Source organism: Pelophylax lessonae (genome assembly GCF_965119305.1).
Source record: "Pelophylax lessonae genome assembly, chromosome: 8".
NCBI classification, from domain to species: domain Eukaryota; kingdom Metazoa; phylum Chordata; class Amphibia; order Anura; family Ranidae; genus Pelophylax; species Pelophylax lessonae.
Window position 1 is genome coordinate 16619743 of NC_138775.1, and position 72089 is coordinate 16691831.

Consider the following 72089-nt stretch of genomic DNA (forward strand, 5'->3'; position numbering starts at 1 on the left):
CGAAAATCGCTGTTTGAGTGCATGCGGGACGGACACATGCACTCGCCTTTGCGTGCGAGCCTGGGAGGGCACTTTAATTTTTAATTTTTTTTTTAGTTAATTTTTTTTTTTTGTTATTTATTTTTAATTTTTTTTTTTTTTTTTTTACACTTTTGCTTTCATTTTTTATCATCACATTTTTTTGCTGTCACAAGGAATGTAAACAACTTTGTGACAGTAATATGCAGTGACAGGCAGGTACTCTTTATGGAGAGACCTGGGGTCTATAAGACCCCAAATCCCTCCTCTTCACTTAAAAGCATTCAAAACACCAAGATTAGCGTTGTTGAATGCTTTATAAGTTTGAAAACTGGCGTCAATGGTTCCCGAATAAAATGTTGTCATGCCATCGCTTCCGGTTTACTATTACCAACAGCAAATCAAAGCTGACCCCGGCTTTGCTGTCCAGCCAGCTGGCGGATGGGTCGGTTGGTGGCTCAGGTCTCCCAGAGGAGAGCCCTGGAGAGCCATAGAAGGTGGTGGGGGGAGGGGGGATGTCCCCTCCCACTGCTTGTAATAGCAATTGAGCGGCTAGTTTGCTGATCTGATTGTTATTACAAGAAAGCTTACTGCCGGCTCTAAAAAAAATGGTACTGCAGCTGCAGGCATCATCTCGGTACAGATGCTGCCCCCTTAAAAAATGCTGCCCCAGGCAGCTTTGTTTGCCTCGTGGTAAATACGCCCCTGACCCTAAGTTATTTCCCCAATAAAACATCAAAAACAAGCCCATGGACTGATTACTTGTGTCTGGATGCAAGTTGGAAACGCAGGAATAGGGTGGGACCAGAAACCATCTAGCAACCAATCACCTGCTGGTTAACTTAACCAATAATAGTAAATGGGGGGGCTGTGTAAAGCAAAAGGGTTCCAGAGGTTTCCCTAATAAGCCCTCATTTATTTATTGTTTCCTTTGTTAAGTACTATTTAAAAAAGTACAAAGTTAAAAAAAAGAAAACTTTATTTCATTTTAATATGTTAAAAAAATAATATATTTAATGATATTAGTATTATGATAAAATATTTACCCTTTTTACCCCTTAAGTTTTCCCTAATCATCCTTAATTTATTTAGGCATGTCTGTGGTAGAAGTGGTGCAGCCTTTTTATGGGGCATCAGAGTGGCCCGGTGGGCAATTGCCCCTCTGCCCCCTGGCCCAGTCCTCCCCTGCTGGAACCTGCATGGAATCATTATACCTGTGTTCCCTGAAATGCTTATTCCTTTAGAGATCAAAATTAGGAGGTACGTTTATTAGTGGATAGGTATATAAATATATACATTGAATATTTATGTAACGGAACCGCCGACCCACACTGTGTTTGTGGGCTTCCATCAGTATACGGCTTCCTCCAGCCTTGAGCATAGATAGATATTCCAGCCGCCCCCCATACAAAGCTAGGCGACAACTTAGCTTGTATGTGTCTGAAAACAACTAACTCTTTATTGAACAAGAAGCAGACTTTTTATACACTTGAGAGGTAAGCGAATCACTACATGAACAATGACTCGAATATTTACCCAAAATATCACACAATGGTTAGAGAACGAGGAACAGCTGACTCATGGCTAATCCCATCTAGACAAGGTTAAACCTTAACATGCCAAATAACTCAGCACACTTAAGCGCCCATTCAGACTGGTGCGACACGACTTTGTGGGGCGACCTGTGAAGTCGCTGTGCACCGCGACCTCGGCGCGACTTGCACGGACTTCATATAATTGAAGTCAATGCAAGTCGCCTCCAGGTCGCCCCAAAGTAGTACAGGACCCTTTTTTCTAAGTCGGAGCGACTTGTGTCACTCCAATTAGAACGAGTCCTGTACTATTCAATGGCGACCGACCGACCGCGACTTGTCAGGCGACCAAGTTGCCTGACAAGTCGCGCTAGAGTGAATGGACCCTTAACTAGATGGCTGGCAACAAGACTAAAACAAAATACAATCCACATTATTATAAGTGTAAACACAGAGTAAATCAGCATAATTACGAGGTGTGGAAGACAGGTGGTTGAGCTGATGATATTATAATCTGCTAGGAGTCTGACTGAAGCCTTATTTGCAATAGGCAGATAGGCCTAGAGTCCCAGAGTGTTCATATATTCTTTGAGATATATTGTTGACAAATATTACTGTCCCATTTGAGTAATCCAAACCATATTCTGTGTCCATGAAGTCCATCATTTTCTTCACCACCCTGTGTCAATAACAGACACAGGGTGACTTACATATAAGAGGAGCCTAGGGGGCTGAGACAGGTATTTCCAACTTCTCTAAGGTGAGGTGGGTTCCACAGGCCTCCCCAACCAAAGTGACTCCTGTCATAATTTAATTTTTTAAATTAAATTTTACTAATTTGTTGTCACTTTACATTGTTTGGGATAATGATTTATTATTTCTGAATAGTAAAAGTTAGATTTTTTTTTAGAACTAACTCTGTGTATTCATATATTATTAAAACAATTAAAACATTTAAAACAGTTTTAAAAGTTTGATCATTTTTAGGAGTGCAGAATATTTATTTGATTTTTTTTTTTTTGTTTGATTTGATTAACAATATAATGGAAGGCTAGAAAATTGCTATAATTTCATTTGTAAATAATTTTGCAATGCTTTCTGCTTTGTATCAGAACTGTAATTTTAGTGTCATTTCAAACAGTATAAAATGTTTGTGTCATCTGATAATTTTTTTTTTAAGTGCCCAAAGTAAAAAAAAAAAAAAAAGCCTTTAATTAATTTTTAAATATCTTTGCAATGCTTTGTACCTCAATAAAAGAATGTAATACGATGTATACTTATCTACAGTAGCATTTTTGTTTTTTAACTAAAACTAATCAAAGTAGAAAAAAGTGCATTTTTTTTAGATTTGTTACAAAAAAAGTCATTTTTGTAAGACAAAATGATTAAAGGAAAATCTAGTTTGCCCTAAAATAAATACATAAATAAAACAATTATTATATAAATATACATACTATATATATATATATATATATATATATATATATATATATATATACATATATAACCTAATTATTATAATATAATGTAATATATTAATGAATAATATTGAATATACAGTATATTATTTTTCTAATAATATAGATTGAGATATGTATAAGGAGAGCTGCGCTAAATTGACAATAAATAAGCTAGAGCTAACCAGCATGTAGGTATAATCCAAATAACAGTATACTTGCATGTATATCATGAACAAACCAACATAAATCATATAACTGAATATCATGCAAGCATATGGTAAAGTCCATCAAACAAAGTCCAAAAAGGGAGAATGGAGGGGTGTCCGGTGTAGAGAGGAGAACACACACCACTTCTACGTGCCTAATCCACATACGGTGCCGCATGCACAGAGCTCACATCAAGCTTACAAAAGCTCACAGGGTAATGAGCATAACAGCCGTTCCATCCACTATTAGGCTGACCGATGTCCGGGATGTCTCACCGTACTGCCACCACTGAGTCACTGGACGGATAACCCCGAGCAGATGTAATAGCCCCTCAGCGTTCCACGTCCCAATAAAGGAGAGGGAGCACAATAGCATAGTACGCATACACAGTTTATTTACACAACGGTTAAAAACACTTACATGTGCGGAGGTAACAAGCGCTTGTAAACAAAATCTCACTGCCGCCCAACTTCCGGGTTGCGTCGTGGTGACGTCAGCACGCCTTCCCTACGCGTTTCGTGACACCTCACGTCTTCCTGGGGAAGATCCAGTGATTAAGTGCAGGACAAAATGATTAAAGGAAAACCTTGTTTGTCCTAAAATAAATACATAAATAAAACAATTATTATATAAATATATATATATATATATATATATATACATACTAAAACAATTATTATATAAATATATATACATACTATATATATATATATATAAAACCTAATTACTATAATATAATGTTGAATATACAGTATACAGAATATATTTTATTTTTCTAATAATATAGATGATATATATATATATATATATATATATATATATATTGTGTTTTTTATGTATTGCTTTGTTATCTTAAGTAATGAGAACATTTTTACTGAATAAACCGGCCCATAGCAGAAATGTAAAAATAGCTCCATGGGGGGACGCTGAAGTGGTAAAAGTAAAATAACAGATGGCATTAAAAAATTCCTGATAAATATTGTGGCACCAGCTTTACATTTTGATTTGATTAATAGCCAGACTGGTACTCAAGTCATCACTGCAGATCTTCTGATTTAATTTTGTGTTTGCTTTTAGATGTGTATCAGGAGTCTGGTCACTTATTTTTCTATTCATTTTCATGGTATAAAATAACAATAATAATGTTCTAAAAAAATTAATTAAAAAAAAAAATAACCTTCTTATATAATAAAGCCTCATTTATCATGGGCGGAGTTCAGACGTGTTCCTGAGTCCCGGCGGGAGAGGACGACGTGGAAACTCCCGACTCTGTGACGGCACGGCTCTGGATTTAAGATATTTTATGGCGGAGCGGACTGATAAAAATCGGTTGTTCCTACGGGAGGATTTCTAGGAAAAGTTTGAGAACAATGGATTCCAGTGAAAGGATATTGGATTACTTATTGTTTAGGTTGTATCCTTCCAAAGGAAACTCTAAATTGTCCCACTGGGGAGGTCAAAAGATTCTGAGATGTATATTCAATTTAAAGGTGAACTCCGGCCTTCCCTTCAGTTGGACCTTCACCTCTCCTGGTCTGAAATGGCTTCCTCTGATTTCACTGCACACTGTGAGCATCTCATAATGTACACTAGAAGCTATACTAGAATGTATACAGATATAGAAGGATAGGTACTGTAGGTAGGTAGATAGGTGGACGGACGGACTATATTGTCAAAAGTATTGGGACACCTGCCTTTACACGCATATGAACTTTAATGGCGCCCCAGGGGTAGTCATCTGGTGAGTGTACAGCTGGCGGGGGACAAAGGAGGACCTGGGGCTCACTGCATGCTTGGATTTTATCGTACTGGGGTAGCACCAATTTACTGATTTATTGAAGGCACCATAAGGATCAGCAATGTCACGTGAAGCAGGGCTATCTTACCGAATGGGCACGCCAGGCAGTAGCCCAGGGGCCCAGTGAACAAAGCAAGGTCCATATTCATGTCTTTATGGACTTTGCTTTGTGCAATGGTGCGCAGTCATCCCCAAACTGTTCCCACAAAGTTGGGAGCATGAAATTGTCCAAGGTATGGTCCAAATGGTCCAAAATTTCTTGGTATGACGACACCTTAGGTCAGCCTTTCTCAACCTTTTCAACACAGAGGAACCTGCCTTAGGTGTTCCCTTCACTGGAACTAAGGGGCCAAGCCCAACCCCTGAAAAACAACCCCACACTATAATTCCACCTCCACCAAATGATTTGGACCAGTGCACAAAGCAAGGTCCATAAAGACATGGATGAGCGAGTTTGGGGGTGGAGGAACTTGACTGGTCTGCACCTCAACCCGATAGAACACCATTGGGGTTATTTACAGCGGCGACTGCGAGCCAGGCCTTCTCATCCAACATCAGTGGCTGACCTCACAAATGCGCTTCTGGAAGAATGGTCAAACACTCCCATAGACACACTCCTAAACCTTGTGGACAGCCTTCCCAGAAGAGTTGAAGCTGTTATAACTGCAAAGGGTGGGCCAACTCAATATTGAACCCTACGGACTAAGACTGGGATTCCATTAAAGTTCATGTGGGTGTAAAGGCAGGCGTCCCAATACTTTTGGTAATATAGTGTAGGTGACAAATGACATGTCTGTGTCCTCCCGGCACACAGAATTATGGGTAAGGGGTAAGAGGAAATCTGTACAGAAAACTGTGCAGAAATAGAAATTGCAAACAACTGGACCGGGCTGCAGAATTCCTGTTCAGGACTGTTGGGGACAACCAAAAATGACATTCGTACATTGGATGCCGAAGGGCGTTTGTGTTCCAGCAGCTTTCATTTGCATAAAAAAACAAGAATAGCTTTTAAACTTTGATTGGGAAGGCTTCACCTCAAACCTTCCCTTCAGTCTTGCACAGTCGTACCTTCTCCTCTCCTAGAAATGGCTTCCTCTGATTTCACCGCACACTGTGAGCTTCTCACACACGACTAAAGGATTCCGCAACTTGGGTCCTTAAGCACTAGAATAAAGACGCAAACTGCGTGACATGGGGTTTAATACGGCCACCGCAGCCAATTTATTAACTGAAGAATAAATAACATTGCATTTACCATAAGTACAAAATTCAACAATGAACTTCTAACAATGACCAAAAAAAGGGGTCTCTGGGTGTCCTTACCCACTTCTGGACCAGAAGGATTTACCCCCTTAATGACCAGGCCATATTTTGCGATTCGGCACTGCGTTACTTTAACAGACAATTGCGCGGTCGTGTGACGCTGTACCCAAATAAAATTGATGTACTTTTTTTCCCACAAATAGAGCTTTCTTTTGGTGGTATTTGATCACCTGTGCGATTTTTATTTTTTGCGCTATAAACAAAAAAATAGCTACAATTCTGAAAAAAAAAAACAATATTTTTCACTTTCTGCTATACGACATTCCCCCCCCCCCCCCCCCAAGAAAAAAAGTAAAAATCAAATTTTTTTAACATTTTAGGCCAATTTGTTTTCTGCTACATATTTTTGGTAAAAAATAAAAAGTAAAAAAAAAATCGCAATAAGCATATTTTGGTTGCTTTGCGCAAAAGTTATCGCGTCTACTAACTACAGGAAAGATATATGTCATTTTTATTGTTTTTTTCTTTTTTTTTACTAGTAATGGTGGCGATCTGCGATTTTTAGAGGGACTGCGACATTGCGGCGGACAGATCGGACCCCTAACTGACATTTTTGACACTTTTGGGGGTACCAGTGACATTACTACAGTGATCAGTGCTAAAAATATGCACTGTTACTGTAATAATGACACTGGCAGGGAAGGGGTTAACTCTGTGGGTTATCAATGGGTTAAATGTGAGCCTAGGGGAGTGATTCTAACTGTGGGGGGGGGGGCGTGGCTTGTGAAATGACCATAGAGACCTGTGTTCCTATATAGAAGGATCACAGGCGCTCTATGATCATTCCAGAGAGAAGAACGATCAGATGTGTTTACAAAAGCTGGCCGTTCTTCTCTCTCAGCGGGGAGCGATCGTGGGTGTCAGGCGGCAATCGGAGCCGGCTGCCCGCTGCATCATAGTCCCCGCTACCGAGTGGGGGCGGGAGCGTGCCGCAGCTGGCGCGCACGCTCGCCCCCTAGCTGCAGGTGCGTGACCGATGTATACCTACGTCGGTTCGCGCAGGAGGGGCTGCCTGCCGCAGTATAACTGCAGTTGGCGGTCCTTAAAGCGGAGTTCCAGCCATTTCACTCACCTGTCCAACGGTCCATCGATCCTCTCCCTCGGCGCCGGCATCACTGCTGTGGGCACCCGGCTGTGACAGTTTGCGGCTTCACAGCCGGGTACCCACTGCGCATGCGCGAGTCGCGCTGCACGTCTTGATTGGCCGGCAATCTTCTGGGACCTCTAACATGTCCCAGAAGATTGCAGGGAGGGAGGGGGAGAGGAGAACTTCTGTTCACGGCGCTCCGAGCGGAAGTGGGAGCGGGTACCTGTCACTAATAATCACTGACCCCAAAAACCCCCTGACCCGCCAACTGCTGTGACAAAATGTGCAACAGCCCTAATCTTGTATTTTATTTTTTTATTATTATTTATTCTTAACCACTTCTGGACCGGAAGATTTACCCCCTTAATGACCAGGCCATTTTTTTGTGATTCTGCACTGCGTTACTTTAACTGACAATTGCGCGGTCGTGCGATGCTGTACCCAAATAAAACTAATGTCCTTTTTTTTCCCCACAAATAAAGCTTTCTTTTGGGGGTATTTGATCACCTCTGCGATTTTTTAATTTTTTGTGGGAAGGATGTAAACTGGGACTAAGGGGGAAAATCTTCCGGTCCAGAAGTGGTTAAAGTAACGCAAGTGGTTAATAGAAAACGGGATATTGCTTTGAGTTGCAGATTTGATCAGGGACTACTCCTGGGTGGATAGGTGATATAAGGAAGATCTGGATGCGGCACACAGCGGCTCCGGTGGCGGCTCATCATCCCGGATTGGATCTTTTTAGCAATAAGTACAAAGTCTCCGTCCAGCGATTGATTTATGAAGAATGTCATTAATCCAGATTTGTCTCCCAGCAGATAAATGAAATACATCGTCGTACTCCGAGTTCCTGAGCCGATACACTATCGCTGTCATTTCCCTGTAAGGCGGTCAGATGCGGGAGTATTAGAATAGAGACATCGAATAACACCTAATAAAATCATCAGAGAACACATCGATCGAAGATCTGGTACAGGCTGTAGCAGCCATCCCGGCATCCGAGAGCAAGAGAAATAATTAGATTTATGGTGCAACTCCAGCCAAAAAAAAAACAAAAAACAAGATACAAAGAAACTAACAGTCAAAGCTATAAAAATCCCAAAAGAAAACATTTATTATATTGCAGTTTACCAATTCTTAGATATGATGGCTGCACCTGGTGATCCTGCCAGCCAGAGGCGTAACTAGAACCTTCTGGGCCCCGGTGATTTTTATTTTTTGCGCTATAAACAAAAAAGAGCGACAATCCTGAAGAAAAAAAAGAAAAATGAAAAACAATATTTTTTCACATTCTGCTATATAACATCCCCAAAAAATGTTTTAAAAATCGAAATTTTCGAACATTTTAGGCCAATTTGTTTTCTGCTACATATTTTTGGTAAAAAAAAAAAAATCGCAATAAGCGTATTTTGATTGGTTTGCGCAAAAGTTATCGCGTCTACAAACTACGGGAAAGATTTATGTCATTTTTATTGTTTGTTTTTATTTTTTACTAGTAATGGCGGCGATCTGCGATTGTTAGCGGGACTGCGACATTGCGGTGGACAGATCGGACCCCTAACTGACATTTTTGACACTTTTGGGGGTATCCGTGACATTACTACAGTAATCAGTGCTAAAAATATGCACTGTTACTGTAATAATGGCACTGGCAGGGAAGGGGTTAACCTAGTGGGTGATCAAAGGGGTTAAATGTGAGCCTAGGGGAGTGATTATAACTGTATGGGGCGGGGCTTGTGAAATGATCACAGAGACCTGTGTTCTTATATAGAAGGATCACAGGCGCTCTGTGATCATTCCAGGGAGAAGAACGGTCAGATGCGTACAAGTGTGCCAAAGTCAGAAAGTTCACTTTCTTCACTTGAATCTGGGATCTCTGTAGTTCACTGCAACCAGATTCCACATTGCCCCTCACATGTGCGCTGGGTGCGTCTGCTTCCTGAATCTATGGTGCGTAACCTTGTTCCTGTCTGATTTATTACTGGTTTATTACTGGTCTGCAAGCATGGGTCAAGTCCTGGGAAAAAAAGTTTGGGAACTCACCCAAGATTCCCCCCACTGACATTGCAAAAAAGGTACCTAAAATGCCCGCGTTCTGTGCTAAACAGTGCAAATATCAATATTTAAACTTTAAACATGTACATAGTGCTAATAGCAATGTGTTTAAGTTAAACAAAAGTCAAAAACCATATTTCTCCATTTACACGAAGGTCAGGTTAATATAACCCAGCCAGCAAAGAGTTCCTCCTTATATCAGAGTCTGCAGGATTCCCCCTTACAGGGCAAGGGAACTCTGACATAAAGGGGTAATCTGTAGATGATGATCTATAGGGGAACTCTGATATAAAGAGGGGGAAAGGGGCTCTGGTGACCAGAGACCACCTTATATCAGAGTCCACTGCGTTCCCCTTTACATCAGAGTTCCCACTTACATCAGGGTCTGCAGCATTGCCCTTTACATCAGAGCTCCCCTTCCCATCAGCGTCCACAGAGTTCCCCCTTGCACTGTAATCCTGCAGACTGATGTAAAGGTGAATGCCGGGAACTCTGATGTTGGGGGGATTCTTGTGACCAGAGACCACCTTCCGCAGAGTAGAATGCACTAAGCAGGGGGGGGGGGGGTCCTGATATAAGGGGGAACCTTTATATCAGTGCCCCCTTACATTATTGTATTCATCCCCCCTTACATCAGTGACCCCCCCCCCCTAAGACTGGCCTAGCAGTAATGTCACTGACCTTCTCTTAAGTGCACCATGCTCTGGTTTTATCCTATAATCTCCTCTCCATAGTCCACATATGTCTGACTTCTCCTGTGATCCCCATCCCAACGGCGCTCCCACTCTTGACTCCTCTCCAGACACCCCCACAGAGACTGCAGACATGATAAAAGACAAGAGATTGTCAGAGAATAGGGACATGATACAAGAGAAGGTTAGAGGCTGTGGACATGATACAGGAGGTGGTTAGAGGCTGAGGACATGATACAGGAGGTGGTCAGAGGTTGTGGACATGGTACAGGAGGTGGTCAGAGGCTGCGGGCATGGTATAGGAGGTGGTCAGAGGCTACGGACATAGTACAGGAGATGGTCAGAGGCTACGGACATGGTACAGGAGATGGTCAGAGGTTGCGGACATGGTACAGGTAGTGGTCAGAGGGTGCAGAAATGATGCAGAAGGTGGTCCAAAGCTGTGAACATGGTACAGGAGATGGTTAGAGGCTGCAGACATGGTACAGGAGATGGTTAGAGGCTGCAGACATGGTACAGGAGATGTTAGAGGCTGCAGACATGATACAAGAGATGGTCAAAGGCTGCAGACATGATACAGGAGATTTTAGAGGCTGCAGACATGGTACAGGAGATGTTAGAGGCTGCAGACATGGTACAGGAGATGTCAGAGGCTGCAGACATGGTGCAGAAGATGGTCAGAGGCTGCAGACATGGTACAGAAGATGGTCAGAGGCTGCAGACATGGTACAGAAGATGGTCAGAGGCTGCAGACATGGTACAGAAGACGGTCAGAAGCTACGGACATGGTACAGGAGATGCTCAAAAGCTGTGGACATGGTACAGGAGATGGTTGGATGCTGCAGACATGGTACAGGAGATGGTTAGAGGACACAGACATGGTTCAAGAGATGGTTAGAGGCTGCGGACAGCCATATTTTTTACAGACGCCACTGTCAGTAACAGACATTTATGTTTTGTTTTGTGAATAACACAACAGAGTAAGGGTACCAGAGGCACAACATCAGAACTGGTGACCATCTTTGCATAGGTAATTTTTCCCCATGAGATGCTTATTGATCATAGCATGCAGTTTATGACTACGCTGATACAGTGCCTTCCACAACAAGTCGCTGGGGACAAAGGAAATTGATGCGCTGGAGCCTAGTCCTCCAGAAATACAATTTACCATCCAGCAAGGGCAATGGAGCAATTATGGGGACACTGATGGTCTGTCCCACCAGGGGGAACCCTCAACGCAGACGGGTCAGCTGGCTCATGTTGGCTCAACCTTGCGTCATTTTAACAGTGGAAGATGTAACAGATAAATGTAACAGATAGAGAAAACAGGATGGTAAAATTACAGATATGTTCCTAATTCTTCCAAGGAGTAGTGGTTACAGAATTGGAGTAGGCATCTAGCAGACCTATAAATCTGGAGGATTACCACCTCACTGTTCCCAGACTTGGCGACTGCAAGAAAGGAGAGAAAAGACATCCCACATCGGGCACCACGCTGTCTGAGATCATTGCTCACTACTGAAGATCAGAGGGAATAGTCTTCATCTCTCATAAGATCCAAAATATAAGTCGAGGGGAGATGAGAGTTATTGCCTCAAAGAGCTTCTCCTTGTCTCCTCCGTCGGTCCTCCTCCTCCCAGTGGTGTATTTTGGTTTTGTGCTGCCCTAGGCAAGACTAAAATTGGGCGCCCCCTACCTTACCATCCTATGTAAATTTTCCCACCCCTTACTGTTTAACAGATGTAACGCCCTCCAAAATTGAAGGACTACAAGCTCCAGCAAGAACCCCTGAGATCTCATGAGAGGGGAGGGTGATAGGAGAGAGGGGGGATGAGAGGGGGATGAGAGATAGAGAGAGAGGGGGGGTGAGAGAGAGAGAGAGGGAAGGGAGGGGGGAAGAGAGAGATGAAATGAGAGAGAGTTGGGGGAGAGGGAGTGGGGGAGAGAGAGAGAGGAGGGGGTGAGAGAGAGGGGGGATGGGAGAGAGAGGGGGTGAGAAAGAGAGATAGGGGGAATGAGAGAGAGGGGTGAGAGAGAGAGGGGGAGGGGGAGAGAGGGGGAGGGGGAGAGAGAGAGAGGGGGAAAAACTCCAGGTATGCTGCACCCACTGTTGCTTAGGACAGAGTGGTGCCATGGCAGTGGAAGTCTTCTCCCTCCCCGGCTCCCTGTTCTAGCCAGCCTCCGGGATTTTGTTACAGCGGCCACTGGATGAGGAGGAGAACTGAGGGAGGGGAGGACAAAGGCCAGTCTTGCAGGATTCGGCTACTAACGGGAACGGCGTTCCTGCTGTGGAAAAAGTACAGGAACGCCGTTCTCATGCGTTCCTGCAGGACTCGAGCCCTGCCTCCAAGGCATGATTGTATCAGATTGGAAATATTACTTTCATACAGAGGCGTAACTAGAACCTTCAGGGCCCTTGTGCAAGAAACCATAAAGGGCCCCCCCTGAACCCAGCCGGTGATGGACCGTGTCCCAAGTGCGACCTTTGCAACCCTAGTATTTTCACCACTGGTGTCAGTAGTTTTTTTTTTTTTTTGTTATATTTCTTTATTTATTTAGCCATTTTATTTTTATTTCTTTACAATATTATTATTTTTTTTTTTTTTTAGGAGCTCCATTGGAGGGCTTTGGTGAAATATCAGGGGTCTAAAGAGACCTCTGATGTTTCAACCTTTGAGGACAGATTCAGTCTCCATCTCAGCAGCCTTAGCTGCACAGAATGAATGAACAGGAAAAGCTCTGTACAGAGCTTCCTGCTCATTCATAAACTGAAACATAGTACACAGTTTACCATGCCTCAGTTATAAATGAACAGAGTCAGTGTGTGAATGAACAAGTCAGTAGCAGCCCTCTGTTCATTGTCCAGTCACAGGCTGGGGACATGCCAGGGATGACTTTGCTCAGAGTAGCAGCCCTCTGAGCAAAGGTCAACCTGGACATGTCCCCAGCCTGTGACTGGACAATGAACAGAGTAGCAGCCCTCTGAGCAAAGGTCAACCTGAACATGTCCCCAGCCTGTGACTGGACAGTGAACAGAGTAGCAGACTCTCTGCAAAGGTCAACCTGGACCCGCCCCCAGTCTGTGACTGAACAATGAACAGAGTAGCAGCCCTCTGAGCAAAGGTCAATCTGGACATGCCCCCAGCCTGTGACTGGACAATGAACAGAATAGAAGCCCTCTGAGCAAAGGTCAACCTGGACATGTCCCCAGCCTGTGACTGGACAATGAATAGAATAGCAGCCCTCTGAGCAAAGGTCAACCTGGACATGTCCCCAGCTTGTGACTGGACAGTGAACAGAGTAGCAGGCTCTCTGCAAAGGTCAACCTGGACCTGACCCCAGCCTGTGACTGGACAATGAACAGAGTAGCAGCCCTATGAGCAAAGGTCAACCTGGACATGTTCTCAGCCTGTGACTGGACAGTGAACAGAGTTGCAGGCTCTGTGCAAAGGTCAACATGGAACCCGCCCCCAACCTGTGACTGGACAATAAACAGAGTAGCAGCCCTCTGAGCAAAGGTCAACCTGGACATGTCCCCAGCCTGTGACTGGACAGGGAACAGAGTAGCAGGCTCTCTGCAAATGTCAACTTGGACCCGCCCCCAGCCTGACACCATCCACTGCCCTACTGACACCATCCACTGCTCTGCTGACTGATACTGTCCACTCCCCTACTGACACCATCCACTGTCCTTCTGACACCGTCCACTGATCTACTGACACCGTCCACTGCCCTACTGACACCAACCTCTGCTCCATTGACCCTGTCCACTGCCCTACTGACACCATCCACTGGCCTTCTGACTGACACCCTCCACTGCCCTACTGACACTGTCCACTGCCCTACTGATACCAACCTCTGCCCCACTGACTCTGTCCACTGCCCTACTGACTGAAACCATCCACTGCCCTACTGACACCCTCCACTGCCCTACCGACACCAACCTCTGCTTCACTGACCCTGTCCAATGCCCTACTGACACCATCCACTGCCCCACTAACACAATCCACTGCCCTACTGACTGACCCTGTCCACTGCCCCACTGACACCATCCACTGCCCTACTGACACCAACCTCTGCTCCACTAACCCTGTCCACTGCCCTATTGACATCATTCACTGCCCTACAGATTGACACCATTCACTGCCCTACTGACACCGTCCATTTTAAGGTAGGCTAAGTTTGTATTTTTAGAGTGACATTTGCTTTATTACATTTTCCTTCTATTTAGTTAGGCCTTGCTAGTTCATTTCTTTTTTTTTTTTTCTGTTTAATGGGGCAGAACCCCGGTGACCTTTAATCTCTTTCATGTTATTCAGATAGATTCTCCACCTCTCAAAGTTTGCCTACCCCTGCTTTTCATAAATAAACAAAACCTGATTGTGAGCACCCCTGTCAGTGGTAAATATTTTGTCTCCACCTTCTAACTGCTACATTTACAGGACAGATTGTTCTTTTTATATACAGACTGGCAGGATCACCCGATGAAAATAAAAAGAAAGCCTAAAAAAGAAAACTAAGGCAGCCATCTCAGGATTGGTAAGCTGCAATATAATAAAGGTTTGCTTTTGGGTTTAATACTGCCTTATAGCATCTGGAAGTAATGGAAAGAGGTGGAAAGTGATGGAAAGTGGTTGGCGGTTGCCCCCGTATATATATATGGCCAGCATAGGAGCTCGTCTGTGCATACATTTCAAATATTTATTGATTTTATTCACAATCCAAAAAAAAAAAAAACATTTTATCTGCCTACTTCAGTGAATATTTACAGCCACTAAAAGTTGCAGCTTATAGCTGTATTCTTTGTAGTTGACAAGAAAAGGCGATAAAAGCAAAGTCATAAAAATAGTAGAAATGTATTCGCTGCAAGACAGAAAAATCCTTCAATGCTGAACCAATAAATAGCTCACTGCTGACCCCTACAGGTCAGTCCTGTAAGTGTTCCGGCTGCAGGCTGGAAAGTCCACTCAAATGCAGAGCCATGCAATCTCTATCCACTAATTCTGGCATACAAAGACATTGAGACCGGTGGTCACTAAACTGGTGCCTGTGAGCTCAATGAGGCCCTTCGCCAGCCTTTATCCAGCCCTTGGAGCATTGTGTCTCCCACTGACACCAACAGTGGGGGAATAATTCCTGCCACTGACACCAAAGATGAGACACCATTACTCTCACTGATATCAATGATGGGGCACTATTCCTCACACTGACACCAATGATGGGGCACTATTCCTCACACTGACACCAATGATGGGGCACTATTCCTCACACTAATACCAATGATGGGGAATTATTCCACCCACTCATATAAAATGATGGGGCACTATTCCTCTCACTAATACCAATGATGGGGAATTATTCCACCCACTCATATAAAATGATGGGGCACTATTCCTCCCACTAATAGCAATGATGGGACACTATTCCTCCCACTAATAGCAATGATGGGACACTATTCCTCCCACTGACACCAATGATGGAGCACCATTTCTCCCACTGACACCAATTATGGGGCACTATTCTTGCTACTGACTCCAATGATGCGGCACTATTCCTCCCACGGACACCAATGATGGGGCACTAATCTATTCCTCCCACTGACACCAATTATGGGGCACTATTCTTGCTACTGTCACCAATGATAGGGATGATGATTTACTAAAAGAGTTGAGAATCTTCACTCCAATCATGTGGAATGCATCTGCACATTCAAAGTGAAGAGGGATTGGCTTTTCACATGATTATATAATTAAAGTGAATATTCACACAACTGTGTACATTACAAATTAATTTCTGATCCCCGCACTGTAAATGTTGTGTTGTATATTACATTGTCCTGACCATTGCCCTGTATGTGCTAAGTTATACATTACATACTAATGTTTGCTGCTCTGTATATGCTACAGTATGTTGTACATTGCATTGTCATTTTGCACATTACTTTAAATGCTATCTTGTACATGATATAGTCTTTGCCCCCCATACTACAAACCCCTGACTGCTGCAATCTGTACGCTTTATTGTACATTACATAGATCTGACTGCTGCCCACTGTTCACTATGCTGTACATTTCATAGTCCTGACCCGTATACTCAATACACTATGCTGTACATGACATAACCCTGACCCCTATACTCAATACACTATGCTGTACATTTCATAGCCCTGACCCTATACTTAATACACTATGCTGTACATGACATAACCCTGACCCCTATACTCAATACACTATGCTGCACATGACATAGTCCTGACCCTCGCACTTAATACACAATGTTGTACATGACATAGTTCTGACCCCCGTACTTAATACACTATGCTGTACTTGACATAGTCCTGACCCCTATACTCAATACACTATGCTGTACATGCCATAGTCCTAACCCCTATACTCAATACACTATGCTGTACATGACAGAGTCCTGACCCTTATACTCAATACACTATGCTGTACATGACATAGTCCTGACCCTCGTACTTAATACACTATGCTCTACATGACATAGTCCTGACCCTAGTACTTACAGTAATACACTATGTTGTACATGACATAGTCCTGACCCCCTGTACTTAATATACCATGTTGTACATGACAGAGTCCTGACCCTTATACTCAATACACTATGCTGTACATGACATAGTCCTGACCCTCGTACTTAATACACTATGCTCTACATGACATAGTCCTGACCCTAGTACTTACAGTAATACACTATGTTGTACATGACATAGTCCTGACCCCCTGTACTTAATATACCATGTTGTACATGACAGAGTCCTGACCCTTATACTCAATACACTATGCTGTACATGACATAGTCCTGACCCTCGTACTTAATACACTATGCTCTACATGACATAGTCCTGACCCTAGTACTTACAGTAATACACTATGTTGTACATGACATAGTCCTGACCCCCTGTACTTAATACACCATGTTGTACATGACATAGTCCTGACCCCTATACTCAATACACTATGGTGTACATGACATAATTCATACCTCTCCTATTGTTACACATGGTATGGTCAGGGCCTTTTTTCTCAGACAATAGGTCCAGGAACTCCCCCTTTCCAAGACACCCCGCGTCCCCACCCCCTACCCACCTCTTGCACCATTCCTTGGTTCCACCCCCTACCCACGTCCCAGTACTGCCCCTTTTAGAGAATACAGAACCAAGTAACAATTGTGATAATTGTATGGAATTTGTTAATGATAATAAGAAAAGCAGTAAAATAGATCCCCTGCAACCAGCAACAATAGTCCCCCCCCCCTCAGCAACAGTGGACCACCCGCAACAGAAGACCCTGCACCCCCAGCAACAATAGATCTCCCCCAGCAACAGTGGACCACCCGCAACAGAAGACCCTGCACCCCCAGCAACAATAGATCTCCCCCAGCAACAATGGACCACCCGCAACAGAAGACCCTGCACCCCCAGCAACAATAGATCTCCCCCAGCAACAATGGAGCACCCGCAACAGAAGACCCTGCACCCCCAGCAACAATAGATCTCCCCCAGCAACAATGGACCACCCGCAACAGAAGACCCTGCATCCCCAGCAACAATAGATCTCCCCCAGCAACAATGGACCACCCGCAACAAAAGATCATGCACCCCTTGCCATTACATACATTCAGTGCTGGAGGTGCCAGAACTGCATTCCCCCGTGTTCCCGCTGAAAAAACACCCTGGTCACCCCTAACATTACTTTCTATAGAAGGTCAGAGCGGCCTCATAGCAGTTTTGGAATATTAGTTCTCGGAACGACGCAGGTACAAACCAACGATGGAGTTGAACTGCTGGAGCCGCTCCAGAGCCGGCAAACAGGGCACTCTGCCACCTCTCCATGGAATCACTAAATATACAACTTTTTTTTTTTTTACTAATTATTTGTATTAACATGAATGTAGAATTTGGTATATTGCAGGCGGCTCCGAAATAAACACTCAGAATTCCATTTACTGCTGGTTTTATGAATTAGCACTCTGAGGATAAATTGAATGGTATAATAAATGGAGTCATTTCATCCCAGCTTTAAATTACAAGTTAATGCGTCTGTCTGCCGACAGATTGATGTACAGGAGCTCCAAATATTTTAGTGCCATTGAAAGCTAAACAAAAAAGATATGAGAAGAAAGAGAGAAAGAGAGAAAGAGAAAGAGAGAAAGAGAAAGAGAGAAAGAGAAAGAGAGAAAGAGAGAGAGAGAGAGAGAGATGGTAAGTATAAGAGCAGGAAAGAGGGGGGAAATAGGTCGAGGAGATGGCGGATCAGGGGAGGTCTGGGTAAGGGAGACAGAGGGGCATTTGCCACCTTGGTCATTACTAAGAAGATATGTTGGACTGAAAGGGGGCACTAGAGACAGAGAGAGAGAAAGATGGGGAATGGGGAGGTGGACAAGGGGAAAGGAGCAAGGGAGCAAAACAGAGAGATAGAGGGTGGGACAGAAAGTCAACTGAAAGCGGAGTTCCACTCAAAGTTGGAACTTCCGCTTATCTGTCTCCACCCCCCCCCCCCTCCGTTGCCACATTTGGCACCTTTCGGGGGGGAAGTGGGTACCCGTTTTTGTCAGGTACCCTGTCCCCACTTCCGTCGGACCTCGCCGTGGCGAGGTACGTCTGCAGTCAAGCCCCCCCCCCCTTCCTTCCTCCTCCTTCCTCTGCTTTCTGGCCAGTAACCGAGTGCAGAGCGCAGAGCTCATGCAGAGTGGGGACCCGGCCGTGAAGCCGCAAGGATTTACTGCCGGGTTCCCTTACCAGCAATGGCGGCGGCAACATCCAATAGAATACATCGGTTGCGGTGCCAAAATTTCTGGATTCCAGGACAGGTAAGTGTCCTAATATTAATCCGACAGCCGACAGCCAATAGAAAACATCGGCTACGGTGCCAACATTGCTGGATTCCAGGACAGGCAAGTGTCCTAATATTAATCCGACAGCCAATAGAAAACATCGGCTGCGGTGCCAACATTGCTGGATTCCAGGACAGGCAAGTGTCCTAATATTAATCCGACAGCCGACAGCCAATAGAAAACATCGGCTACGGTGCCAACATTGCTGGATTCCAGGACAGGCAAGTGTCCTAATATTAATCCGACAGCCGACAGCCAATAGAAAACATCGGCTACGGTGCCAACATTGCTGGATTCCAGGACAGGTAAGTGTCCTAATATTAATCCGACAGCCAATAGAAAACATCGGCTACGGTGCCAACATTGCTGGATTCCAGGACAGGTAAGTGTCCTAATATTAATCCGACAGCCGACAGCCAATGGAAAACAGCGGCTGCGGTGCCAACATTGCTGGATTCCAGGACAGGTAAGTGTCCTAATATTAAAAGTCAGCAGCTACAATATGTGTAGCTGCTGACTTAATTTTTGGAGGGGGAGGCCGGAACACCATTTGAAGAAGGAGGAGTGAGAATTGGATAAGAGAGTAGAAAATAAAAAGAGTGTTGATTGGGGAGGTCTGGGCTGGGGAGCAGATGGTTATTTGCCCCCTTGGTCATTACTAAGAAGATATGTTGGGCTGATAGGAGGGAATAGAGACAGAGAGAGAGAAAGATGGGGAATGGGGAGGTGGACAAGGGGAAAGGAGCAAGGGAGCAAAACAGAGAGATAGAGGGTGGGACAGAAAGTCAACTGAAGGAGAAGAGAGAACTGGATAAGAGAGTAGAAAATAAGAAGAGTGTTAATTGGGGAGGTCTGGGCTGGAAAGCAGATGGGCATTTGCCCCCTTGGTCATTACTAAGAGGATATGTTGGGCTGATAGCCTGGAGTAAAGGAGGAGGGGGAATGAGAAATAGACAGGGGGGAGAGTGAGAGAGAACGAGAATGAGAGAGATGGACAAGAGAGAAGAGAGAGCTGGGACACGGAAGGAGACAAAGAGATGGACAAGGGGGAGAACGAGAGGGAGTAAGAAAGAGAGAGATGGACAAGAGGGAAAAGAGAGATGGGGAGCGGAAGGAGACAGAGAGATGGACAAGAGGAAGGGAGAGAGGGAGCAAAACAGAGAGATAGAGGGTGGGAAAGAAAGAGGAGTGGAGAAGGAGGAGAGAGGATTGGACAAGTGAGTAGAAAATAAGTAAAGAAGAGTGTTGATTGGGGAGGTTTGGGCTGGGGAGCAGACGGGCATTTGCCCCCTTGGTCATTACTAAGAAGATAAATTGGGCTGATAGCCAGGGCCAGGCCTTAGGTGTTCAGGCGCCCTGTGCGAGCTAATCCTGTGGCGCCCCCCCCCCCCACCGCGCGCGTGACCCCCCCACCCCCCCCCGCACATTTTTTTGCACTTTATTTGACTTTTCTTTTTTATGATCACTAATAACTTAGCCCTCCTTACATTAGAGACCCCTCGCAGAGCCCCCCTCACATCAAATACCCCTTTACATTAGAGATCCCCACAGAGCCCCCCCTTACATCAAAGACCTCCTTACATTAGAGACCCCCACAGAGCCCCCCCTACATCAGAGACCCCCCCACAGAGCCCCCTTTACATCAGAGACCCCCCCACACAGAGCTCCCCTTACATCAGAGACTCCCCCACACAGAGCCCCCCATACATCAGAGACCCCACACACAGAGCCCCCCTTACATCAGAGACCCCCACACTGAACCTGCAGGCTGCGGTCACGCTTACCTCCCGCTGTGTGGCCTTATCATCTGCGAGCTGTGATGGCCGCACGGCGCCACTGTTGCCCATGGCGCCGCACAGCTCGCACACCCCAAAGGCCGGCCCTGCTGATAGCCTTGAGTAAAGGAGGAGGGGGCGTGAGAAATAGACAGGGGGGGGGGTGAGAGAGAGCGAGAATGAGATTGACAAGAGAGAAGAGAGCTGGGAAACAGAAGGAGACAAAGAGCTGGATAACGGGGAGAGCTAGAGGGTGTGAGAAAGAGAGAGATGGACAAGAGGGAAGAGAGAGATGGGGAATGGGAGGAGACAGAGTGATGGACAATAAAAAGGGAGAGAGGGAGCAAAACAGAGAGATAGAGGGTGGGGAAGAAAGAGAAGTGGAGAAGGAGGAGAGAGAATTGGACAAGTGAGTTGAAAATAAGTAAAGAAAAATGTTTGCGCTGAAGAGCAGACGGGCGTTTGCCCCCTTGGTCATTACTAATAAGTTATGCTGGGCTGATAGCCTTGAGTAAAACAGTAAAGGGGAGTGAGAGGGAGTGAGAAAGAGAGATGGACAAGAGGGAAGAGAGAGAGAGAGATGGGGAACGGGAGGAGACAGAAATGGACAAGGGAAAAAGAGAAACGGAGCAAGATACAGAGCATCCAGAAAGTTTTCACATCGCTTCACTTTTTCCACATTTTGTTATGTTACAGCCTTATTCCAAAATAGATTAAATTCATTATTTTCCTCAAAATTCTACAAACAATCCCCCATAATGACAACGTAAAAGAAGTTTGTTTGAAATCTTTGAAAATGTATTAATATTAAAAAACGAAAATAGTCACATGTACATAAATATTACCACTTTTTGCCATGATACTCAAAATTGAGCTCAAGTGCATCCTGTTTCTACTGATCATCCCTGCGATATTTCTACAACTTGAAAGAAGTCCACCTGTGGTAAATTCAGATGATTGGACATGATGTGGAAAGGCTCACACCTGTCTATATAAGGTCCCACAGTTAACAGTGCATGTCAGGGAATAAACCAAGCCATGAAGTCCAAGGAATTGTCTGTAGACCTCCGAGACAAGATTAAATGGAGGCACAGATCTGGGAAAGGGTACAGAAAATTTTCTGCAGCATAAAGGGTCCCAATGAGCACAGTGGCCTCCATCATCCTTAAATGGAAGAAGTTTGGAACCACCAGGACTCTTCCTAGAGCAGGCCACCCGGCAAAACTGAGTGATCGGGGGAGAAGTGCCTTAGTCAGGGAGGTGACCAAGAACCCGATGGTCACTCTGACAGAGCTCCAGTGTTTCTTTGGGGAGAGAGGAAAACCTCCCAGAAGAACAACCATATCTGCAGCACTCCACCAATCAGGCCTGTATGGTAGAGTGGCCAGATGGAAGCAACTCCTCAGTAAAAGGTACATGACAGCCCACCTGGAGTTTGCCAAAAGGCACCTGATGGACTCTCAGACCATGAGAAACATAATTCTCTGGTCAGATGAAACAAAGATTGAACTCTTTGGCCTGAATGGCAAGCATCATGTCTGGAGAAAACCAGGCACTGCTAATAACCTGGACAATGCCATCCCTACAGTTAAGCATTGTTTCTGCAGCATCATGCTGTGGGGATGTTTTTCAGCTGCAGGAAGTGGGAGACTAGTCAGGATCGAGGGAAAGATGAATGCTTCAATGTACAGAGACATCCTTGATGAAAACCTGCTCCAGAGCGCTCTGGACCTTAGACTGGGGCGAAGGTTCATCTCCCAACAGGACAACAACCCTAAGCACACAGCCAAGATAACAAAGCAGTAGCTACTGGACAACTCTGTGAATGTCCTTGAGTGCCCCAGCCAGAGCCCAGATTTTAACCCAGTTAAACATCTCTGGAGAGATCTGAAAATGGCTGTGCACCAATGCTCCCCATCCAACCTGATGGCGCTTGAGAGGTTCCGCAAAGAAGGATGGGTGAAACTGCCCAAAAATTGGTGTGCCAAGCTGGTAGCATCATACTCAAAAAGACTTGAGGCTGTAATTGGTGCCAAAGGTGCTTCAACAAAGTATTGAGCAAAGGCTGTACTTATGTACCTGTGATTTTTTTTTTTTTTTTTTTTGGTTAGTATTTTTAATAAATTTGCAAAGATTTCAAACAAACTTCTTTCACCTTGTCATTTTGGGGTATTTTTTGGGCTGGGAGCAGATGAGCATTTGCCCCCTTGGTCATTACTAATAAGATATTTTGGGCTGATAGCCTTGAGTAAAGGAGGAGGGGGGGGGGGCGAAAGATGGACAAGGGGGAGAGCGAGAGGGAGTGAGAAAGTGTCAGGTCTCTTCTCAGTGCTGAAGGCTGCTCAGCTGTCGGTAAATTTCCAGCCACTCATTGTTTCCACAGTGACTCACCTGGTTACCATTTCCTGACTAAACTGTCCAGCCCCCAGCCTTCACCTGCTCAACATATCCTGAGTTTCTCAGCTGTGTTCCTTTTAAAGACTTTGCCCAGCTGACGTCCCTTCTGGTTCCTGATCCCGACCTTCTGCTTCCGACTATGCTGATTTCTGACTCCCTGATTACTGCCTCGTCTGATTACCCGTTTTGGCTTCCGACCCCTGGCTTATGTTTTGACAATGTTTTTGACCTGTAATTTTTTACTATTACATTAAAGGTGTGATTTTTACTGCATTTTCTGTCTCGGTCTGATCCATGGTTCCTGACAGAAAAAGAGAGATGGACAAGAGGGAAGAGGAAAGAGGAAGACAGAGAGATATGGACAAGGGGGAGAGCGAGAGGGAGCGAGAAAAAGAGAGATGAACAAGGGAACAGGAGAAAGAAAAATGGAAGAGGGAGGAGAAAGAAATGCATAAGAGGGGAAAAGGAAATAAGTAGAGAAGGTTGTTGATCAGGGTAGGTCTGGGCTGGGGGGGGGGCAGATGGGCGTTTGTCCCCCTGGTCATTACTAATAAGATATGCTGGGCTGATAGCCTTAAGATAAGAAAGAGGGGGGGGGGGGAGCGAGAGATGGACAAGGGGGAGAGGAAAATAAATAGAGAAGATAGTTGATCAGGGTAGTTCTGGGCTGGGGAGTAGATGGGCATGTGCCGCCTTAGTCATTATTAACAAGATATGTTGGGCTGATAGCCTTAAGTTAAGGAGGAGGGGGAGTGAGAGATGGACAAGGGGGGAGAAGAAAATAAATAGAGAAGATTGTTTACCAGGGTAGGTTTGGGCTGGGGAGCAGATGGGTATTTGCCCCCCTGGTCATTACTAATAAGATATGTTGGGCTGATAGTCTTGAGTAAAGGAGGAATCTGAGCGAGAGATGGACAAGGGGGGAGAAGAGAATAATAGAGAAGATTGTTGAACAGGGGAGGTTTGGGCTGGGGAGCAGATGGACATTTGCCCCCTGGTCCATACTAATAAGATATGTTGGGCTGATAGCCTTGAGTAAAGGAGGAGTGGGAGCAAGAGATGAAGAAGGGGGAAAGTGAGAGGGAGTGAGAAAGAGAGGGATGGACAAGAGGGAAGAGAGAGAGAAAGAGAAGGAGAATGGAGAGAGAAAGATGGACAAGGAGAAGGGAGAGAGAGAACAGGATAGAGAAACAGAAGATTGTACAGAATGAGAAAGAGAAATGGATAAGGAAGAGAGAGAGAGTTGGACAAGAGGAAGAAGGAAATGGGTAGAAGAGAAAGTTGATCAGGGGGTCTGGGCTGAGGGGCAGAAGGGCATTTGCCTCTTTGGTCATTACTATTAAAGATATGTTGAGCTGGCCACCCTGAGTAGAGATAATACACCATCTAGACATTAGTCAGTAACACATACTGGGCTTTATAAACCTATCTACTCACTATTTAGACCTATGATCTCAGTGCCTGGCAAAAGAAAACCTGCCAGCACCAACTTTTCTTTGTGGTTCTGAGATTTTATGTGACTGAATGCCGAGAGCTGCAGAGGAGGCCGATGGTTAAAGATGTTAAAAGACATGTCACAGTAAGCTGTGTACCTTAAGAACACTCATTTTTCATCTTGACAACCAATCATTGTAGAACCGCAGCACATTTTATGTCCTACGCGTTCTTTACACCATAAGAAACTGTCCCAACCATAAAAAGGGCCCTTTGTTTTTTCCCCCTAGGCCAATGAAAAGGCAAATATAGTATAGTAGGTTAGGATTTCCAACTGAATATAAGCTGTGCCTTGCAATGTGTCAGGAAACAGATATTGATGTCTATGCTATGAACTGTCCCTGTATCCAGAAATGTTTGGGCTCATCGTAAAATATGCTGCATGGGGATCTGGTAGGTAATGGTAGGTAATGCAGGAGCTTGGTCCCCCCCCATGAAAATGGCTTTTAGAAAGAAAGACAGATGGAGAAGGAAGGGGAGGGGGTAGAGAAGAGGGATAGAGAGATGAGAGAGAGAGACCGAGACAGAGATAGAAAGAGAGAGAGAGAGAAATTGAGACGAGGGAGAGAGAGATGGATAAGGGGGAGTGAGAGACAATGAGACAGAGAGAGATGGGGAAGAGGGAGATGGGCAAGGGGGAGTATGAGACAATGAGACAGAGAGAAATGGGGAAGGAGGAAAGGGAGATGGACAAGGGGGAAAAGAGGGCACTGGACAGAAAGAGAGATGGAAATGGAGACGGGGAAAGAGAAAAAGGGAAGATGGAGAAAGAGATGGACAAGGGGGAGTGAGAGACAATGAGACAGAGAAAGATGGGGAAGGGGGAGGAGGAAGGGGGAGAGGGAAAAGGGCAAAGGGGAAGTGAGGGCACTGGGCAAAAAGAGAGAGGGAAATGGAGAGGGGGAAGAGAGAGAAATGGGGAAGAGTGAAAGAGAGATGGACAAGGGGGAGTGAGAGACCATGGGACAGAGAGAGAGATGGGAAAGAGGGAGATGGGCAACGAGCGTGAAAGACAACGAGACAGAGATAGGGAAGGGGGAGAGAGAGAGATGGGCAAGGGGGAAGTGAGGGCACTGGACAAAAAGAGAGAGGGAAATTGAGAGGGGGAGAGAGAGAAGTGGGAAAGGAGTAGAGAGAGATGGAAAACAAGAGTGAAAAATTTAGAAGAGGGATGGAGAGATGGACATGGGGGGGGGGGGGCAGACGGAGTGACCGATAGAAAAGAGGGAGAAAGCGACAGACAGAAAGTGAGATGGGAAAACAGGAGAGAGAGAGAGAGAGAGAGAGAGATAGATAAGGGGGAGTGAGAGACAGCGAGAAGATGGGCAAGAGGGAGATGATCAAGGAGGAAGAAGGGAGAGCACTAGACAGAAAGAGAGAGGGAAATGGAGAAGGGTGAGAGATATATAGAATAGGGGTAGAGACAGAAATGCAGAAGGGGTAGAGAGAGATGTACAAGAGAAGACAGAAAGAGACAGAAATTTAGAAGAGGGAGAGAGAAAAAAAGAATGAGAAAGAGAGAGCTAAACGAAAGAGAGAGAGAAAGAAAGAGAGAGAGAGAGAAAGAGAGAAAGAGAAAGAGAGAAAGAGAAAGAGAAAGAAACAAAGAGAGAGAGAAAGAGAGGGAAAGAGACAGAGAGAAAGAATGATGAGAAAGTAGGAGAGAAGAGAGATGGGCAAGGTGGGAGGGAGCAAGGGAATGAGACAGAAAGAGAGAGCAATGGAGGAGGGGGAGAGAGAGATGGACAAGGGGGGGGGGAGAGAGAGAGTAATGGAGGAGGAGAAATGGACAAGGGGGAGACAGAGAGAGAGATAGTAATGGAAGAGGAGAAATGGACAAGGGAGAGAGAGAGAGAGAGGGGGCAAGTGGAGGGTGAAACAGAAAGGTGAGTAGAGAGGGAGAAGAAGTAAAGAAGAAAGAGAAAAACGGCAGATATGATAACCTATCTGTCCCCTACATAAGAAAGAAAGAATAAGGCATTGAGATAGAGAGAGAGGAAGAGGGCAAAGCAGTAACGGGGGAAAGGGAGGAAGATAGAGTGGGAGAAATAGAAAAGATACAGAATACACTCTTGGGGGGGGGGGGGGTATATTAAAATTGGTGAACACAGAATCTGGTGCAGCTGGTTATAGTAACCAATCAGCTTCTAACTTTAGCTTGTTCAATTAAACTTTGAAGCTGATTGGTTACTCTGCACCAGACTGATGTGTGTACCAGTTTTAGTAAATCTCCCCCTCTGAGTCATTGAGCTTGTACCAACATGCAACCAAATTCCACATGCAACAATGTCCGATTTGGTTGCTTGTTAAAGTCAGTGACTCAGAATGCACAGAAGAAGCTGGATCAAAGGGACAGCCAGACAATGTAGCATTTTCAGAAGTAGAGATTAGTAATGGGAGACAGAAGGAAGCATGGTTGTGTATACAGTTTGTTCCCTCATGAAGTTATATGATGATCATGGGAAATGTCTCCTATCCCTGAGTCCTCCTATATATCACTGTGTCTGGGGGAGGAGAGGACGGCATAGTAAATTATTTTTGCTTTTACAGGATCTGCAGAGCACAGAACATCCAGCAATATGTACAGTACAGATAATTCCAGACAGATCTGTCTGAGAGCTAAAGTTTATCCAAGAGATACGTGAATCTGGCTCCAAAGCAACTCAGACATAGAAGTATGTGTATAGGACTGGGTATAGGACCAGCTATGAATCATTCTTAATGCCCCCCAGAAAGATGTGCTGAGCTGACCACGCTGTACCCCTTTCATCAATTCGAAGCAAGCTGCAATATGAACAGCCAATAGAGGCTGGGCGCCAAATCCAGTCCAACTAAGTGTCTGCGCTCATTGCAGAATTGTTTAAAGCTAAATTCCAGAAAAACAGACCAAATACATGTAGCACTACCCCCATGGGAGCCGCTAAGCTGGAATGGGTCCTTTGTTCTCTGCCTCACCGTCCTCAAGATCCTTAGCACCTCTGACATTCTGGGATGAGTGTAGAGGCATGCAATGACACAGAAACTCACTGAAGTTAATACTTGGCTATAGGCAGTAACCCTTTGACTAGGAGACAGGCATTAGGCGAGTCAGTAAGCAACCTAATGTACCTGTCAGTAAGCAAAGTTGATAACAAAGCAAACATGAGGTTGAATAAGCAATGATGGTTACACTATTGGCATACAGAATGTTGAGTAGTAATGATTAATTATGAAAGTAACAATTGGTTCCCAAATCATCATAAACAGTAGCAAAGCCTCCGCAGGTGTAGCAGTGGGCAGAGACTATACTGCCGGAGTACGTCAATGGCGGTTATGTTAGGCCTAGACTGACTGGTATACACTGTCTGTGTGAAGGTGATAGTAATGAGGAGGGACAGGAGAGGGTGTGGGAGGCGATTTAACAAGAGGAGCAGTTTCTAAAGAGATTCTTCTGCCGGCTCGTTGGGGCCCTTTAAGAAGCATTGGTGCACTTATCCGGCAGTCCCAATATTTTTTTATTTATTAATTTTAGGTATTTATATAGCGTCATCAATTTGCGTAGCGCTTTACATATACACTTTATTACCAAAAGTATTGAGACGCCTGCCTTCACACGCACATTAACTTTAATGCATGGGTGTCCAACCTTTTGGCTTCTCTGGGCCACATTGAGTGTAGAGAAATTTTCTCGGGCCACATATAAAATATATACTATAGTTAAGGTATATAAGTAATAAAATGCCGCCGCGCCCTCCCGTGCTGCCGCCCCCCTCCCAGTACTAATTTAACACAACTAGTGGATGATCCCCTCCGAGGCAGCCTCTGTGGCCGTGCCCCCGACTCGACTTCCTTACTCCACAGCAAAAAAAAATTGTCAAGGGGCAGTGGGCCGCATTGCTTGCGGTTCCTTTCCATGCTGTCCCTCGCTTTAAGATCGCTTTACTGCAGGGGGGTCTTCCCGTTCAGGATTACAGCAGCCGTCGGTGCAGACGATGGTCTATGTGGACAGCTTTACCCCGGATGCCTGCATACTTAGATGTGCCTGTTTTATTCATCAACAGTGTGAGTTGCTAAATGTTGAACCTTCATTAAATGGAACCATATTGCTACACTTAGAGGCGCCTCTCTTCTCTTTGATACCCTGTATCTCCTGCTGGATTTTGCTTCCAATCCCCTTGTGGAAGTGGCTATTTGTGGATGGACATTTTATGGTTATATAACCTATCGCAATGCTATAATCTTTTTATATGGACTATAAATTGAAGGATTTATGAACAAATAGTTGTGGAACGAATCATCTGAGTTTCCATTATTTCTTATGGGGAAATTCGCTTTGATATAAGAGTGCTTTGGATTACAAGCATGCTTCCAGAACGAATTATGCTCGCAATCCAAGGTTTTACAGTATATATATATATATATATATATATATATATACACAGTATTTCAAAGAAGTGAGTACACCCCTAACATTTTTGTAAATATTTTATTCTATCTTTTCATGTGACAACACTGAAGAAATGACACTTTGCTACAATGTAAAGTAGTGAGTGTACAGCTTGTATAACAGTGTAAATTTTTGTAAATTTTGGTGTATATATTGTGAGGGGACTAGCTTGGTGGCGGGCGTGGATGACCCCTTGGGGGGATTCGTTACACAGTGAGATAGCCGAGAAGTGGTTGCAAACAACAGTTTGATTTATTCATGCAATTTTCTTCACCAGACTGCAAGCGTCAAAAATATCCAAAATAAAATAAAACACAAAATAAATCCTTGCCACTGTGGGCGGCTACCTTCTCACACACAGGAACCTATCTAAGGAAGTCTGTCCCCAACCTACTGTTGGGCAGACTTAGCTGATCATACAGCAGACTATCAATAGTCCATTTATTATCTCTTCACATGGAGAATGTCTCTTTTCTTTTCACACAGCACATGTTCATTGGACTTTCCTTTCACATAGAAAACATCCATTGGCTTTTCTCTTCACACTCTTCACATGGAAATAGTTCATTTTCTCACCTTCAGAAGTCTTCACACTTTTTACCCTCCTCAGCGCACATCGCTCCAGGAGGTCTTCCCCATGCTCACACAGCTTCAGGGGGCATTCCTTCTCCCATGCTCACACAGCGTCGGGAGGCACACATCTGACTGTCCTCCTCTCCCCAGCTCACACAGCGTCAGGAGGCAGCAATCCTTAGACTTCCTTTGGACAAATTATAGAGGCCTTAACTTCCTCATTCCGAACAGCTGAAGGCCTTTCAACTTCCTTAAGCCTTCCTGGCTACCTTTTCAGCCGACACCCTATAGTAATTGGTGAACTGTCTAAACCAAGCAGAGATGTATCTCCTGTCTGTGACAACATCCACAGATTTACCTGACTTCCTGTCACAATATATATATATATATATATATATATGTATCTATATACACCAAAAGAGAGAGCGGCACCCACGGGTCTTGAAAGGCGAACGCACAATAACGGCCTTATTTTGACGTTTCGATGATGCACAAGCTTGTCTTGCTTGTCTTCCTCATGACAACAAACAAGTGAAGCAACACAACATGTATATCATTTATAATAGTATATTTAATTTTGAATACAATTATGATTTTATACTCACACACACTCTGTTACATTTCCTTTCAGATGTTCCTCATGCAAAGTAATTGAACTGATGAGCTCACACTGCCACCTGGAGGCCAGCATTAGCTACTGCAAATTCAATTTCAGCAATTTATGGGATCTAATTATACGGTGACTATCGGAAGAAGGATGGCGGATCGTTAATGAATACAGAAGTCTATACCATCCAGAGCTGTTTACCCCCCCTGTGGTTTATTTTCATATGAACTTGTTTAGCATTCTAAGTTAATTCCCCTCACTTTTCCAGATGTGTGATAAATGGAATCATTTCTTACAATGAAGACCTGCTTGCCTCGCTTTACTGCGATTCTTTATTAAACTCGCAGCGCGCCCACTGCGCGACGTGTAATGTAATAAGCTAGATCTATATGACTGCAAATAAAGACACCGCGGCAGGAAATAAAACTGCTAATAATTGATGAATATAGATACGGGCTGTAATGATGTCATAACATAACAGCTGATTTTCACACGACTTTGCGTATCGCTCATTGAAGTGAATGGACTGCTTTGTGTGCGCATTTGTTGCCCAAAAGAAACTCTCGCTCCTGTTTGGGTGACAAGCTTAGTGCGATTTTTTTTTAAACTTGCATTTTGCGGCAATTGCCGTGCGATTCTCTGACATGAAAATCGCAGCAGAGTCGCACAACATTTGGGGTGCCATTAAAGTATAATGGTGGCCAAATGTGCGGTGTTCTCTCGTGATTTGGAATCAACGGCAGAAGCGAATGAATTCTGCCCACGATTTCTAAACGGGACCTTAGCAATGAACCAATCCCAGAACATTTCGGGTGGAGTATTTATTTTCTGTATTATTACTGATATTTGTAGATACAGAAGTTCACTGATTGAATATAACCCACTTGAAGAGACCCTGTCACCAACTTAGAAAGTTTTTGGGAAAATAAATCAAGTATTTGAAATGCTTACATGCAGCGTGCTGGCCCAGCTCCTCCACCCCTCCCTTTCCACATAACCTTTCATATAGCTTCCTGTGGGAGGAGTCAATGGGAATGCTATGGACAATGGTGGATACTTTTTCTGATTTAGGGGGGCCCTTAAGTATAGCCAAAACTCAGTAAATATTACATGTCAGAGAGAGCAGACATAGAACAGGATATGGTCAGAGACTGCAGACATGATACAGGAGATGGTCAGAGACTGCAGACATGATACAGGAGATGGTCAGAGACTGCGGACATGATACAGGAGATGGTCAGAGACTGCGGACATGATACAGGAGATGGTCAGAGACTGCAGACATGACACAAGAGATGGTCAGAGATCGCAGACATGATAGAAGAGATGGTCAGAGACCACAGACATGCTACAGGAGATGGTCAGAGACTGCAGACATGACACAAGAGATGGTCAGAGATCGCAGACATGATAGAAGAGATGGTCAGAAACTGCAGACATGATACAGGAGATGGTCAGAGACTGCAGACATGATACAGGAGATGGTCAGAGACTGCAGACATGATACAAGAGATGGTCAGAGAGCAGACATAGAACAGGATATAGTCAGAGACTGTGGACACGATACAGCAGATGGTCAGAGACTGCAGACATGATACAGCAGATGGTCAGAGACTGCAGACATGATACAAGAGATGGTCAGAGACTGCAGACATGATACAGGAGATGGTCAGAGACTGCAGACATTTTACAGGAGATGGTCAGAGACTGCAGACATGATACAGCAGATGGTCAGAGACTGTGGACATGATACAGCAGATGGTAAGAGACTGCAGACATGATACAAGAGATGGTCAGAGACTGCAGACATGATACAGCAGGTGGTGAGAGACTGTGGACATGATACAGCAGATGGTCAGAGACTGCAGACATTTTACAGGAGATGGTCAGAGACTGCAGACATGATACAAGAGATGGTCGGAGACTGCAGACATGATATAAGAGATGGTCAGAGACTGCAGACATGACACAATAGATGGTCAGAGACTGCAGAAATGATACAAGAGATGGTCAGAGACTGCAGACGTGATACAGGAGATGGTCAGAAACTGCAGACATGATACAGGAAATGGTCAGAGATTGCAGATATGATACAAGAGATGTCCAGAGACTGCATACATGACACGATAGATGGTCAGAGACTGCAGAAATGATACATGTGATGGTCAGAGACTGCAGACATGACACAAGAGATGGTCAGAGACTGCAGACATGGTCCAAGCGATGGTCAGAGACTGAAGACATGGTACAAGAGATGGTCAGAGACTGCAGACATGAGACAAGAGATGGTCAGAGACTTCAGACATGATAGAAGAGAGGGTCAGAGACTGCAGACATGATACAAGAGATGGTCAGAGACTGCAGACATGGTCCAAGCGATGGTCAGAGATTGAAGACATGATACAAGAGATGGTCAGAGACTGCAGACATGAGACAAGAGATGGTCAGAGACTTCAGACATGATAGAAGAGAGGGTCAGAGACTGCAGACATGACACAAGAGATGGTCAGAGACTGCAGACACGATACAAGAGAGGGTCAGAAACTGCAGACATGATACAAGAGAGGGTCAGAGACTGCAGACATGATACAAGAGAGGGTCAGAGACTGCAGGCATGGTACAAGAGATGGTTAGAAACTGCAGACATGGTGCAAGTGATGGTCAGAGACTGCAGACGTGGTACAAGAAATGGTCAGAGACTGCAGACATGGTCCAAGTGGTGGTGAGAGACTGCAGACATGATACAAGTGATGGTCAAAGAATGTAGACATGATACATGAAATGGTCAGAGACTGCAGACAGCATACAAGAGATGGTCGGAGACTGCAGACATAGTACAGGAGATGGTCAGAGGCTGCAGACATGGTATAGAAGTAGCTGTAGAAGTATCCATAGACTGGAGATATATTACATGGGGCTGATAAAATGTCCTTCTGCGTAACATTTATGGGTAGCCCGATTAACCACTTGCCGACTGCCGCAAGTACATATACTGCGGCGGTCAGCCCCATGCAGGCAAAGTGACGTACCGGTACGTCACTCGCCTGTGAGCCAATAGGGGGCAAGCGCGTGCCGCAGGAAGCGCGCTCCCGCCCCCGCTCGTTCACGGACACCTCCGTGCGAGTGACCGGCGGACCCGATGTCCGCCGGTCACTGGCGATCGTCAGTTACAGAGGAAGAAAGGCAGGTGGCTGATGTAAACAAGCCGCCTGTCATTCTCCCCTGTGTAACAGCAGAGATCATACGATCCTGCTATGTAGGACCGTAGATCTCTGCTGTTACATGAACAGCCACATCCCTGCACAGTTAGAAACACGCCCCTAGGGACACACTTAACCCCTCCTTCTCCAATAAAGTTAACCCCTTCCCTGCCAGTGTCATTTGTACAGTAACAGTGACAGTAACAGTGCAAATGTATAGCACTGATTACTGTAGTAATGTCACTGGTACCCCCAAAAAGTGTCAAAAATGTCAGTCAAGGGTCCGATCTGTCTGCCGCAATGTCCCGCAAAAAAAATTGCAGATCGCCGCCATTACTCGTTAAAAAAAAAACAATAAAAATTGCATAAATCTTTCCTGTAGTTAGTAAACGCAATAACTTTTGCGCAAACCAATCAAAATACGCTTATTGCGATTTTTTTTACCAAACATCGGTAGCAGAAAACAAATTGGCCAAAAATGTTAAAAAATTTAGATTTTTAAATTTTTTGGGGGGGAATTTCATATAAAAAATGTGAAAAATATTGTTATTTTTTCAAAATAGTCGCTATTTTTTTGTTTATAGCGCATGATCAAAAAAATCGCACAGGTGATCAAATACCACCATAAGAAAGCTCTGTTTGTGGGAAAAAAAGGACGTCAAATTAGTTTAGGTACAGCTTCGCACGACCGCGCAATTGTCCGTTAAAGTCAGGCAGTGCCGAATCGCAAAATAGGCCCTGGTCAGGAAGGGGGTAAAATCTTCCGGGGCTTAAGTGGTTAACAGGCGCTTCCAGGGACAATATAAATTACCTGGGACAGGCTCCTATTTGCAGGGACTGTCCCTGGAAAAAAGGGACAGTTGGCAAGTATGGTGTCTGCAGGGGCCCCCGAGGGCCACACATAAAGTGCCAAAGAGCCTCAGGTTGGTCACCATGGATATGAAGTGTAATTTGAGTGACAGCTGTGACTCTGCTGGGGCTGCTGACATCACATCCAAGATGGTTGCCCCCGGCAACAGTCTCAAGGGTTTCAGATGTTTACACACGGGAGGATTTTACAGGTTAGGGACACGCCCCTCCAACTGTAACTCCACCCTATGTGTGACTGAGGTAAAAGAAGAGGGAAAAGATGGCGGCCTGACCGGGGGGCGTGTACACCGCCATTACCTCAGGTAAAGAGAAGGCTGAGGAGTCCGTGAGAAGAGGGGGGGGGGGGGGTAGACAGATGAGGGGGCTTCAATTTACTATTAGAAATATTGTGCCGACACCTCTCCACCATTACTACCAGTGCGTGCGTCCCTGACAGGGATTGTACTAATGGCGGAGCAGTGATGTCACCGCGTGAGGTAATATTCTGGACTCCCCTCCCCCCTCTCTCTGGGACGCGGCCCAGTTTTGACAGCCGATTCATTTATATGAATGTAGTGCGAGCGCACAGAACGCACTGCGCCAAACTGCATTGTACGCCGCTGCCGTGCGATTTGGTAGCTGCAAATGTGCCATGTTTGTGACATGCGTTTGGGGAGCTCTTAACCGGTTGCCGACCGCCGCACGACTATATACTGCGGCGGTCAGCCCCGGCCAGGCAGAGTGACGTATGGGTACGTCACTCGCTTGTCACTGACTTGTGAGCCAATTGCGAGCGGGCGCGCGCCCGCCCCGGCTCGTTCACTGACAAGTCAGTGCGTGTGACCGGCGGACCCGATCGTCCGCCGGTCACTCACGATCGCTCCGGTGAAGGTAGAAAGTCAGGCGGCTAATGTAAACAAGCCGCCTGTCATTCTCCCCTGTGTAAAAATGAAGATCAGACGGTTCTACTATGTAGGACCATTGATCTTTGTTTTTACACCAGTAGCCATGTCCCTTTACAGTTAGAATCACGCTTCTAGGGACACACTTAACCCCTCCCTCTCCAATACAGTTAACCCCTTCCCTGCCAGTGTCATTTTTGCAGTAACAGTGCATATGTTTAGCACTGATTACTGTAGTAATGTCACTGGTAACCCCAAAAGTGTCAAAAATGTCAGTCAAGGGTCCGATCTGTCCGCCGCAATGTCGCAGTACCACAAAAAAAAAAATCGCAGATCGCCGCCATTACTCGTTAAAAAAAAAACACCAAAAATGACAAAAATCTTTCCCTTTGTTAGTAAACGCGATAACTTTTGCGCAAACCAATCAAAATACGCTTTTTGCGATTTTTTTTTACCAAACATATGTAGCATAAAACAATTTGGCCGAAAATGTTAAAAAATTTAGATTTTTACATTTTTTTTTTGGGGGGGGGGGGGGTTTCATATAAAAAAATGTGAAAAATATTGTTATTTTTGCAAAAATTACGCTCTTTTTTTGTTTATAGTGCATGATCAAAAAATCGCACAAGTGATCAAATACCACCAAAAGAAAGCTCTGTTTGTGGGAAAAAAAGGACGTGAAATTCGTTTAGGTACAGCGTCGCACGACCGCGCAATTGTCCGTTAAAGTCACGCAGTAAAAAATCGCAAAAAAAACCCTGGTCAGGAAGGGGGTAAAATCTTCCGGGGCTTAAGTGGTTAAAGTGGAACCAAATTCAAAGCTTTGCTTCTTGCTTGACCGTTGGGTTTCCTATCAGGTGTGCTGGGGGAACGCAAACTCCTTATAGGAACCCAATGGCCAACTGAAGAAGCATTAATATTTTGGATAGAGTAGGGGAGGCTGAAATCCCTATCAAGTGGTTTTTGGAGTTTTTTTTGCTGCCTAGTCCCTGCTAGGGAGTTTTCTCTTTATTTCCTGAACTGGAGATGCAACAGGAAGTGAGAAGAAATCTCCCTAAAGTGAGGGAAATTCCCATCTTATACTGTAGTTCCCAGAACATTGGATGATCCACCTTTAACTCTTGTTCTCATGACAAATCTATGATTTAGGATTCAGTGGCGGCTGGTGCTCAAAAATTTTTTTTTTGGGGGGGGGGGGGGCGCAAAAAGAACAATGTAATAGGTATTGCTTTGCGGCAAAAAAACGCGGTAAAAAATTGCGTGACTTTGAGGTCATGGTACAGGCATGGCACAGGTGATGGTGCAGGCATGGCACAGGCATGACATGATAATATATGCATGGCACAGGTGATGGTATAGGCATGGCACAGGTAAAGGTATAGGCATGGCACAGGTGATGGTACAGGCATATCACAGGTCATGGTACAGGAGATGGTATAGGCATGGCACAGGTCATGGTAAGGGCATGGCACAGGTCATGGCACAGATGATGGTACAGGAATGGCAAAGGTCATGGTATAGGCATGGCACAGGTCATGGTAATGGCATGGCACAGGTCATGATAGAGGCATGTCACAGGTCACAGGTCATGGCACAGGTCATGGTACAGGCATGGCACAGGTCATGATAGAGGCATGTCACAGGTCACAGGTCATGGCACAGGTCATGGCACAGGTCATGACACAGGTCATGGCACAGGCATGCCACAGGTCATGGAATGGGCATGGCACAGGACATGGTAAGGGCATGGCACAGGTCATGGTAAGGGTATGGCACAGGTATGTCACAGGTGATGGTATAGGCATGTCACAGGTAATGGTACATGCATGTCACAGGTCATGGTAAGGGCATGTCACAGGTCATGGTAAGGGCATGGCACAGGTCATGGTAAGTGGCACAGGTCATGGTAAGGTCATGGCACAGGCATGTCACAGGTGATGGTATAGGCATGTCACAGGTCATGGTACATGCATGTCACAGGTGATGGTATAGGCATGTCACAGGTCATGGTATAGGCATGTCACAGGTCATGGTAAGGGCATGTCACAGGTCATGGCACAGGTCATGGTACAGGCATGTCACAGGTCATGGCACAGGCATGTCACAGGTGATGGTATAGGCATGTCACAGGTCATGGTACATGCATGTCACAGGTGATGGTATAGGCATGTCACAGGTCATGGTACAGGCATGGCACAGGTCATGGTAAGGGCATGGCACAGGTCATGGTACGGGCATGGCACAGGTCATGGTAAGGGCATGGCACAGGCATGTCACAGGTGATGGTATGGGCATGGCACAGGTCATGGTAAGGGTATGGCACAGGTCATAGTATGGGCATGGCACAGGTCATGGTATGTGCATGTCACAGGTCATTGTATGGGCATGTCACAGGTCATGGTAAGGGCATGTCACAGGTCATGGTAAGGGCATGGCACAGGTCATGGCACAGGCATGTCACAGGTGATGGTACAGGCATGTCACAGGTCATGGTAAGGGCATGTCACAGGTCATGGTAAGGGCATGTCACAGTTTCAAAAGTTTGGGCACCCCAGGTAAAAATTTGACGGCGGCGGGCAGGCAACACCGGTCCGGGGGAAGGAGATCGGGCGGTGACGGTGCGTGACTGACGCACGCACCAGCACCGCCCCCAACGATGGGGTCAGGATGTCCTGAATGATGATTGGTCCAGGCTGGAGACTGGACCAATCACAGCCATGACATCGAAAGTGGGGAGTGTCGGAGCGCACTACTCTGCACCAAGGTGACCCCCCAGAAGGCAGCCAATCAGCGCATCTGCCGGGTGGAAAACCCCACCCCCCCATAGCCACCACTAAGTCCGGCGACCGTGGTGGGTGGGCTAAAAATGGGAATTTTTTTTTTTTTTTATCTTTTTTTTCTTTTCTTTTTTTTTTGTGGGGGGGGGGGGGGGTGGTGCCCCTACGCCCCCTATACACAGGCTGCCACTGTTAGGATTATTACCAGAACAAATAAAGGACTTATCTCCCCAGCTGGAACACAGACTTCAAGAAAAACTTGGCAGAGGATCTAGTTTCAGCTTCCTCTTAGTAGATACTTACTTTTGTGGTCTGGCTGCTCCCAGATGTTTTGTCCCTGAATAGCCTTTCGTTCAACAAGAATTGAAAGACTCTTGGCTGGCTACAAAAAGCGTTTACAAGCTGTGATACTTGCCAAAGGGGGCAGTACAAGATAATAACTCTGTAGGGTGCCCAAACTTTTGCAGACGCCATTTTTTTGTTTTCTGTTATTTTGAAAGTGTCAATGATGGAAATAAAATCTAACTTTTGTTGACATATTATAAGAATGTCTAATCTGTAATCTGATGCCTTTTGGAGATTTTTCCATCTTTCCTTGGCTTCTTTATGCACATTAATACAAATTTTTACCTGGGATGCCCAAACTTTCGATCACCACTGTAGTTACAAGTCTGGATGTGTCCCCTGATTGGGTTTCCTCCACTGCCCTATGAGAAGCCTCTCATAAGAGCCAGCCGCGAGCAAGTTTAAATGACATTATTTACTTTAGAAATGCCAGTATTGCTGCAATGGGCTCCATACATCGTACAAATGCGCCACTTTACAGGCACGTTAAGGGGACCCCTCAGGCACGATATTGAAAGGAATTTTTCATTTTTATAATTTCACTTTAAAGAGGTTGTAAACCCACTTTAATGACTTTTACCTATAGGTAAGCCTATATTAAGGCTTACCTATAGGTGCTGTAAATATCTCCTAAACTTGCACCGTTTAGGAGATATTTACAGTGCATGCAGCCGATGACGTCATCTGCCCATGCGCTCTGAAGAAATGGCCGCCCGTAGCCCGTAGATTTGGGTGAGCGGCGCCTTCATTTTTACAGAGAGATTCAGGATTCATAAGATGTCATCGCTTGTCCATGTTATTCAGTATCTGTCTAATGACCCCCCATTGGCATTAGTTGTAGTTCTGTCCAGTCACTTTGTGTGATATTATATTCCCCTTTTTTTTTTTTTTTTTTAAGCCCGTAGCGTGTGAAACACACTCAAAAGACTTCACCCGGTGCATAAAAAAGTGCACACACACAAACGTGAGGAACACAAAAAGTGCACAGGGTGTGCGAACACAAATGGTCTTCCCTCCGAAGAGGTAGGACCCGAACCTCGATCCCCCGGGGGGCAAGACTCCTGACAGGGATTTAAGGTACTCATGGTCTGTCTGGCCGAAACCAGACTGACCCCGTTCTTCAGGGGGACTGCCGAAACAGCCCCCACCGAGTACTAAGTGGGGCTCCCCCGAAGGGAGGCCCCATGAGAGAGGGCGAACTAAGCCAAAAGGCCATATCCACCCCCTCCCAAGACTCAAGGCAGGGCCCGAGGACCCACACCCTACAAGTCGTGCAGTGAAAAAAAGGTGATAGAAAGTGACAAACTACAAAGAAAAGGCACACACAAACAAAAAGGTGGGGAAGGGGAAGTGGAGAGGTGAATTAGTGCCCTTGTGAAAATACAAGGGCAGGCCTTCCGGCCGGAATAAAAATTCCTCTGGTCGAAGCCAAAAGGCCTTGCCCAAGAGGCAGGTGCTTAAAAAAAGTGTGTAGGTGCAGTGACCATGGTGCCGAAAAACTCAAGGCGAGCTGCCCCTCACCAGTGAGAATTAAGGCACCCCTGGGCTGCCACCCCAGGGGCACATACACTACGGGCTTTTTCTACCCCGGCCCAAAGGCCAGACCAAGTGTAGCCCTATCCTACCAGGAGGCATCAGAACTTTAGACAGCTTAGGGTGAGCCTGCCTTCAACTGGGGACAAGCCTTTTACAAGGCCAGATTCAACCCAGGAGGAAAGGCCCTCCCACCGCCATCCTCCGTTCCTTACCAATCACATCCAGGAGCAGTACTAACCAGTCGGACAAGCTGGTTTTCTCGCTCCCTTCAAACTGGTAGGGGCGGACCCATTCAAATCAGGAAGGCATTGGAACCATCCGGCTTTCTCTGGTTTGGCCTACTCCGGTCCTCCAGTTACGCCCAGAGCGCCCCGGTTAACTTCGGCCACCACCGATACTAACCTTCAGGTTCCATTCCAACACTGATAAGAACAGATACTACACTTGATCTTAGCCAAAAGGCCGAGAAGCGATATTATTATATTCCCCTTTAACCACTTGCCGACTGCTCACAGTATATTTACTGCGGCAGTCAGCCCCTCACAGGCAGAGCGACGTAGGTCTACGTCGCTAGCCTGTGAGGCTATGGGGAGCGAGCGCGCGCCGCCGGAGGCACGCTCCCGCTCGGTCACGGAACCCCCCCCGCGCGTGTGATCGGCGGACCCGATGTCCGCCGGTCACTCGGCGATCGTCGGGGGAGAGGGAGAAAGTCAGGCGGCTAGTGTAAACAAGCCGCCTGTCATTCTCCCCGGTGTAGAAACGATGATCACACGGTTCTACTATGTAGGACCGTTGATCATTGTTCCTACACCTCAAGCCACAGCCAATCACAGTTAGAATCACGCCCCTAGGGACACACACAGCCCCTCCCTCTCAAATAAAGTTAACCCCTTCACTACCAGTGTATTTTTACAGTAACATTGCATATATATAGCACTGATTACTGTAGAAATGTCACTGGTAACCCCAAAAGTGTCAAAAATGTCAGTCAAGGGTCCGATCTGTCCGCCGCAATGTCGAAGTACCGCAAAAAAAAATCGCAGATCGACGCCATTACACGTTAAAAAAAAAAACAACAAAAATGACAAAAATCTTTCCCTTTGTTAATAAATGTGATAACTTTTGCGCAAACCAATCAAAATACGCTTTTTGCGATTTTTTTTTACCAAACATAGGTAGCATAAAACAAATTGGCCGAAAATGTTAAAAAATTTTGATTTTTACATTTTTTTGGGGGGGAATTTCATATAAAAAAATGTGAAAAATATTGTTATTTTTGCAAAGTTGTCGCTCTTTTTTTGTTTATAGCGCATGATCAAAAAATCGCACAGGTGATCAAATACTACCAAAAGAAAGCTCTGTTTGTGGGAAAAAAAGGACGTCAAATTCGTATAGGTACAGCATCGCCCGACCGCGCAATGGTCCGTTAAAGTCACGCAGTAAAAAATCGCAAAATACCCCCTGGTCTTTTAGCAGCCAAATCCTCCGGGGCTTAAGTGGTTAAATATGTTTTACATTGTAAGCATGGCTTCTCGCAGAGTTAGTATGCAATGCTTTCTACAATGATCCTTCAGTTGGCCTTTTCTTTTAGGATAGAGTGAGAAAGTGTTAGACCCTCTCTGTACTGGGCAGCGGGTTCCCTTCCCGTCCGAAGTGCCCGACCGACCGGCGACCACTCAGTCCGCCCTGGAGCCCGCTGCTGACAGTGGCCCGGGGCCCCTGGACATTCGGGGCCCTGGGCAGTTTCCCAGTTTGCCCCCCCCCCTAACGCCGGCCCTGAACCTCTGCCAAGTATTTATAGCTCCGTGTCCCTGCTGGGGTGATTCGTCCCTCCATATGTCCTGGTGATCATTGTCACTGAGACACAAAGTAAGGACAAACTAAATTTTAGAGTTGTCATCACAGCAAAAAGTGAGGGAAAATCTTCCAATGGGGACAATGTGATGACATCTGTCCAAGATGAGAATTTTCCTCTCTTTTGGGGAGATTTGCTCTCATTTCTTATAACATCTCCCTAATAGTATGCAGATAGCCAAAAATAGTTGCATTGGGGATCTAACCCCTTACCTATTCTATACAAAGCAAAGGAAGTGGCTAGACATGCACTTAAAGAAGGGAAGGTTTTTGGAAACATGGGGGAGATATGAACTAATGGGCATAATTTTAGTAAAACGTAAAGCTCATACATTCTCTGTTTCACTTTCATTCCAACATTTTAGCAAAACAAAATATATTAAATGTAATTTTCTCTTACAGGATTCCTTGCAGAGCATTTGACCTGAAAGAGAAGAAAGAAAACAAACATAACAAGCTTTTCTAAAGCATTTGAGCGCAACAAAACAACAAAAGTAAGTACCCCCTAATGCAGGGGTGAGGAGCCTTTTTTTCTGCTAAGGGCCATTTGGGTATTTATAAAATCCTTTGGGGCCGTATAAAATTATCAACTTAAAAATGTGCCTGTTATATTTGGTCAAACATTTAATTAACTGACCCCTAATGTGATGGTTGCAACTGTTTGTCTTTGGTGAGGTGTGTGATGTTAGCTGGTATTGATGATGTTGCTACTTGCAACTGGTTTTCCGTGTTTGCGTCGGTCAGTCTGGAGCGCACTCGACTCTTTGTGGTGGTAAGTTTTGAAAAGAACTGCTGGTGGGTACAGCTGGCTGGTACTGCTGGTGGGTACAGCTGGCTCAGTCTGGTACGGCTGGCTTTTACTGTGCTGTGGGTACTGCTGGCTGGTACTGCTGTGGGTACTGCTGGCTCAGGCTGGTAGTGCTGTGGGTACTGCTGACACAGGCTGGTACTGTGCTGTAGGTACTGCTGGCTTAGGCTGGTACTGTGCTGTAGGTACTGCTGGCTGGTACTGATGTGGGTACTGCTGACTCTGGCTGGTACTGCTGTGAGTACTGCTAGCTCTGGCTGGTACTGCTGGCTCTGGCTGGTACTGCTTGTTCTGGCTGGTACTGCTGTGAGTACTGCTGGCTCTGGCTGGTACTGCTGGCTCTGGCTGGTACTGCTGGCTCTGGCTGGTATTGCTGGCTCTGGCTGGTACTGCTGTGAGTACTGCTGGCTGTGGCTGGTACTGCTGGCCTCACTCAGACTGTCAGAACAGAGACGGAACTATCGGCTCCATTCTGACAGATCAGCTGAGAGACTCAGCTGCATGGGGGGCTGGACCAAATTACTTTGAGGGCCGCATATGGCCCCCGGGCCTTAGGTTCCCCACCCCTGCTCTAATGGAAATCTGAAATTAGATCCTCTGCCAAGTTTTTATTGCAGTCTGTGTCCCTGCTGGGGAGATCCCCCCTTTATTTGTTATGGTGACAATTCTACATTTTTGAGTTGACATTAGAGCAAGAGTTGAAGGAGGTTCATCCAATGTTCTGGGAACTACAGTCTAAGGTGGGAATTCCTCTCACTAGGGAGATTTTTTCTCACTTCCTGTTGCATCTCTAATTCAGAAAGTTAAGGGAAATCTCCCTAACAGAAAATAGACTGGAAAAAAAACAACTTGATGGGGTTTCATTCTTCTCTATCCAAAACTAATAATGCTGCTTAAGTTATTCGTTGGGTTCCTATTAGGAGTGTGTGTGCCCTCTGCACGCCTGATAGGAACCCCAACGACCAACCAAGAAACAAAGTTTTCCATTTAGTTCCACTATAAAATCTGTACATCAACTTATTATTATTATTATTATTCAGGATTTCTATAGCGCCAGCAGTTTACGCAGCGCTTTACAATGTTAGAGGGAGACAATACAGTTACAATACAATAAAATACAAGAGGATTAAGAGGGCCCTGCTCGGAAGAGCTTACAATCTAATGGGGTGGGGGCAGGTGGTACAAGAGGTTGTAAACATCTTTTTTTTCGTTATAGATTTCAACCATGAATACACACGAAACGACAATGTGGAGCCTTAAAGATTTCACAGAAAAGCGGCAACTGAAGGGAGGAAGACAGGGGAAAGAGGAGGAAAAGGAACGGAATGAGGCAATTGAGAAGGCAGAGCTGGAATTGAAAGCTGAAAGAACAAAAATGATGAGGAAGGTGTTTAACACCAAAAAAACAGCAAAGAAGAGGTAAGTACATGTTTTTTATATAAATATATTTTAAGAACATATAGGGGGAAATTTACTAAAACGGGTGCAGCTGTGAGTTATAGCCAATCAGCTTCTAACTTCAGCTTGTTCAATTAAGCTTTGACAATAAAATTTGGAAGTTGATTGGTTTCTATTCAGAGCTGTATCAGATTTTGTACCATGCTGTTTTAGTAAATAAGCCCCGTAGAATATGTCAATGACAATTGAAGCCGTTACATTGTCCTTATGGAGGATTGCACTTCAGTAGTAAAATGTTTAACTTGTTCATCAACATGTCTTATGGACAACCCCGGGTATAGAGAACATAAATTAATAAATTACTGGGGGGGGGGGGGCTTTTCATGCCCCTCTGACTTTCATATTACTCAAACTAAAGAACTAGAATTATGGAGATCTACATGGGCATCCGCAGGTAGGGGCAAGGGGGGGGGCAAATGCCCCCCCTTGGAATCTCAACTTCCCCTTTTAAGTGGTTGTTAAACCACTTTATACCATCCTGTCTGTTCTGTTTAATAATCATGTGTGTCTGTGTCTGTGTTTTAAAAAAATAAGCTGTTCTTTACCAGTTTTCAGAGGGCCGAGCGCCGCTCACGTGACCCGTCGGCTCTCTGCTCTCTCCGGCTGACAGCTGCCTGCAGCGGGCGGGGCCAAGGATTCCTCACTGATGTCAGATGGGAGGGGAGGAGGAGGGGAAGAGGAGAGGAGGAGAGAGGTGGCGGGTCACGTGAGCGGCGAGTGGCACTCTATACTTGTAAAGAATGGCTTATTTTTATAATAAAACAGACACAGGGGCACACAGGATTATTAAACAGACTGTAGACAGGATATGAAACTTTAAATGAAACTACAGCAGCAGGAGAGGAGGGGGGTGGGCACTGACACAGGAGCAGACAGGCAGGGAGGGAGGGGGGAGAGAGGACAGAGGAGGACAGGAGGGCTGCGGATGACGGAGGCAAGTAAAATGACCACGGTATCAGGGCTCAGCAGCCATGGTATACCGTGGTCAGTTTACAGAGGGGAGGACATAGCCAGGCAGGATCAGCCAGGTATTTTAGGTGATAGAAGGGGCCAAATTACACAGCAAAGCACTGTGCTGTATGACATGCTTTAAGGGAATATACTCAAAATAGGTATAATGACTAAGCCCCTCCCCTTTATGACACTGTTGAAAAGGGGCGGAGCATGGGTGACCTTAAAATTATGCCCCCCCCCCCCCTGAAAAAAGTTCTGCGGACGCCCATGGAGATCTATAGAACTGATCAGTAAGCAGAGTCCCCTCCTATTTCAAGTTAGATTTTATATAACTTCTCCCAAAGTTTCCATGTGACGCATTTTACAAGTTTCTCTACTAAATGAAAATGTTTAGAAGCAGTTATATTCTTCTGTGTAGAACCTATATCTCATATACCTTTCTTTCTTTGTCATCAGGGAAATTATGCACCGAGTGATCGCCCACAGGATCATTAATAAAGTTCCTTCTTCGTGTCCTGAGGAAATGCGCAACAGGTAAGTAAAGATTTCACTTAGTAGTCTTCTTTATATTGGAATTATTTGGAAGAGATTTAACCACTTTAGCCCCGCTCACTGTGCCTCTACTGCGGCACAGTGGCTCGTTCCCGTCCAGCGACGTAGACCTACATCGCTGGACTCCTCCCCTTGTGGGCGGCGCTCGCGCGCCGCCGGAGGCTCGCTCCCGCTGTATTCAGTCACAGCGGGAGTCGGGCCAGGCGAGGAGCAGCGGCGATCGCCGCTGCTCTTCCCCGATCGTCGGGGAATCGAGTTTGGAGATCCGCCCGCTTGTGTAAACAGAGCGGGCAGATCTCCTAAGTGACAGACAGTGACAGATTGCAGGGTTCAGCATAGCTGAACATGCGATCTGTCCCTGTGTCACTTAGTCACCTCCCCCCACACACGTTAGTAAGCACCAGGCATACATTAACCCCTCCCTCTCCAATAAAATTAACCCCTTCCCTGCCAGTGTCATTTTTACAGTAACTGTGCATATATATAGCACTGATTACTGCAGTAATGTCACTGGTACCCCCAAAAATGTCAGTCAAGGGTCCGATCTGTCCGCCGCAATGTCGCAGTCCCGCAAAAAAAAAAATCGCAGATCGCCGCCATTACTCGTTAAAAAAAAAAACACCAAAAATGACAGAAATCTTTCCCTTAGTTAGTAAACACAATAACTTTTGCACAAACCAATCAAAATACGCTTATTGTGATTTTTTTTTTTACCAAACATAGGTAGCAGAAAACAAATTGGCCAAAAATTTAAAAAAATTTAGATTTTTACATTTTTTTGGGGGGAATTTCATATAAAAAAATGTGAAAAATATTGTTATTTTTTCAAAATTTACGCTCTTTTTTTTGTTTATAGCGCAAAAAGTAAAAATCGCACAGGTGATCAAATACCACCAAAAGAAAGCTCTGTTTGTGGGAAAAAAAGGACATAAATTTCATTTGGGTACGGCGTCGCACGTCCGCGAAATTGTCAGTTAAAGTCGCACAGTGCTGAATCGCAAAAAGTGGCCTGGACATAAGACAGCAAAATCCTCCGGTGGTAAAGTGGTTAAACTGGAGAGTTACTGCCACTTAAAAAGAAAACCATTGAAAATAACCAGAGCCCAGCAATGTGCTTTACAAATGTGCATTGCGCTCCGTCGGCTTCGGGAGTCTGAGAATTGACGGAGGGTTGGTGGAGAACAATAAGAATAAATGGAGTTTGTGAGAGAAAAGAGAAAGCTGAGAGGAGATCCCGGTGTGGTGATCTGTCGAAGTCACATGACCGGCTCTCCTCCAATCATGGATCTCTCTCTGCTGTGCCGTGAACTAGCACAGGCTACACACGGTGGCCCACGTTTTTCATATGAGCTGTAACATGCTGGTTGCGGTATGCGTAGCCCTACATAGTACATTGGAGATTGGATAGCATTGTCCGCTCTCTGATATAATTGACTCCATTGTTGAGATTTTTTGTTTTGGATGATGACAGTGGCGGCTGGTGCTCAAAATTCTTGAGGAGGGCGCAAACAGAAAAATGTAATAGCCATTGCTTCGCGGCAAAAAACGCAGTAAAAAATTGTGTGACTTTGAGGTCACACAAGTGTGAAAGGGGCCTTCAGTAATCAAGGTACAAAAATATGTAGCAGAAACCAAATTGGCCTAAAATGTTAAAAAAAAATGTTGATTTTTTTTGGGAATGTCATATAGCAGAAAGTGAAATATATATATATATATATATATATATATATATATATATATATCAAAATTGTCGCTCTTTTTTTGTTTATAGCGCAAAAATTTAAAAAAAAAAGAAAATCGCACAGGTGATCAAATACCACCAAAAGAAAGCTCTGTTTGTGGGGGAAAAAAAAGGATGTAAATTTTATTTGGGTACAGCGTCGCACGACCACGCAATTATCCGTTAAAGTAACGCAGTGCCGAATTGCAAAATAGGGCCTGGTCATTAAGGTGGCAAATCCTTCCGGGGCTAAAGTGGTTAACCGCCTTAGCGGTAAACCCGAGCGTGACTCGGGGTAGGAATTTTCTGCTATTAGCGGTATCCCCGAGGTATACCTATATACACACACACACATATATATATATATATATATATATATATATATATATATATATATATATAAAATTATATTATTGATTCGATTATAATTCATGCGTGTAATTCACTTGTTTGTGTTTCAAATTTATCACATCTGGGATGTCTACTAGAGTCTTGTTTTGGTCAGGTTTAAGTCAGTAATTACTAAGAATTGTAGGCCTATAATACATAACGCCAAATTTCCATGAAAAGAATTGTACCGCTTTTGGAACAGAATTCCTGACAGAATCATACCGCCAGGGAGGTTAAAGTGTATTTAAACACGAACAATACTGTATTGTTCTGTTTGTAGGTTTTAAAGACTACTTTCCCACATGGAAGAAAAATATATTTAAAATATATTTAAAAAAAAAAACATTTTTTATTTTTTCCCAAATATATTGGAAATATATTTGAAATGCTACAATTTTGGCCATATTCAATTTATTTTTTTTAAAAATTTCCCTAAATATATTGGAAATATATTTTTCTTCCATATGGGTTTAAACCTCAAAAAAATCCCCCAAAAATGGGGGGTCGTCTTATACGTCGAGTATAATATCTCCAACCTAAGTATAAGTATTACCGGTAGATGTAATCTCTCAAGACGCTGGCTGTGTGGGAATCCTGTACCGGTATACCGTATGTACCGTAGCACAGGATACATACAGTGTACCGCGCTGAGCCAATCAGGGAGAGCTATGTATTCTATTATTGAATGCAAAGTCTGCTCGGATTGGCGGAGTAACATCAGCCCGCCTCTCTGACTCCGAGGAGGCTTTGCATTCAATAATAGAATACATCGCTCACTGTGATTGGCTCAGCGCGGTATACTATATGTAGCCGAAGCTACGGTACATACGGTATACCGGTAAAAGATTCCCACACAGCCAGCGCCTTGAGATTACATCTACTGGTAATACTTATACTTAGGGTACCTTGGAGATATTATGAGAGATTACATGTATTACAGTACTTGGGGTACCTTGGAGATCTATGAGAAATCTGATGTTTTTCAATGGTGTTGCCTTGCTTCGTAAGGGGGGTAGTCTTATATGGCGAGTATAGCCCAAAACCTAGGTTTTAACTTGAAAATTAGGGGGGCCGTCTTATACGCCCAGTCGTCTTATACGCAGGAAAATACGGTACATTTCTCTTATTTGCTCCTCTAAAAATACAATTAAAAGCATTTTTTTTTTGTTGGGCAAAAAAAAAAAGAAAAAGCTGTTCATGCACCCAGGAATCTTGTGAGCTGATAAGTAGTTTATGAGCTTTCTGGACTGTTATCAGTTAGCATTGTTCCCTGTTATCCCCATGAACTACAAAACACCTCCCCCTGTTATAAAGAAGAGAAGGAGGCCTTACCTCCACTCACAGATTTTAATCAAACTATTTTATTTTGTAAATGAGGTCCTATTAATTGGATGCATTTAAAATGTATGGGATTTTTACCTTTTACATTCTCTTCAAATGCCTCCAAAAAGTAAAAAGAGGAAGTCTGATTTAGAAGGAGTTTGTTACCCAAAACAAAAAAAGTAGAACTCTTACTAAATCAGACTTCCTCTTACTTTTTGCAGGCATTTGAAGAGAATGTAAAAGGTAAAAATCCCATAAATTTTAAATGCATGTCACCCTGACATGCATGACATTCCAAATAATATCGGGAGACACTGTGTTTAGGGAACCCTCATCTGATGTTCCCTAGGTGTTCGTTAACTCTCACCTGCATTGTCCTGATGGTCCTCCCGACATATTGGAAGCCACAAGGGCATTCCAAAAGGCACACCACATTCTTAGACGAGCAAGTAACAAAAGACCCAATAGTGTAAACCTTTTGTGTGGTTTTGGACCGAAAGGAGTCAATCCTTCTGTCCTTGATGGCATTGGCCCTACACACCACACATTTTCTGCATGGAAAAAACCCGTTAATTTGAGGGAAGAAAGAGGATTTGACTGGTCGGTCCACTACATTCGGGGCCACCCTTAGTCTTAGAGGAGGAGCTCCCCGGTAGACCACTGTAGGTTGATCACCAACAACATGGAATGTCATAACAAAAAAGCCACAGGAACATCAATTATAGGCATTGACAAATATAGTGCCCACTGGAGGGGTAGTAATGTGAGACGTGAAATTTCTAAAAAGGAAACGCGATGGATTTTCAAACTAAAGTGCTACACGCCACATGGTTTGAACGTCGATTAGGACGTCAACTGCTTCATCAGTAATAGTTGATTCTTGGTTATCCAGGAATGGCTGGTGTTTAGTAAGCTGTTTGGATGTCTCATTCTGCATTAATATTAATTTTAGTGGGATTCTGGCACCTTTTCTATTTTTTATATACATATATATATTTTTTTTCTTTATAGATATCTATTTTTCCCAGCATATGGGTGATACTTCATATGTTTAATATGTTCTTATTTGGCCTTCATAGGGCCTTTTATGGTATATTTATTTATTATTTGAAATATATTTTGAGTGTGACCATGGGATCACTCTCAATATTCATGAAGGATATATGCTAATATTATATTCTTGTACCTTATTAACTTTATGAAGATGGCAATGTGTAACGCTCCTGCGTTTTATGTATGATGTGGATTTTCAGCTGCAGAAATATTCCACTTCAGTAGTCATGTAGAGAAACGCTGAGACACCATTCCCAACTCTCAATGACTCATCATGTGTGGATGATCTCAATTCAGCAAGTAAATACACACACTCAATAAGATGTTTCCTAGAGTGACTTATGTATATAGTAACACAGTGATGATAGGCTGAAGAGACAGGTTGGGTAGAGATGGTAGATGACAGACACTTGAAAGGAAATGTTCTTGAAAGTAAGATAGTAGCAGATGGGATGCAGATAGGTTTAGCAATCATGTATGGTAGCAGATGACAGAGTAGCAGGTGGACATACAAGAGAGATCAACCCAGTGCAAGAACAGGTGGTAGTAGGCTCAAGAGCTAGCAATCTTAGATAATGCAGATGCAGTAATAGTCCTTAGTATGCAGAGCTAGATAGTGTAAGCTTTAGTATGAAAGTTATAGAGGTTTCCCCTGTGGGGTACTTATCACTAATAGCAATGTAGCAGAGGAGAGGTTCGGCAAGAGCGGATGATCCGGTAGCGGGATACAGGGATCAGCGCAGCGTGGTTCCGACAGCGAGGTATGCTTGCAAGCATGAGAGCTTCAAGACAGGTTAGCATCAAGGCACAAAGCAGTTTGAACGAACACATGTGAGTGAGAGCCGGCGATCTAAATAGCCATCCAGTCTGGCGCTCAGTGATGACAGCATCAGTCTTAAAGGTGTATGCGCACCTTACCAAAAGAGAATGGTGGGGCGCATATACTTATGAAAGAGTAATTAGGGTACCCAAAGGTACCAGAACATTACACAATGTCTTTGTTATTCCTATGGTGCGCTTTGAAATGTTTTATCTTCTGTTTGTATTACATTATAGGTTTTTCCGTTTTTCCTATATTGTATTAAGGTTTTTTCTGTTTTTACCTATGTATATGTTGTTCGCAACTATGAAGTAATTCTGGTTAATGACTCAGAATACATTGTGGTTGTGGATATCATTCCCCATGGGGTCTTCTGATGTCCAGGGAACTATCAGGATGTTGACCTGTATTGCCTGTTAGCAGGTATTTTTGGTTGGAGCGCAAGCATCAACTGATTACCATAGAGAGGAGAGCGAGTCCTTCCGTGGTTTCCGGACTGGGCCGCGATGGAACGCACGCTCTCTTCCGGGTGAGCCGCAAACAGGAAGTGACGCACCTCGGCCAATGACGCGGCTTCCGGTTTGTTGGACTTCCGGGACCCCGCAAGGAGATTTCCTGTCATTACATTATAAATAGCGTGCAGACGGGTGTGGGCTTTGCCTTTGAGAATGTCCTAATTGGGACGAAACGCGTCAGAACGCCCGCACGCACATCGACACGCTGACCTTGGCTTTCTTATACTCCATGCGCATTCATATGGTTGGATATGTGAGTTGCCATTTTATCTGTTCTTTTTAAAATTTATTAAAGAAGTATACTATGCCATTGGAGTTTCCTCTTTATTTTGAGGTTCACCGTATATTAAGGTTGACCATTGAGTGGAACTTCTGAAATCGCTTCCTGCATTGATTATTGATTGCGCACTGGAGATCTGCCTATTCCAGTGGGAACCTTTGGAAACCTTTGGATATACGCATATTTTGACCTACCCTAACCGGTGGTCAATTTGTTCCGGTAAGCAGACATCCCCCTTATTTGGTGCACGCAGGGATTTCTTTCCACCTACCTTGATCTTATCTCCGTGTGTTGGACTTCTTGGACTCTTTATACATAGCCCGCCTCCTCAGCTGTCAATGGAAGGAAGAGAGCATATGAGAAGACTTCTGTGGAATTATGACGGAAGCAGAGAGCTGGATTCCCCTCCACACTCCACCCCGGGCTCACGTCCTGGCCTGTACAGGGTGGAAGAGATATTGGCACACTCTTTAGTTAATAATTATACCGGTTAGCAGAACTGCCGGCGTCTCCTCACATCTCCCCTCCTCACTGGCTACAGACATCTGTGTCTTCTATCTTCCTGTGTGCCCTGCAGATGAGATGACATCTGCATGGGGAGAGACTCAGAGAGACGCCCAAGAACTGCCCCTATGACGTCCTGGACCAATCACAGGACGGCAATCACACAGTGGGAGTGTACGGGGCGCAATGCTCTGCGCCCTGAGGACACTCTAAAAGGACACCAATCAGCTTCAAAGAAAGAGACAGATGATGCCAAAATCCCCACCCTCTCCATAGGCAGCAATGTGTCTGGCGCCCCAGCCGCTCCCATTAAAGGTACACATTTTTTTTATGCTGATGTTACGGATGTGACTAGCCTTGGGGGGATGGCGCCCTGCGCCCCCTATTGACCAGCCGCCACTGAATGATGATGCTCCAGAGGCAACTCTCACTAGACATAACCTTCCATTTAATAGTATATGTAAAGGCAAAACTCTGTTATGTAAAGTGTTAGACCCACTGTTAAGTATTTAAAGCTGCCTGTGTCCTGGCTGGGGTGATTCTTCCCCCTACATTTCCTGGTGATCATTGTTATTGAGACACAAAGTATGGGGAGATCCTAAATTTCAGAGTTGTCATGACAGCAAGAGGTGAGGGAAAATCTTCCAATGGGGACAATGAGGTGACCTCTGTCCAAGATGAGAATTCTCCTCACTTTGGGGAGATTTGCTCTCATTTCTTGTAGCATCACCAAGATGGGAAGTAATAGGAAATCTCCCTAACAGCACACAGATAGAAAAAATTAGGCAGATAGGGAATATAAACCTTAACTACTTACCTACTCTAACCTTCCATTTACAAGTATATGTAAAGGCAAAACTTTGTTATTTTTAGTTGGGATAGAGTGAGAAAGTGTTAGACCCTCTGCCAAGTATTAATAGTTGCCCGTGTCCCTGCTGGGGGAATTCGTCCCTCTACATGTCATGGTGACCATTGTCAATGAGACACAAAGTAAGGGGAAATCCTAAATTTAGAGTTGTCCTGACAGCAAGAGGTGAGGGGAAATATTCCAATGAGGACAATTCTCCTCACTTTGGGGAGATTTGCTCTTATTTCTTATACCATCACCAAGATTGACTTAATAGGAAATGTCTCTAATCACTCGGTTTTAGTTCACTTTAATCCCAATTTTTTAGTAAAACAAAATATTTCACATTACAATTTCTCTTACAGGATTCCTGCCAGAGCAAGGGAGCGGGGGATAAAAGAAATTAAAATCCAGGAGTTTCAGAATTTTTTGGATTGGAGCAACAACTTCAGAGAAGAGGAGAAAGCAGACCCTAAGGTAAGGCTATTCATGGACAAAACATCTGGGAGCAGCCAGACCACAAAAGTAAGTATCAACTAAGAGGAAGCTGAAATTAGATCCCCTGCAAAGTTTTTCTTGAAGTCTGTGTTCCGGCTTGGGAGATTCCTCCTTTATTTGTTCTGGTAATAATCCTAAATCATAGATTTGTCATGAGAACAAGAGTTAAAGGTGGATCATCCAATGTTCTGGGAACTACAGTATAAGATGGGAATTTCCCTCACTTTAGGGAGATTTCTTCTCACTTCCTGTTGCATTTTCAGTTCAGGAAATAAAGGGGAAACTCCCTAGCAGAGACTAGGCAGCAAAAAACCTCCAAAAACAACTTGATAGGGATTTCAGCTTTCCCTACTCTAACCAAAACATTAATGCTGCTTCAGTTGGCCGTTGGGTTCCTATAAGGAGTTTGCGTTCCCCCAGCACACCTGATAGGAAACCCAACGGTCAAGCAAGAAGCAACGTTTTAAATTTAGTTCCACTTTAAAATCTGTACATCAGCCTAACTTCTTTTTTTCCTTCATAGAAAATCACCCTGGACCCGAAAGAAGAGAAAGAGACAGCGGAAAAGGAGAAAGGGAAAGAGGAAAGTGAAGAAAAGAAGCTGGAGATGGAGGAGGAAAAGAAAATGGAGAAGGAGGAGACAAACACCTACCCCGAAGAGAAGGAAAGGACAGTGGAGGAAGAAGTGGAGGAAAAGAAAAAGAATGAACGGAAAGTTAAAGCCATGAGGGATAAAATGCAGAGGATGAAATTGATGACAAGGATGACAGACTCGGAGGACCCAGAGGAGAAGAGGTAGGTACACATTTTTCTTTGTACAGTGCCTTGCGAAAGTATTCGGCCCCCTTGAACTTTGCGACCTTTTGCCACATTTCAGGCTTCAAACATAAAGATATAAAACTGTAATTTTTTGTGAAGAATCAACAACAAGTGGGACACAATCATGAAGTGGAACGAAATTTATTGGATATTTCAAACTTTTTTAACAAATAAAAAACTTAAAAATTCGGCATGCAAAATTATTCAGCCCCCTTAAGTTAATACTTTGTAGCGCCACCTTTTGCTGCGATTACAGCTGTAAGTCGCTTGGGGTATGTCTCTATCAGTTTTGCACATCGAGAGACTGAAATTGTTGCCCATTCCTCCTTGCAAAACAACTCGAGCTCAGTGAGGTTGGATGGAGAGCGTTTGTGAACAGCAGTTTTCAGTTCTTTCCACAGATTCTCGATTGGATTCAGGTCTGGAATTCGACTTGGCCATTCTAACAACTGGATATGTTTATTTGTGAACCATTCCATTGTAGATTTTGCTTTATGTTTTGGATCATTGTCTTGTTGGAAGACAAATCTCCGTCCCAGTCTCAGGTCTTTTGCAGACTCCATCAGGTTTTCTTCCAGAATGGTCCTGTATTTGGCTCCATCCATCTTCCCATCAATTTTAACCATCTTCCCTGTCCCTGCTGAAGAAAAGCAGGCCCAAACCATGATGCTGCCACCACCATGTTTGACAGTGGGGATGGTGTGTTCAGGGTGATGAGCGGTGTTGCTTTTACGCCAAACATAACGTTTTGCATTGTTAACAAAAATTTAGATTTTGGTTTCATCTGATCAGAGCACCTTCTTCCACATGTTTGGTGTCTCTCAGGTGGCTTGAGGCAAACTTTAAATGACACTTTTTATGGATATCTTTAAGAAATGGCTTTCTTCTTGCCACTCTTCCATAAAGGCCAGATTTGTGCAGTAAACGACTGATTGTTGTCCTATGGACAGAGTCTCCCACCTCAGCTGTAGATCTCTGCAGTTCATCCAGAGTAATCATGGGCCTCTTGGCTGCATCTCTGATCAGTCTTCTCCTTGTATGAGCTGAAAGTTTAGAGGGACGGCCAGGTCTTCGTAGATTTGCAGTGGTCTGATACTCCTTCCATTTCAATATTATCGCTTGCACAGTGCTCCTTGGGATGTTTAAAGCTTGGGAAATATTTTTGTATCCAAATCCAGCTTTAAACTTCTCCACAACAGTATCTCGGACCTGCCTGGCGTGTTCCTTGTTCTTCATGATGCTCTCTGCGCTTTAAGCCCCGGAAGATTTTACCCCCTTCCTGACCAGGGCCTATTTTGCCATTCGGCACTGCATGACTTTAACGGACAATTGCGCGGTCGTGCGATGCTGTACCTAAACTAATTTGACGTTCTTTTTTTCCCACAAACAGAGCTTTCTTTTGGTGGTATTTGATCACCTGTGCGATTTTTTTATCATGCGCTATAAACAAAAAAGAGCGTCAATTTTGCAAAAATAACAATATTTTTCACATTTTTTTATATGAAATTCCCCCCAAAGAAATGTAAAAATCAAAATTTTTTAACATTTTAGGCCAATTTTTTTTTACCATATGTTTGGTAAAAAAAAATCGCAAAAAGCGTATTTTGATTGATTTGCGCAAAAGTTATTGCGTTTACTAACAAAGGGAAAGATTTTTGTCATTTTTATTGTTTTTTTTTTAACGTGTAATGGCGGCGATCTGCAATTTTTATTGCGGGACTGCGACATTGGGGCGGACAGATCGGACCCTTGACTGACATTTTTGACACTTTTGGGGGTACCAGTGACATTACTACAGTAATCAGTGCTATACATATGCACTGTTACTGTAAAAATGACACTGGGAGGGAAGGGGTTAACTTTATTGGGGAAGGAGGGGGGATTGGCTGTGGCTACTGGTGTAAGAACAGAGATCAATGGTCCTACATAGTAGAACCGTATGATCTCCATTTTTACACAGGGAAGAATGACAGGCGGCTTTGTTTACATTAGCCGCCTGCCTTTCTCCCTTCACGGCGGACGATCGCGAGTGACCGGCGGACATCGGGTCCGCCGGTCACACGCGCGGACATGTTAGGGAACGAGCCGGGGCGGGAGCGCGCCTTCGGGGGAGTGCGCTCGCCCGCTATTGGCTCACAGGCTAGTGACGTACCGATACGTCAGTTTACCTGGCCGGGGCTGACCGCCGCAGTATATGTACTTGCGGTGGTCGGCAAGCGGTTAAACGGACCTCTGAGACTATCACAGTGCAGGTGCATTTATACGGAGACTTGATTACACACAGGTGGATTCTATTTATCATCATTACTCATTTGGGTCAACATTGGATCCTCACTGAACTTCTGGAGAGAGTTTGCTGCACTGAAAGTAAAGGGGCTGAATAATTTTGCACGCCCAATTTTTCAGTTTTTTATTTGTTAAAAAAGTTTGAAATATCCAATAAATTTCATTCCACTTCATGATTGTGTCCCACTTGTTGATTCTTCAAAAAGAATTACAGTTTTATATCTTTATGTTTGAAGCCTGAAATGTGGCAAAAGGTCGCAAAGTTCAAGGGGGCCGAATACTTTCGCAAGGCACTGTAAATACACTTTAAAAACATTTAGAATACATAAATGACAATTGAAGCCGTCACATTGCCTTCACGGAGGAGAACACTTCAGTAGTAAAATATGTAACTAGTTCATCTACCTGTCTTATAGACACCCACAGGTATAGAAAACAGAAATCATTGGGGAACTTTTTCATGCCCATCTTACGTTGATTGTTCTCAAATCAGAAAACTGAAATAATGGAAATCCATAAAAATAAATAAATACATAAATAAGTATAATAATAACTGGGTACTAACATTTAAAGGTAAAGCTGATCCAGGGAATATCTGGTTGCCTCTCGGGGGATCAGGAAGGATTTTTTTCCCCTGCTGTAGTAAATTGGATCATGCTTTGCTGGGGTTTTTCCCCTTTCTCTGGATCAACTGTGGGTATAGGATTGTGTATATGGGATTGTATGTTTTTTTTTATTGGTTGAACTAGATGGAGTTGTGTCTTTTTTCAACCAGACTAACTACATAGCTATGTAAAACATTAGTTAAAACATATAAAATGTAAAATAAAAAACATTTCCAACTCATTATACGTCCCTTTAAATACACATCCTTTTTTACATATCAATTCTCACAAAGTTGGCATGTGATGGATTTGACAAGTTCCTGTACTAGGCAGAAATGTTTGAAAGCAGTTCAATTCTTCTGTGTAGAACCAATATCTCATATTCCTTTCTTTCTTTGGTCACCAGAAAACTAATGCAGCAAGTGATCGCCCACAGGATGATCAACAAAATTGGCGTTCCCTGTACTACAAAAAGACGGGATTCGTAAGTAGGAAATTCCTTTAGAAGTCCCATCTATAATGAAATTCTGTGGGAGATTTAAAAAGCAGAGTTTTTGCCGCTTTTAAAAAACAAAAAACAAATAAAGCATTGAACATTAATAGAGCCCAGCGATGTGCTTTACAAGTACGTATTGCGCTCTGCTGGCTTCAGGAGTCGGCGAACAAAAAGAATAAATGGAGTTTGTGAGAGAAATTAAAAAGCTGGGAGGAGATCCCAGTATGGAGATCTGTCAAAGTCAGATAACCGACTCTGCTCCAATCATGGATCTCTTTCTGCTGTTCCATGAACTAGAGCAGGCTACACACATTGGCCCACATTTTATAAATGAGCTGTGCAATGCGGGTTGCGGTATGTGTGTCACTACATAGTATAATGAAGAGCGCTGTTCTATTCTCACTACACGTATGCCCCAGGCGTGTGCAGCTCAACATACAGCTAAACCTTTAATCCTACAATAACCAGTCCTTTTGTAACTCACGGCTTTATTCCAGTGAAGAATGGTGGTCACATGACAGGTTACAAGTCAGAATGGATATGTAAATAGGATTGTGAATAGAGGTGAAACTGTAAATAAACATATAAAGGCATATATTCAGTATACAAACATAAACAATATATACATTGAGTATATAACTGACAGTTCATAGGCATACCAGCGATGCTTCAAAGGGGGGTTCAGGAATCTTCCCACAGCAACCTCAGATGCTGTCTGCTCCTTCCTGAGGTAAATCTAAAATGGAGATTCTCTCAGAGAGGGGTGGAACTAATACCAGCAATAGAAAACAGGAAGTACCATAAAGTACTGTACAACAGTCTATGCCACAGTGGCATCTTGTGGATCATATTGGTATTACAAGTTCCAATAGCATTAATTATTTCCTTATGCTGGAGGCATGACAAGCGCATAGCATTGTCTGCTCTCTTTTATAATGAGCGTCTTAGAGTTCAGATTTTTTCTCTTAGATGATGATGCTCCAGAGACCTCATTATTAGATATGATCTTCCATTTAACAGCATATATAAAGGCAAAACATTTTTTTTTAAGTTTGATATGGAGTGGGAAAGTTTTAGACCCTCTGCCAAGTATTTATAGCTGCCTGTGTCCCTGCTGGGGTGATTCGTCCCTCTACATTACCTGGTAACACAAAGTAAGGGCAAATCCTGAATTTTAGAGTTGTCATGACAGCAAGAAGTGAGGGAAAATCTTTCCAATGGGGAGACATCTGTCCTAGATGAGAATTCTCCCAACTTTGGGAAGATTTTCTCTCATTTCTTGTAGCATCACCAAGATAGGAAGTAAAAGCAAAACAGCCTAATAGGACACAGACAGCAAAAAATAAGCCGATAGAATATTTAACCCCTACTTACTAAGGAAGCATGACAGAGATATTAACTAATGGACATCGTTTTAGTAAAATATAAAGCTCATACATTCTCTGTTTTAGTTTAAATTAATCCCAAAAATTTAGCAAAACAAAATATTCAATCAATCTAACTTTTTTTTTTCTTTTTAGATACCATCACGAATTTAAAGAAGAGCGGGAAGAAGGAGCCAGAGAAAGTGAAAGAGAAAAAGGAGACGCTGCGGGAAGATATCATTTGTAGCGAAACATGTAGGGCGGAGTATACATTTGTGACATCATTAAAAAAGCAGTAAAAAAAAAAAGTATAGAGATACCACATGTGTGAGACTTTTTGTGAGCCTAGCCGCATACAGGGACCCAAAATCCAATGACTACCTCATTTCTCTTCCTGACCTATCCTGGTTTCGGAGGCCATAAATGCCAGGATAGTACAAACACACCCCCAAATAACCCCTTTTTTGAAAAGTAGACACTCAAGGAATTTGATAAGAGGCATGGCGAGTATTTTGGCGATCTTATTTGTTGCCACAAAATTTGTGGAATATGAAGAAAGAAAACATTAATTTATTTTTTAAAACCTTGTTTCAGTGTTGAGGCAAACTCGTATATTTGATGTTTTACACAAAAATTGTGAACGTGAAGCACTTATTCATAGCTGCATAGAGACTTTGACATTACAGCACCTTTTTTTATATGTGGAGCAGGGGTGTTGTTAGGTTGGTTCAGCCGGAAGGTAAATTTGATAACCCCTCCCACATTTTAAAGTAAGTCCAGCCCAAGCTCCACCCAAGGCCCCCTCTCACCCCTGCCCAATGCGGGCTGGGCTGCGGCCTGTTTTAGTGCTGCCTGGGGGTCCTCTGTGACAGCACACTGAGTCTGGGCTAAGGGCTCACTTGAGCTAGCTGTGGAGTGTGTGCTGCTGTGGCCTGTTGCTGTGCTGTCCCACAGGCGGCAGACCGCAGCACAGAAGATGCGAAGGGGAGGGCTTCAAAACAGACCCGGAAGCCGAAACCAGAACTAGATGGAGGCCACACTAAAGCCAGATTTAGCCGGCCGCCCTCCCCCCAAAAAATATTTATTTGGTTTCTGCCATTCCTGTTCTGAGCGGTGATGTGTGCAGGGCCAGACTGGGAGTAAAAACCAGCCCTGGAAATAATTTCATACCAGTCCCATAGCATTAATATACCAACCCAACAGCATAACGTCATTATTTTCTGTTCACAAAAGGGAAAACCATGCATTTTAAAGGCCATTTGAAGAGTGTAATATACAGTATAGAGATAAGTTATAAAAGCACTTAGGGCTTTATTATATATATATATATATATATATATATATATATATATATATATATATACACACAGTATCTCACAAAAGTGAGTACATCCCTCACATCTTTGTAAATATTTTAATATAGCTTTTCATGTGACAACACTGAAGAAATTACACTTTGCTACAATGTAAAGTAGTGAGTGTACAGCTACAGTTTAAATTTGCTGTCCCCTCAAAATAACTCAACACACAGCCATTAATGTCTAAACCACTGGCAACAAAAGCCCCTAAGTGAAAATGTCCAAATTGGGCCCAATTAGCCATTTTCCCTCCCCGGTGTCATGTTACTCATTTGTGTTGCAAGGTCTGAGGTGTGAATGGGGAACAGGTGTGTTAAATTTGGTGTTATCGCTCTCACTCTCTCATACTGGTCACTGGAAGTTCAACATGGCACCTCATGGCAAAGAACTCTCTGAGAATCTGAAAAAAAAAGAATTGTTGCTGGAACCATCTCCTGTGGTCTGATGAGACCAAGATAAACTTATTTGGTTCAGATGGTGTCAAGCGTGTGTGATGGCAACCAGGTGAGGAGTACAAAGACAAGTGTGTCTTGCCTACAGTCCAGCATAGTGGGGGGAGTGTCATGGTCTGGAGCTGCATGAGTGCTGCCGGCACTGGGGAGCTACAGTTCATTGAGGGAACCATGAATGCCAACAGGTACTGTGACATACTGAAGCAGAGCATGATCCCCTCCCTTCGGAGACTGGGCTACAGGGCAGTATTTCAACATAATAACGACCCCAAACATACCTCCAAAATGACCACTGCCTTGCTAAAGGAGCTGAGGATAAAGGTGATGGACTGGCCAAGCATGTCTTCAGCCCTAAACCCTATGTGGGGCATTCTCAAACAGAAGGTGGATGAGCGCAAGGTCTCTAACATCCACCAGCTCCCTGATATTCGTCATGGAGGAGTTGAAGAGGACTCCAGTGGCAACCTGTGAAGCTCTGGTGAAGTCCATGCCCAAGAGGGTTAAGGCAGTGCTGGAAAATAATGGCGGCCACACAAAATAATGTCACTTTGGGCCCAATTAGGACATTTTCACTTAGGGGTGTACTCACTTTTGTGAGATACTGTATATACAGTATAGGAGCAAATTCCGGTTAAAAGTGGTAAAAGTGGAGGGGATCCCAGGAATGTGGAGGGGGGGGGCTCTGGTGACCATAGACCACCTTCCGCAGGAAGAATAGACTAAAGTAAGGGGGGGTAGTTACTGATATAAGAGAGAAACCTTATCAGTGCTTCCTTACATTATTGTAATCATTCCCCCATACATTAGTGACCCCCCCTCAGACTGGCCTTGCGGCACTGTCACTGACCTCCTCTTAGGTGCACCATGCAGGGCTCAGTCAGACGTCTCCAAGTTGGTGGCTCTGGTTTTATACTATAGTCTATTCTGCACAGTCCACACACATCTGACTTCTCCCATGACCCCCATCCCAGCAATATTCCCACTCTTGACTCCTCTCCGAGACTCCCCCTCAGAGACTGCAGACATGATAAAAGGCAAGAGATAGTCAGAGGTTGCAGACATGATACAAGAGATGGTTAGAGGCTGCAGACATGGTACAGGAGATGTCAGAGATTGTAGACATGATACAAGAGATGGTCAGAGACTAAAGACATGATACAAGAGATTAATGAATCAATGCAGCCTCACCAGTGCCCATCAAATGCAGCCTCATCAGTGCCCATTAAATGCAGCCTACCAGTCCCACCAATGCAGCCTAACAGTGCCCACCAATGCAGCCTACCAATGCCCATCAATGCAGCCTACCAGTACCCATCAATGCAGCCTACAGTGCCCACCAATGCAGCCTACCAGGGCCCACCAATGCAGCCTACAAGTGCCCACCAATGCAGCCTACAAGTGCCCACCAATGCAGCCTACAAGTGCCCATCATTGCAGCCTACCAGTGTCCACCAATGGAACCTACCAGTGCCCACCAATGCAGCTTACCAGTGCCTTATCAATGCAGCCTACCAGTGCCCACCAATGCACCCTACCAGTGTCCATTAATGCAGCCTACAAGTGCCCATCAATACAGCCTACCAGTGACCACCAATGCAGCCTACCAGTGCCCACCAAAGCAGACTACCAGTGCCCATCAATGCAGCCTACCAGTGCTCACCAATACAGCCTACCAGTGCCCACAATGCAGACTACCAGTGCCCATCAATGCAGCCTAAGAGGGCTCACCAATGCAGTCTACCAGTGCCCACAAATGCAACCTACCAGTGTCCACCATTGCAGACTACCAGTGCCCATCATAGCAGCCTACCAGTGCTCACCAATGCAGGCTACCAGTGCCCATCAATGCGTTGTCAGTTTTTGTTGTCTTTATCCATCCAGCATTTGATCCAATGCCACTGGACAGCAGCATAGTCGATAATAGCACCTGGAACTTAGCCTTTTTTGCTGCCTTATCAGTGCCCATCAATGCAGCGTATCAGTGCCCATCAGTGCAGCCTCATCAGTGCTTATCAGTGCCCACCAATGCAACCTATCAGTGCCAATTAGTGCAGCCTCATCAGTGCTTATCAATGCCCAATAATGCAGCCTATCAGTGCCCATAAATGCAGCCTACCCGTGCAGCCTCATCATTGCTTATCAGTGCCCATCAATGCGGCCTATCAATGCCCATCAAGGCAGCCTATCAGTGCCCACTAATGCAGCCTATCAGTGCCCATAAATGTCCCTCCATCAGTGCACATCAATGCAGCCAACAGTGCCCATGAATGCAGCCTAGCAGTGCCCATAAGTGTCGCCCCTCAGTGCCCATCAATGCAACCTACCAGTACCCATAAGTGCAGCCTCATCAGTGCCCATCAATGCAGCAGTGATAGGAGGAGAACCGGCTGGATCACACAGAGAGGGGATCTCCTGCTGTGACACAGCTTGGAAATGAAACGCCAGCGGCTGTCAAACAAAGTCCTGCCTCCTGAACCAGCATTGGACCAGTGTGCTGTCTATCATTGGAGCCAGTCCAGGAGGCGGTACTTTGTTTGAGAGCAGCCGCCGTTATATATCCAAGCTGTGTCACAGCGGTAGGTTCCCCCTCTGTGTGATCCAGCCGGCTCTTCTGCTGACAGTTTCCTGGCTAATCGCTCCTGTTCACCCAGGAAACTGTTGGCCCAGTCCGCCCCTGCTCCACACTCGCCCTCAACTAATTTCCACTCGCCAAATGCGAGCAGGCGAGTGGAAATTTTGAGGGTTGCTATATGGTTTCCAGGGTCAATGGGGAAACAATCGGTTAAATGATGCCGCACATGTGACTCTGGCAGCCATCTTGGGTCAGACAAAGCCTATTTAAGGTCCTGGTTCCCAGATTTGGTGCACATTTGTGTGTTGGCAGAGTAGGGAAAGGTACCCCTCCTGTTAGGGAGAGCAGTAGGGAAAGTTTCCTGATGAGGAGGGAAAGCGTAGGGTTGCACCTTCTTGGAACTCACCCCGCTTGGGCACAAGACGGGCAGGCCAGCGTCAAGGGAGCTCTGCTCAGAGCTGGGGGGAATTAGCTATCCTGGGAATCCATATTAAAGCTAATGAAAATTTTGAAAGCACTGGCCCTTTAAGTAGTAACTGATGCGGCTCGCACCGCGAGGTACCGCAGCAGCAATGAAATAGTGTCACAAGCAACCAACAGGAAAGTGACTGCCAGCATGAAAAAAAAAAAAAGAGGAAAAACACTTTTTCAGAAATAAAATGAAATAAGAAAAGTAGAGAGGCTGAGACCGCAGCCCCAGCAAGGGAAAGCCTGTCTACCCCTTAGCTAGGCAAAAGACAAACTGAGTTGAGAATGCTGCTAGCATGAGGGTATGGTCCAGAGTGACAGCCCCCTGTGGGTGTGTTCATGCAAATGCTTTTATGTATGATTTTAACAAAAATCTTTTGCCTAGTTTACCCCTATGGATAAGGACAATACCATAAGTGAAGACTGTATGAGTGGGCGGCGACTGTCAGAGGACATAAGACAAATATATATTTTTGCACAGAATTGTATGATCCTTATCTTCAGTTTAGTGTACCTTAAAACGATCTTGCATTTTGTTGATTTATAGAAATAAGTTGAGAATCTCCTAATTTACAGATCTTTGCTTATTTACATAAATAGACACTGTTATATCAGAGAAGTATAAACATTCTGACATAATGCATAGGTGCAGTGGCAAAGAGGGTGGGCTTTAATGCCCTCACACCACACATATGTGTCCATGGGCAGCCAAGATTTCTGTGCTGAGAACGCACTTAGTGCTGTCGGCCCCTACTAATGATCAGGAGCCGGTGGATCCATCTCCTGATCATGTGACCAATGTGGTCTCCCTGGACTCCTCTCAGTGAGCTGTACTGTATGTAATGTATTGAGGCCGTGCTCTGCCCCGCCTCCGCCCCGCTTCCTCTCAGTGAGCTCAGTGAGGATATAATGCTTTCAGTCCTCGCTCACTGAGAGGAGGCGGGGCGGAGGCGGGGCTCTGAGGAAGAGGCTAGGACTCGAAACGCGTTAGCCTTCAAGAATCTAAGGGACTACTCATCCTCGGATACTTTTACTGAGGATGCGTTCCTTTTGTGACATGCTTTTAACAAGAACTCGTTTGTGAGTATTTTTAATCCCTTTTTTTAAATAAACCATCTAAATGATAATGCACTAGGCCGGTGCGCCCTTGTGTTTGTTTGTTGTTGGAGGCGGGGCAGAGCATGGCCTCAATACAATCCATACAGTACAGCTCACTGAGAGGAGGCGGGGCGGAGGCGGGGCAGAGCACGGCCTCAATACAAACAGCTCAGCTCCTGTGTAATAATGCAAGATTTCATGCCATCCCAGCACCCCCTGCGAATCGCCGAATGACGTAATCGCCGATCGGCGGTCGGACCCGGAAGTGAGGAGAGGATGAATGAAGAAGAAAATAAGGTATTTACTAGCAAAAAAAAAAAAAGTTTCCATTGGTAAAAATAGTTTTAAAGGGGATTACATACATCTAAAGTTACTAAAATGGGTGGAACTCCACTTTAAGTTCTTTCTCTAACTTGAAGCGTTTTTTGCACTCAGGATTTACATGCTTTATCCTTCCAACCTGGGTTCCTCCACTATTGGACTCCAGCCACTTGCAGATGGTGAACTGTGGATCGCAACTGCTGACGTGCTTTTATTAACAGAGAATTACTCTTCTATATTAAAGCGGAGTTCCGGGCACAAAATCGACCTAATCGATTTTGTGGCCATCCGCTTGCTCTTTTTCACCTGAAAAGGAATTGGATAGTTAGGATTATTTTTTTTTTTTTACTTACCTTGTAATTGTAGAAAGAAATACTCACCTATTTTCCACTTCCTCCCTCTGTGGCCGCGCCCCGCGCCGTCACTTCCGGTTTGCAATGATTCCTGGGAGCTGAACGTCATCACTCCCAGGAATCAATGCGACGGCATCGGCCCCGCTCGTCACTTCCGGTGCGACGCCGCATTCCCTGCTAAACAGCTTCTGGGCATGCCCAGAAGCTGTGTAGGAATGCGGCGCCGCACCGGAAGTGAAGAGAGGGGCCGGTGAAGGCGCATTCTGGGAGAAGAGGACGCAGAAGAGGATCGCGCTGGCTTCAGCTGCCCACAACAGATGAGAGATGGCAACGCTGTAGAAGAAATTTTATAAGTGAGTATTTCTTCTTGCAGGTAAGTGCGAACCGGGACAGATCAGAGGCTAGCCATTGTGGAATGTACTAGCCCTGACTGTCCCGGGGTTATGTTCATTGAAAAAATGTTTTTGTGCCTGGAATTCCGCTTTAAGGATCCTGGCCATTCCCTCTTGAGCCCTGCGGGTAGTTCTCTCAGAATGGGTCATTGTTTTTATATTCAGCAAACAGGGAATTTAACACAATCACGGATGATGTGAGTTTTTCAATCCTATTAAGATTCTGTTTATATCATATATATTGTAAATTATCTGTATTAATGTGACTTTATATCACCCTATTGCAGAATCAGCTCTGCAGCATACAGTTCTTTACCCCTGAAGAAGAAGCACACATTCGCTTTGAAATGCGTTGGGTATTCTTTTGCTGTTGTCTTGCTAACCTTGCATCTGTGCTGTGCTTTTTATGACTAAACTGTTTGCTTAAAGCGGAGTTCCAGCCATTTACTCACCTGTCCAACGGTCCAGCGATGCGGCCGCCGGAAGCCTCGATCCTCTCCCACGGCGCCGGCATCACTGCTGTGGGCACCCGGCTGTTACAGTTTGCGGCTTCACAGCCGGGTGCCCACTGCGCATGCGCGAGTCGCGCTGCGCGCCGTGATTGGCCGGCAATCTTCTGGGACCTCTGACGTGTCCCAGAAGATTGCAGGGAGGGAGGGGGAGAGGAGAACTTCCGCTCAGGGCGCCGCGGCGCTTTGAGCGGAAGTGGGAGCGGGTACCTGTCAAAACTAGGTACCCGCTCCCCCCCCCAAAAAATGACATGCCAAATGTGGCATGTCGGGGGGTCAGGACTCCCTAAAGCGGAAGTTCCACTTTTGGGTGGAACTCCGCTTTAACCACTTGCCTACCGTGCACTTTCACCCCCTTCCTGCCCAGACCGATTTTCAGCTTTCAGCGCTCTCACACTTTGAATGACAATTACCTCACATGTATGGTTTGAACACTGTTTACATATGTGGGCGGGACTTGCGTATGCGTTCGCTTCTGCGCGCGAGCTAACGGAGACAGGCGCTTTAATTTTTTTTTTCCCTATTTATTTTATTTATTCGTTTTTTATTTTTACACAGTTTTAAAAAAAAAAAACGTTTTGATAATTTTTATTCCTATTACAAGGAATGTAAACATCCTTTGTAATAGAAATAGGCATGACAGGTCCTCTTTATTGTGAGATCTGGGGTCAAAAAGACCTCACACCTCACAACTACACTAAAAAAGAAAAAAAAATTGTTGAAAAAGAAGAAGAAAAAAAAAAAGTGGCCCTTTAAACCGGTTGCTAGGCAACGACTTTTGACATAGCTCCGGTCCTCCAAGACCATTGAGTCGAGTGAGGGCCATCTTGCCCTCACTCGACTTCCTGTCTCTGAGGATCTTGGACCGGATAGTTTTCCCCGCTGCCGGCGGGTCCGGTAAGCTGGGAAAACGTCTGGGACGCGGCGGGAGGGGCACCTCTTCCCCTGCACCGTAAGGGTAATTCAGCGGCGAATCCGCCACTGGGACCACCCTTATCTGAAAGCCGACCGCTCGCCGTTTAAAAAAATACCGGGGTTATGGGGGCTATCTGCTGCCATAACCCCAGTATTTAGCTTTTAATGGCCGACGCCTATAGCCGTTAGGCGGTCGGTAAGTGGTTGCATGTATATAGCAAAAAATTGCACCCCAAAATACATTGTATAAAGGAAAGTGTACAGGAATAGTCCGAGTCCATCTCCGATCCGCTACTATTAGCCATTTCAAATTCCGAATCGGATTCGGAATTGGATTCGGATACTGATGAGAGCTCCCCGGTGCTCTCATCAGTCATGGAGAGGACCTGAAGGGCCTCCTCGCTGCCGTACATCCTTTTTGACATGCTGGCTGTGATGGGCTGTGTGACGGGTGACAGTTGACTGCGGATGATCACTGATGGGTGGCAGGTGACTGATAGGTGGCAGGTGACGATGACTGATGGGGTGACAGATGACAATGACTGATGGGGTGACAGGTGACGATGACTGATGGGGTGACAGGTGACGATGACTGATGGGGTGACAGATGACGATGACTGATGGGTTGACAGATGACGATGACTGATGGGGTGACAGGTGACGATGACTGATGGGGTGACAGGTGACGATGACTGATGGGGTGACAGGTGACGATGACTGATGGGGTGACAGGTGACGATAACTGATGGGGTGACAGATGACAATGACTGATGGGGTGACAGGTGACGATGACTGATGGGGCGACAGGTGACGATGATTGATGGGGTGACAGATGACGATCACTGATGGGGTGACAGATGACGATCACTGATGGGGTGACAGATGACAATGACTGATGGGGTGACAGGTGACGATGACTGATGGGGTGACAGATGACGATCACTGATGGGGTGACAGATGACGATCACTGATGGGGTGACAGATGAAAATGACTGATGGGGTGACAGGTGACGATGACTGATGGGGTGACAGGTGACGATGATTGATGGGGTGACAGATGACGATCACTGATGGGGGTGACAGGTGACGATGATTGATGGGGTGACAGATGACGATCACTGATGGGGTGACAAGTGACGATGATTGATGGGGTGACAAGTGACGATGACTGATGGGGTGACAGGTGACGGTGATTGATGGGGTGACAGGTGACGGGCGATGGTCACCCATGGGTGACAGGTGACAGGCGATGGTGCACGGCGGTACTGATGGCAGTCTCTGGTGACAGGTGCACTTTAGGCTACGTTCACATGTGAGCGCAGCGATCCGGAAATCATTGCAAATCGCTGGACGCCTGTGCGTTGCCCATGATTTGCAATAGCACCCCAAACGCTGTGCGATGTTGCCGCAATTTCAGCCTGCCGAATCGAGGTAACATCGCGCAAACAACGCATGATGTCCCAAAGAAGCTCTTGTACCTTTTTTGGGCGTCATGCGTTGTTTGCGCGATTTGCAATGATTTCCGGATCGCGGGCAGAATCGCTGTGATTCTGCCCGCGATCGCTACGCTCACATGTGAACGTAGCCTTATGGGTGGCAATTTCTGGGCACTGATGAGGTGACTGTTGGGTGACAGGTGCAATTGGGGGGGGGGCTGAGGACTGTGTGGGGACCTTTATTTTTGTGCTTTTACATTGTGACAGGTAGTGGTACACAGAGCAGTAACTCACTGTTGCTGGCTCTGCATCTTTGTGATCGGTGGTCAGTGACTGTTTACTACTGCCGGTGACTAGCTGTGTTCCTAGGGAACACAGCGCCACCGACATGACCACGCTGCACGCTCCCGATCGCGCATGCGCAGTCTTCTTCCGGGCTTTCCCATTGTGATCGGCTGTGTGATGGGAACACAGCCGATCACGTGGGAAACAGCCATGCCCATTGGCTGTTTCCCCCCTGCCAGTGACGCGCTGTGTCCCGAGGACACGTCGCCACCGACAGTGCAGGGCGGCGCGCACACGATATGACGTCCGCCCAGAACAATGGCTGCACCGCCCCGCCGTAATTTGACGGTGGGCGGGCGGCAAGTGGTTAATTATCCTATGTTATTTTCGTGTATGAAACCTTTGTACCAATAAAATTGACTACTTGTTTACCTTTATAAAAAAATCTTTTTGCATGCCTGCAAAGTCCCAACCCCTTAGGGGAATCCTTTTCTTGCTATGTGCAGTTTACTGTATAAGTGCAATGTGCAATAAATTCCAAAGTGCTCAAAGTATGTATGTGTGCGTTCTAAATTAATTTCCCAATATATCAGAATAAAAATATAAAACTATGCATTCAAATAAATATAAGTGCAATAAAAATTGTGAATTCTTAAAAAATGTGTGGATGAAAGTTCATTAACCACTTTACCGCTGCTCACTAGAGCTCTACTGCGGCAAAGTGGCTCTTGTAGGTCTGGCGACGTAGACCTACGTCGGCAGACACTCCCACTTCTCGGCGGCGCGCGCGCGCCGCCGGAGGCTCGCTCCCGCTGTATTCAGTCACAGCGGGAGTCGGGCCAGGGGAGGAGCGGCGGTGATCACCGCCGCTCTTCCCCGATCGTCGGGGAATCGAGTGTGGAGATCCGCCCGCTTGTGTAAATTGCATTTGAAAGACCGCTGCGCAAATACTGTGTGACATAAAATATTGCAACAACCGCCATTTTATTCTCCAGAGTCCTTTCCAAAAAAAATAAATAAATAAATGTATATATATATATATATATATATATTTTTTTTTTTTTTTTGAAAGGACTCTGGAGAATAAAATGGCGGTTGTTGCAATATTTTATGTCACACAGTATTTGCGCAGCGGTCTTTCAAATGCAATTTTTTTAAAAAACAATACACTTTCTTGAATTTAAAAAATTTAAAACAGTGAATTTAGCGCAACGTTTTTACATACTGTGAAAGATGATGTCACGCTGAGTAAATAGATACCTAACATGTTATGGATTAAAATTGCACAAACTCGTGGAATTGGAACAAAATACGGTATTTAAAAATCTCCACAGGCGACGTGTTGTGGTGAGGAAGTTGTATATAGCAGGGATTCCCAAACTACGGCCCTGCAGCTGTTGCGGAACTACACATCCCATGAGGCATTGTAAAACTCTGACATTCACAGACATGACTAGGCATGATGGGAATTGTAGTTCCTGAACAACTGGAGTGCAGTCATTTGGGAATCCTTGGTATATAGGCGACGCTTTAAAAATGTTTATTGGTTACCAGTTTAGAGTTAGAGGAGGTCTTTTGCTAGAATTATTGCTCTCACTCTGGCGATCACGGCAATACATCACATGTCTGATTTGAACACCGTTTACATTTGCGGGCGCGACTTTCGTATGCTTTTTCCTTGGTGTGCGAGCACACGGAGACAGGGGCGCTTTAAAATTTTTTTATTTTTTTTCCTATTTATTTTATTTTTTTATTTTTTTCACTGTCCCTTTTTTAAAAAAAAAAAAAAAAAAATCTGATCACTTTTATTGCTGTCACAAGGAATGTTAACATCCCTTGTGACAGTAATAGGCAGTGACAGGCAGTGTTAATTTCCCCGACTAAAATATTTTCGTCTACTAAATTAACACTATTTTAGTCGACTAAAATACGACTAAAACTAAAACAATTCAGATGACTAAAATACGAATACAACTAAAACAATTCAGATGACTAAAATACGGCTAAAACTTAAAGGGCATTTTAGTCATAAGACCATGACTTAAACTAAATCAAAATTAACACTCCTCTGCTGGCCATTTCGAAATCAGCAACACGCTTCCATCCAGAGGATGTAATAATCGCACATTAAAGTTTAATCACTTAGGCCCCTTTCACACTTGGAGTCCGTCGGCGGACTCCGTTTTTCTCAGCGGGGTATCGATCCGCCAATCCCCCGCTAAGCAGGCGGATGACAGCTCCGTCCCCACGCTGTGTGCGGAGACACAGCTGTCAGGTCCCCGCTGTTCTCTATGGGGGAATCGGATGAGAACGGACCGTCTGTCCATTCTCATCCGATCCCATCTGCTGGACAGATGGAAAATAGGGTTTCCATCCATCCAGATTTGACGGACCGGATTGGATGTCAGCGGACATGTCTCCGCTGACATCCGATGCCCCATAGAGATGCATGGGGGGACCGTTAAGATCCGCCAAAAAAAAGTGACAGGTGGATCTGAACGGCCCGCTGGTGTGAAAGGGGCCTTAACCACTTGCCGACCGGTCACGTTGACTGTACTGCGGCAAAGTGGCTCGATTCCGTCCAGCGACGTAGACCTACGTCGCTGGACTCCTCCCCTTGTGGGCGGCGCTCGCGCGCCGCCGGAGGCTCGCTCCCGCTGTTTTCAGTCACAGTGGGAGTCGGGCCAGGGGAGGAGCGGCGGCGATCGCCGCTGCTCTTCCCCGATCGTCGGGGAATCGAGTTTGGAGATCCGCCCGCTTGTGTAAACAAAGCGGGCGGATCTCCTAAGTGACAGGCAGGGTCAGATTGCAGGGTTCAGCATAGCTCAACATGCGATCTGTCCTTGTGTCACTCAGTCACCTCCCCCCACACACGTCA